At 44.5% G+C, this 51,147-nt stretch overlaps 1 protein-coding gene across 1 annotated transcript; it reads left to right on the top strand.

Annotated features, from left to right (window-relative positions):
• Positions 1 to 11,919: 11,919 nt before the first annotated feature.
• LOC139410856 (E1A-binding protein p400-like) lies at positions 11,920 to 49,495 on the top strand. Its single transcript, XM_071156442.1, has 52 exons — positions 11,920 to 12,050; positions 12,842 to 14,173; positions 14,285 to 14,392; positions 14,528 to 14,609; positions 16,669 to 17,051; positions 17,150 to 17,440; positions 17,540 to 17,725; positions 17,835 to 17,975; positions 18,076 to 18,154; positions 18,250 to 18,299; positions 18,398 to 18,452; positions 18,573 to 18,662; positions 18,825 to 18,938; positions 19,097 to 19,287; positions 19,482 to 19,659; positions 19,776 to 19,912; positions 20,176 to 20,345; positions 20,544 to 20,718; positions 22,174 to 22,310; positions 24,508 to 24,694; positions 24,855 to 25,024; positions 25,207 to 25,382; positions 25,955 to 26,233; positions 27,455 to 27,628; positions 29,031 to 29,180; positions 30,551 to 30,621; positions 30,760 to 31,049; positions 31,194 to 31,390; positions 31,539 to 31,708; positions 38,600 to 38,796; positions 38,927 to 39,038; positions 39,135 to 39,389; positions 39,502 to 39,576; positions 39,702 to 39,836; positions 40,107 to 40,151; positions 40,272 to 40,425; positions 40,518 to 40,753; positions 40,967 to 41,140; positions 41,242 to 41,289; positions 41,385 to 41,521; positions 41,637 to 41,772; positions 41,909 to 42,088; positions 42,220 to 42,265; positions 42,754 to 42,866; positions 43,050 to 43,242; positions 43,404 to 43,537; positions 43,744 to 43,941; positions 44,158 to 44,332; positions 44,532 to 44,671; positions 44,934 to 45,083; positions 45,208 to 45,285; positions 48,020 to 49,495. Exons 2-52 carry the CDS (start codon positions 12,875 to 12,877, stop codon positions 48,311 to 48,313), a joined length of 9,135 nt encoding a protein of 3,044 aa, XP_071012543.1. The 5' UTR covers positions 11,920 to 12,050; positions 12,842 to 12,874; the 3' UTR covers positions 48,314 to 49,495.
• The last annotated feature ends 1,652 nt before the right edge of the window (positions 49,496 to 51,147 follow it).

The following is a 51,147-nucleotide window of genomic DNA, read 5'->3' as shown; positions in this document are numbered from 1 at the left end:
GGTTTCCCACATCATAGTTACGTTCCGACGGCGACAGGCGATGAGAAAAATACGCGCATGGGTGGACCTTGTCGTCAGAGAGGGAGCGCTGAGAAAGAATGGCTCCCACGCCCACCTCTGACGCGTCAACCTCGACAACGAACTGTCTAGTGACGTCAGGTGTAACAAGGATAGGTGCGGATGTAAAACGATTCTTGAGGAGATCAAAAGCTCCCTGGGCGGAAACGGACCACTTAAAGCACGTCTTGACAGAAGTAAGGGCTGTGAGAGGAGCTGCCACCTGACCGAAATTGCGGATGAAACGACGATAGAAGTTCGCGAAGCCGAGAAAGCGCTGCAGCTCGACGCGTGACTTAGGGACGGGCCAATCAATGACAGCTTGGACCTTAGCGGGATCCATCTTAATGCCTTCAGCGGAAATAACAGAACCGAGAAATGTGACGGAGGAGGCATGAAAAGAGCACTTCTCAGCCTTCACAAAAAGACAATTCTCTAAAAGGCGCTGGAGGACACGTCGAACGTGCTGAACATGAATCTGGAGTGACGGTGAAAAAATCAGGATATCGTCAAGGTAAACGAAAACAAAGATGTTCAGCATGTCTCTCAGGACATCATTGACTAATGCCTGAAAGACAGCTGGAGCGTTAGCGAGGCCGAAAGGAAGAACCCGGTATTCAAAGTGCCCTAACGGAGTGTTAAACGCCGTCTTCCACTCGTCCCCCTCCCTGATGCGCACGAGATGGTAAGCGTTACGAAGGTCCAACTTAGTGAAAAACCTGGCTCCCTGCAGGATCTCGAAGGCTGAAGACATAAGAGGAAGCGGATAACGATTCTTCACTGTTATGTCATTCAGCCCTCGATAATCTATGCAGGGGCGCAGGGACCCGTCCTTCTTCTTAACAAAAAAAAACCCCGCTCCGGCGGGAGAGGAGGAGGGGACTATGGTACCGGCGGCAAGAGCTACAGACAAATAATCTTCGAGAGCCTTACGTTCGGGAGCCGACAGAGAGTATAGTCTACCCCGGGGGGGAGTGGTTCCCGGAAGGAGATCAATACTACAATCATACGACCGGTGTGGAGGAAGAGAGGTGGCCCTGGACCGACTGAACACCGTGCGCAGATCGTGATATTCCTCCGGCACCCCTGTCAAATCACCAGGCTCCTCCTGTGAAGAAGAGACAGAGGAAACAGGAGGGATAGCAGACATTAAACATTTCACATGACAAGAGACGTTCCAGGAGAGGATAGAATTACTAGACCAATTAATGGAAGGATTATGACAAACTAGCCAGGGATGGCCCAAAACAACAGGTGTAAAAGGTGAACGAAAAATTAAAAAAGAAATGGTTTCGCTATGATTACCAGAAACAGTGAGGGTTAAAGGTAGTGTCTCACGCTGAATCCTGGGGAGAGGACTACCATCCAGGGCGAACAAGGCCGTGGACTCCCTTAACTGTCTGAGAGGAATGTCATGTTCCCGAGCCCAGGTCTCGTCCATAAAACAGCCCTCCGCCCCAGAGTCTATTAAGGCACTGCAGGAAGCTGACGAACCGGTCCAGCGTAGATGGACCGACAAGGTAGTGCAGGATCTTGAAGGAGAGACAGGAGTAGTAGCGCTCAACAGTAGCCCTCCGCTTACTGATGAGCTCTGGCTTTTACTGGACATGAAGTGACAAAATGACCAGCAGAACCGCAATAGAGACAGAGGCGGTTGGTGATTCTCCGTTCCCTCTCCTTAGTCGAGATGCGGATACCTCCCAGCTGCATAGGCTCAGCACCCGAGCCGGCAGAGGAAGATGGTAGTGATGCGGAGAGGGGGGCAACGGAGAACGCGAGCTCCTTTCCACGAGCTCGGTGACGAAGATCAACCCGTCGCTCAATGCGAATAGCGAGTTCAATCAAGGAATCCGCGCTGGAAGGAACCTCCCGGGAGAGAATCTCATCCTTTACCTCTGCGCGGAGACCCTCCAGAAAACGAGCGAGCAAAGCCGGCTCGTTCCAGCCACTGGAGGCAGCAAGAGTGCGAAACTCAATAGAGTAGTCTGTTATGGATCGATTACCTTGACATAGGGAAGACAGGGCCCTGGAAGCCTCCTCCCCAAAAACAGATCGATCAAAAACCCGTATCATCTCATCCTTAAAGTCCTGATACTGGTTAGTACACTCAGCCCTTGCCTCCCAGATTGCCGCGCCCCACTCACGAGCCCGTCCAGTAAGGAGAGATATGACGTAGGCGACACGAGCAGTGCTCCTGGAGTAAGTGTTGGGCTGGAGAGAAAACACAATATCACACTGGGTGAGGAACGAGCGGCATTCAGTGGGCTCCCCAGAGTAACACGGCGGGTTATTGATCCTGGGCTCCGGAGATTCGAAAGCCCTGGAAGTGGCCGGTGGATCGAGGCGGAGATGGTGAACCTGTTATGTGAGGTTGGAGACTTGGGTGGCCAGGGTCTCAACGGCATGTCGAGCAGCAGACAATTCCTGCTTGTGTCTGCCTAGCATCGCTCCCTGGATCTCGACGGCTGAGTGGAGAGGATCCGAAGTCGCTGGGTCCATTCTTGGTCGGATTCTTCTGTTACGGTGCGTGAATGAGGACCCAAAAGCGAATTAACGTAAACAGAGCTTCTTTAATAACAAAACAAAACGTAGGCTCAGATGGACCGGCAGGTTCCGACAGGACAAGGTTGCAGCAAACATGACGATAGTCTGGTTCAGGCATGAACAACACAAACAAGAATCCGACAAAGACAGGAGCAGAAACAGAGAGAGATATAGGGACCTAATCAGAGGGAAAAAGGGAACAGGTGGGAAAAGGGGTGAATGAGGTAGTCAGAGAAGACAAGGAACAGCTGGGGGAAAGAGGGACAGAAACGGTAACCTAGTACGACCAGCAGAGGGAGACAGGGTGAAAGGAAAGGACAGAAACAAGACACAACATGACAGTACATGACACTGGGCCTAGTCATGCTATGGGTGGTGGTTTAGCTGAGGCTGGGTCTAGTCATGCTATGGATGGTGGATGTAGCTGAGGCTGGGTCTAGTCACGTCATGGAACTTATGTTTATTATGGTATAGCGTCATATAAGCAGAATTCAATATAATTCCAATGCAAGAACCCAAATGAAGCACCTGGGTATAGCTACATATCGGTATGTTTCATCATGGAAATAGATACATTCTATTATGGTTCTTGGTAGCTTATTGGTTTTCGTGGTTGTAAATTTAACTGTACGTATTGGAAACGTGTTTATGGCAGGCTGGCATTGCTTAATTGATTACACGGGTCTAATTTCATCCACAGAAGTGTATTGTGCCATATTACAATGTGTTGCTTGAACTCATGAGCGGCCTGATTTTCCATGTTTGAAGCTGGCCTATAGGCTTATTTATTTGGCAAGACAGCAGTGCATGGCTGCATCTCACTGTAGTAGGCTGTAGGCTATTTTGGTTAATTGGCTCTCCAATGGCCTTTTGTTTACTGCATTTGTTTACTGTTACTGTAACTAGCCTAAGTATAGATTGTGCCATGCCTTTATCGATCTGATATTTTGTTTACCCGGACTACTATTTGCTACCGCTGTTTTGTTCTGTTGGCATTCATTCGTTTGCATTCGCAGTTGTGTTTGTATTCTAACTAGGCTACTACTTTAATCATTTAGTTTGCATGATTTTGGTAAGACAGATGTGTACGGCTAATTCACCTATTACAAATAGCATAATTATTCGTTACCAAAATGGTGTTGTCACTTAAAGCACTCAATGATCCCGGGGTCTCGGCATTTAAACGTTAGGTTTCTTGTGGTTTAGCCTTATATAAGCAGAATTCAATATAATTCCAATGCAAGAACCCCAAAAAAATTGTGCCCCCTTGCCAGTTTCAACTGCCCCCTTAGTCACTTTATCTTGGTGCCAGATCTGCAGGAACACACACACAGCTAACAGGTGTGTGTTTGACTGCCATTGCCAAGCTGAGAACTTTTTGGACCCCTCATTACTCCCCCCACTCTCCATTCTACCCTTCCTGTCAAGTGCGTTGCCATACCTCCAAAATCACATCATTGTCATGCCTTCCTTGGAGGTCTGGAGAATTTTGTATTGCAAAAACAGTTTGAATGGTCTGCTGGCTGCCAGTGGCAAGATTTTGATTGGATGTGACATTTCAAGAGTAGAAGGGGTGCTGTGTGTTATGTCCGTCACTGTTTTCCATCCGGGTAGTTGTTGCATATGCTAGCTTCAAGTGCTAGTTTTCAAGTCATCAAGTGTGGGCGACAGTCTGCAATTTATATTTATTGAAATTGAAAGTGGATTACGCTGGCAAAGTCAAACGTTCTAAACCGCTCTGGTGACAAACATACTTTTTTTCCTTGTCTCCATTTGTCCACATGGCTGCTGGCTGCCACCAAAAATATTGTGAAGATTGCCCATTATTTTGTTTTTTGTAAGGACCCAAAAAACTGAGGCAGTTGGAAAAACCTATTCAAGTAAGTAAATACAAATTTATAAAATATGTAAGATACTCAAAGTGAGAGAGCGGTGTGGAGCCTTCCTTTCTTTCCTTCCTCGAACAAATCGGCAGAACCATCTTGGTTTCAGAGACTGTCTTGATTTTTGAGACAAAACCGCCGCTTACAGCGGCCGCTGAGAAACCAGGGGAGACTGAAGAACTAACACTAATTGCTAATTTCCTAGCAGAGATGGAGAGCACACCTTCCTGTACAAATTGTTGAGTGGTGAAACCCCTCCCCCTCCAATACAGCCACTGAATACCAAAACAAGTCACAAATTGTCATGCCCCTGGATCCTGGTTGATATGTCAAATTATGAGCAGTCCGCAGTTAAGGTAGATGGCCCTAGCTAGCAAAAAGACAGTACTAGACCAAAACAAAAATACAAAAAATATATACTTATCACTCCTAGAGATATCAGCAGTCCTCTAGCTATAGAATGAAGAAAATATAATGAGTTCAGAATCAAGTGTATTATCGCTGGGCTGGAATATAAATCTGCTTACCCAGTAGATCAGAGACGCAAGGTTGGCCACCGCTAGTATGGAGTTTTTTTTTGTTCACCTGAAATGGTGCTTTAGTAATAATATCCTGCTTGTTACTACTCAATGATCTATTGTTGTTTAGACCAGTGTTTCCCAACCCTGGTCCTCCAGTACCCCCAACAGTACACATTTTCATTGTAACCCTGAGTCTGGTGTGTTTGTCCAGAGCTACAATGAAAATGTGTACTCTTGGGGAACTGGAAGACCAGGGTTAGGAAACACTGTTTTAGACTAAGATGTCTAATCTTTACACACAAGATAGCTTATTTGTACATTTTGAAGTGATTCATTGTTGATTCTTTAAAGTTAAATGTTTTAATGAACTAGTGTCAATGTATATTAATCATAAACTCAGCAAAAAAAGAAACGGTCTTTCAAAGATAATTTGTATAAATCCAAATAATATTCACAGATCTTAATTGTAAAGGGTTTAAACACTGTTTCCCATGCTTGTTCAATGAACCATAAACAATTAATGAACATGCACCTGTGGAACGGTCATTAAGACACTAACACCTTACAAACGGTAGGCAATTAAATATGATGATAGGAACACTGTGGACAATTTTCAGCAAGCTGCAACCATGAAATACAGAAATAAACACTTTTCCATAAACACGGTCTAAATCATGTTTGATGCACTCTGTAAGTCAATTTTTTTGCAGTACTGTTTAAACTATATGATAGGAACACTGTGGACAATTTTCAGCAAGATGCAAACATGAAAAACAGAAATAAACACTTTTCTATAAACAAGGTCTAAATCATGTTTGATGCACTCTGTAAGTATTTTTTTTCTCCCAGTACTGTTTAAGGTCACAGTTATGAAAACTTAGGACACTAGACAGGCCTTTCTACTGACTCTGAAAAACATCAAAAGAAATATGACCAGGATCCCTGCTCATCTGCGTGAACGTGCCTTAGGCATGCAATGTCCGTACTGTGAGACGCGTAAGACAGCGCTAGAGGGAGACAGGACGGACAGCTGATCATCCTCGCAGTGGCAGACCACGTGTAACACCTGCACAGGATCAGTACATCTGAACATCACACCTGTGGGACAGGTACAGGATGCTGAGAGTTACACCGAGGCCTGTACTCTGGAGCGGGATCGATTTGGAGATGGAGTGTCCGTCATGGTCTGGGGCGGTGTGTCACAGCATCATCGGACTGAGCTTGTTGTCATTGCAGGCAATCTCAACGCTGTGCGTTACAGGGAAGTCATACTCCTCCCTCATGTGGTACCCTTCCTGCAGGCTCATCCTGACATGACCCTGCAGCATGACAATGCCACCAGCCATATTGTGCAGTCTATGAGGAGATGCGCTGCAGTACCTAATGCAGCTGGTGGCCACACCAGATACTGACTGTACTTTTGATTTTGACCCCCCCCCCCCTTTGTTCAGGGACACATTATTCAATTTCTGTTAGTCACATGTCTGTGGAACTTGTTCAGTTTATGTCTCAGTTGTTGAATCTTGTTATCTTCATACAAATATTTACACGTTAGTTTGCTGAAAATAAATGCAGTTGACAGTGAGAGGACGTTTCTTTTTTTGCTGAATTTATATCACAATCTTGCAATAAAGAGGGGTTCTGTCTGTAATGTGCTGGGTCTCTGTATTGTATTCTCTAACATTTTATTTTCTCCTGCAGTAGTTGTAAGATCTCCAATCAGTTTTATTTTATTGTCACTCTCTCTCAGTATATCAGCTATGGGAATCCATTTTGCAGCTTATCATATGACACATGCATAACCAATGCAGCCATAGGCCTACAGTATGGTGGCATTACTGGACTTATGGGCATGTGTCATGCCTTTTAAGTGCTGACATAAAAATTGTTTAGTGCAAATCCAACCCTTGTAATTTAGGTACAGTGTGAAAATAAAGAGATGCAATTAGGCTACAGGAGATGATTATTACAGATAACATTTGATGAGGTTATTCATTTTATTTTTTTCATTTTGGCAATGTTGCTTGCAAAATGATTTTCAGTTGTTCCCATAGATAGGCAGTACATGGTTGGTCTATGTATCCCAGTCACTGTGATAGGGACTGGGGTAATACAGCTAACCTTTTAGGTCAATAATATGCTGTTTAAAAAAAAAATGCTATTGGCTTTATGATCGTGAGAGAAATGTAACTAGATGGTATGTAGCTAGTTAGTCCTTGGTAGCTTACAAGGTTAGCTGACTTTTCTGAAAACAAACATTGTGCCTTGCTACTTCTTGTCCCTCATGCTAGCCTTTACAGCCAAATATCACTTCAGAAACGTCAAAATTAAAAATATTGATATGGCCAGCATTGTAGACCATTCCTCCCCTATTGCTGCAGCTTTAAATCAGCTCAAAATAACAAAGAAACGCTGTGAAAATCAGCGTGCTACAAAAGTGCTAAAATGTTTTGTCACCAGTGCTTGCTTTGTTGACATTTTTAGTCCTCACGCACTACGGCACTAATCTGGTGAGCATCTTAGGAGCTCCACCCAAGGAATTTGATTGTTTTGACGTGTTGCGAGGCTTCACTGATTTATACCGGGTTTCGAGTTCCAACCCCTCTTTAGCTGATTTCTGCCACGGTCTGTGATGAGGCTATTAGACCTCTCTCTCTGATAGCCTGTGATAAGGATGTGCATGTTTGCATCGGTTGTAAGGTTTGTTATTTGCTTTTCACTATTCACCCCCCCCCCCAGTGCATTCATTGTCAAAGTCTCATTTCTATTTATTTGTGATGATCTACCCACACAGAGGAGTTTTTTCAACTTCATCCACAAAGAAATGTGAGTATACCTATAGGCCATACAGGCAAACTATTTGTTGGATTAGAGCTGCGTTTTAGGCAGGTGTGAATTATGAATGAGTTATGTGTACCTCAAGTTATCTAATACTTAAACAGAGTACCAAAGCCATGTCATGACCCCCAGTATGTAGTTGGGATTAGCACCACACTGCCAGTGTCCTTCATCATTCCAGCCTCTCCGGTGCCCATGCCTTCCTACCCCACTATTTAGTTCAGTTCTTTGCACCCCATCATTGTGAGGTATTGTTTGTTTTGATACACATTTCTAGTCTGATAGCTGTTGTTCCTGGATTAGTCCTCCTGTGTATCATAGTTTTGGCCATCCTCACTAACGATGCCTTTTTGCATGTTCCCTACCTGTACTTTTGCCTATCAGATTTCCTGTCATCAACCTCTTGCCTGATCTCCCGGACGACATTACTAGCTTTTTCCCTGCCTATACTGCTGTATTTGTGGACCCCCTTTGTAACGGTTTTCTTGTGTCGAAGGAGAGGCGGACCAAAACGCAGCGTGGTGATTATTCATGGTTCTTTAATAAAGAAACTATACATGAATAGACTAACAAAACAAGAAATGTGAAAAACCAAAACAGCCCTATCTGGTGCAAACACAGAGACAGGAACAATCACCCACAAACCCCAACACCAAACAGGCTACCTAAATATGGTTCCCAATCAGAGACAATGACTAACACCTGCCTCTGATTGAGAACCATATCAGGCCAAACACAGAAACAGACAAACTAGACACACAACATAGAATGCCCACTCAGATCACACCCTGACCAAACAAAACATAGAAACATACAAAGCAAACTATGGTCAGGGTGTGACACCCTGTGTATGACCTTCTGCCTGCCCCTGGACCCAGCTACCTGCCTCCTCCTGTGGTCCTTTACAAATAAACACCTGCTGCACCCTGTATTCATCACATTTGGCATGGCATGTAGCCTAGTGGTTAGAGCATTGGGCCAGTAACCGAAAGCTTGCTAGATCGAATCCCCGAGCTGATAAGGTAATAATAATGATAATGATAAGGTAATATGTCATTCTGCCCACTGTTCCAAGGCTGTCATTGTCAATAAGATTTTTTTCTTAACTGACTTGCCTAGTTAAATAAAGGTAAAATAAATAAAATGACAATCACCAGTTCTAAAGACACTGGACTTGAGAGTGAGACCAGTGAAGACACTCCTGATGTGTCCTTCCTGCAGCAAAGCCTGGTGGCTGATCAGATCAGTCTTCTAAGCCAGGAGTGGAGGTGAGGGGATGCATCTCTGTTATTGATTCCCTAATCCTGAAGTTGCTGCTTTGGCCTGTTAACTTATACAGCACTTAGGACCTATATTTAAAAATCACAGCGTAATGGTGTATTTTTAGTACTTCAAGATATTTTCTTGTTTGTTAACATTGGTGTTTTCGATGTGTGTATCACAGCTATACAGAGCAGTTGGTACTGTACATGAAGGTTGCAGAATTGATTTAGTCTGCATTACACACTGCTATGGAGCACATCAGAGAAGGCAGACTCTTTCCCTCATCTACAGTCAAGCAGGGTGAGACATGGGACCACATGTTCCTCTACTAACTGATACGTGAAAAACAAATAGTCCTGTTAATGATCATGTTATATATGCTTTAAAAAGTGTATTGAATTAAAGTCATTTTTCCTTTATGTAGTGATGTAGAAGCTGAAAGAAATGTCTAAGAGCAGTGTGACGTCCTGTCGGTCCCTCAACGCCCTTCTGCAGAGCTTCCTCCTCAACAAGCAGAGACTGATGGACGACCACAACATCACTGCAGAGAAACAGTGGTGGAAACCCAATTGTCGTACTTGAGTAAAGTATAGATACCTTAATAGAAAGTTACTCAAGTGAAAGTCAGCCAGTAAAACACTACTTGAGTAAAAGTCTAAAAGTATTTGGTTTTAAATATACTTAAGTATCAAAAGTAAAAGTATAAAACACTTACAGTCCTTATATTAAGCAAAACAAAAAATTTACGGATAGCCAGGGGAACACTCCAACACTCAGCGATTATTTACTAAAGATGCGTTTGTGCTTAGTGAGTCCGCCAAGCCTGAGTCAGTAGGGATGACCACGCGTTCTCTTGATAAGTCTGTGAATTTGACTATCAAAATGTAACGAGGACTTTTGGTTGTCAGGGAAAATGTATGGTGTCAAAAGTACAATATTTTCTTTAGAAATGTAGTAAAGTAAAAGTTGTCAATAATATAAATAGTAGAGTATAGATAACCAAAAAAATGACTTAGGTAGTACTTTAAAGAATTTTTACTTAATTACTTTACACCACTGTAGTGAAACTAATCTACAGTCACACAGTGACAATGGTAAGGCCTCCTCTCTCTCACTGGACAGTACAATAAATCCCTGTCTTGTCTTTTATGTGCTCTCAGTCTTTCTATAGTGGTCTTCAGTTTTATATAGTAGAATCATTGGACATAGGGTAGGATAGACGATGGATAGTAGATACTGTAAATATAAGTTTACTGTATTACTTTGACAGCACTATTTATGATGGGGTTATAATATTGTAAGAGCAATGTTAATAGCTGAATGTTTGTGTTTCTGGTGTCAAGGTGCAGTCAGCAGCGCTAGATGAGATGTTCCACCTTGGCCAGGTGCCCATACAGAGATACCACAAAGCCCTGCTGCTCATGGAGAGTTCCTCACCATCACAGAGCAGGCAGACATCAACAACATAAGTACATTTAAGTAGCTTATAGATACACACGCACGCACACACATGTACACACACATTTCTTTGAAGATATTAAGTATCAATGTCTCTTTCTCCCTCTGTGTTTCTCCCATTGTGTTGGTCTCAGGCAAACAGTGTATTGAGAGACGCATCCTCTCTACTCGGCAGACTGCATAGTGTGATTGAGCTTGAGGCTTTTGGACGATAGCTACAATATTAGCTGAAGCTTCTGAGCTTGGTTAGAGCACCTCCAGACCCTCTGGTGTCCCTCTGTGAAAATGGAGATCCGAGCTGTTGACACACAAAAGCACTTTGAATGGAACATGCTCAGTGACAAGACCACTGATATAGCTTCTCTCAACCCACAGACTAGCACCAAACATGTTTAGTACCACAAGGGAGAAGAAGAGGATTGTGGGTGGTTCTGACTGACTCCACTCTGAGGGCCTTGTGTGTTGTGGTTGTGTGTCATGCTACAGTATGTTCTGCCAGTCCAGTAGTATGCTACAGTTATCTACTGGATTTATCAGGCATCACTGGATAGAGTAATTATTATTGTATTTTTAGTACGATTTTGTGTAATTCTGGGCTTTTTTTGTGGTTGGCTTTAATCTTTAGTTTTTATATTACTGCCTGTGGCTATACATTTGAATGTACCTATTTCTGAAAGACAATGGTATCCGCTTTATGAAATAAAAATGAGGCACCTTTTAAATGTCTTTGTAAATATATTGAGTAATTGTTTTGACTGTATGTTGTTCTTGTTCACCAAAACCAAGCTACCACAATCAGTTTCATATGAGAAAATTGTGTGAGAATAGTGATTACAATAAAATGTCTATAACATTTTGTGGGATGTTTCTGTTGTACTCTACATTTGCCAGCTGCTCAGCAGAACATTTGACCAAATCCAGATCTACAGTACAGAGGAGGCATGTTTTGATGTGAGGCATTGGTAGGTGGAGATGGAAGATAAACCTACTACTTAAATGGTCCTAGTTCATGACTATATATTTTGAGTTTGACGCATCTTTATAGTGTAAATACATTTTTTGCAGTTGGTTTTAGGGAAGAAAATATATAAACAATTAATATAATAAAGTAGCATGAGAGAATCAATTGGCTATAGCTAGGTTATTTCAAGTTCCTTAGACTAAACTATTTGTGGTTAAGGGCAATGCGCCCATAGAGGTACTAGAAATCATCTCTACTCTATTGTATGTTGAGGGGTTGGTTTACATTCTTGTCAATCAGCAGGAGTCCAGGGTTGTTCACTTCCTTTGAAACGGAACTGCTTCCGGTTCTTCAAGGAATAGATAGAAAAAAAATAAGGTGGCCACCGCCATGTTTCAGAATGAAATATGTCCAATGCATTAAATGTAATATTGCTGTATAGCAGTATTTACACTACATAATTATTGTCTTTGTTTTAAAGAATACGTTTTGATTGATGAGACTACCGCTGGAGTTGTATTTGCTGTAAGTAACAAGATCCGGTGATGTCTATTTACCCTGCGGCTAACATATTAGCTAGCACGCTACTATCGGGGGGGAAGGAGCGGCATTTCGGCCTTACGCGTGCTAAGTATATGGACGTTTAGATGACTTCTCCAAAAATATATTCTAAGCACCGTACACATTTCATCCATACATGGACAGCGTTGAGTTGCATTGGCTAATATCATACTAAACCCTAATGTTATCTAGCGATATCATATCTGAGCTAGCTAGCTAGAAGGACACGGCCGTGCAAAATTAGCATAATGTAGCTAGCTGGCTACAGCTAATTTGAAAAGCTGTAGTTACAGCGGTAACGTTATGGTTTATTAATCAGTGCGGCTGGTTATGACGGTGGTGTTAGCTAGTTAATGACATAACACAAAATAAGCTAAACAGGTAGCTAGCTAATAATATTACCTAGTTAACGTTAGCTCAATAGCATTGCTACATTGCCTGTCAAATTCTGCCAACAACAATGGTTAGCTAACTAGCTCTATAGCTGTCACTCAAGATGCTTATCTGCGTCTCTCGCCTAACAGTGAATGTCTAGTTAGCGTGTTTGTGATGAAACTCAACATGACATTTTGCCAAGCCATTCACTAATGGCTTTCAAAATAAAATAAACAAATTTAATGTTTCAGTATCATGAAGTTATGTGCGAAATTGTGACTGTTATTGTTACAAAGAATATGTCAATGTTTAATTGACTAAGATGGAATATAAAATATCACCAATATTGTTTACATGATTTGAATGTCTATCCTCTACAGGTATTGTTTCCCATACAGTAACAGTGTTACGCAATGCACCATGGGAGTGGACCACAGAATGTGCAACGGCAACTTCAGAGATCCAAGTCCACCACTGGATCTGAAGCAGAAGATCACCAGAAGCAGCAGACCATGGCAGTTACTCAACAGCAGGCAACAGCCAACCACCCACAATCAACTGTGACCACGTTTGCATCTGGAGCCAGCCCTTCAGGCCCCCAGTCCCCCAACTACCAGATAATAATGAGCCGCAGCCCTGTCACAGGCCAGAACATGAACATCACCTTACAAAATGTCAGTCAAATGGTGACGGGCAACCAACAGATCACCCTCACCCCGCTCCCTCTCCAGAACCCAGGCTCTCCCGGCTTCCAGCACACGGCCCCGCAGTGGAGGTTTGAGCCTGCCCCGTCCTATATCCAGGTCACCTCACCTCTGCCACAAAGTCCCACTCAGCACAGCCCAGTCCCTCTCCAGCGACCAGGGGCACCTGTAACAGGACTGGGTTTGTGTGGACAGAGCCCAACACGCTTTGTTGATGCTGGCATGCTTGTGAGACAAATCAGTCTTGGCAGCCCGCCTGGAAGTGGGCACTTTGTTTACCAAGAGGGGACAGGGCTGACGCAGCTAACTCCAACCACAGCTGGGCAGGTGCAGCTGGCCTCCCCAGGAGTGCCAGGCTCAGTGCGTGAACGCAGTCTCTCCCAGCCCCACTCACAGACGGGAGGCACCATCCACCACCTCGGACCTCAGAGTCCTGTGGCCAGTGGGACTGTTTTGCCCACACTGGGGAGCCCAGGCCACATAACCACCTCCAACTTGCCACCTCAAATCAGCAGTATCATCCAGGGGCAGCTGGCGCGTCCCATGATATTTGAGAAAACTTCACAGGGTATGGTAACTGGAGTGGGGACAGCTGCCACTGTGTCTTTCAGTATGCCCTCCACCATTCCTCCCTCCAGCCCTTCCCTCATTAACCCTCCCCAAGGCATCCCCAATACCCCTCTCACCCCTACCGGCATGTGCTTGGGGTCCGTCAAGAAACAGATACCCAAAAAGCTGGAGGAGATTGCACCCTCAAACCCAGAAGTGGCCCAGCTGAGGAAGCAGTGTCTGGAGCACCACACTAAGAAGATGGAGGGTCTGAAGGAGGTCTTCAAAGACTACCTGATTGAGCTGTTCTTCCTGCAGCACCTCCAGGGGAACATGATGGACTATTTGGCTTTCAAGAAGAAGCCCTGTGTCCCGCTTTTCACTTACCTGAGACAGAATGACCTAGACCTTGAGGAGGAAGAGGAAGAGGAGGAGCAGTCTGAGGTCATCAATGATGAGGTACTGTTACATTATTGATTGATTTATCATGTCATACATTCAGAATGTCTCTAATTCCTATCCTGTATATAGGCTATACGAATTTAGTTCAAATCTCTGTGCCACTCCCAGGTCAAGGTTGTAACTGGAAAGGATGGACAGGCCGGAACACCAGTTGCCATAGCTACACAGCTTCCACCCAATGTTTCAGCAGCATTCTCTTCCCAGCAGCAGTTCCAGGTAGAGAATGGTGATGGGGCACCAAATGACTGCAAACCCTACACAGAGAGGATGGAACTGATTTATCTTTGTCTCTCTTAAATATTTCCTTTTAGATTGCCAAGCTTTTACTAACCCTTGGAAATGTCTCCTCAGGTGCACCAGGGAGCAGTTGGCAGCATGACAAACTCAGGGGACATGGACCCCTTTAAGAGGCAACAGGCAATGGCACAAGCAGGTAAGGCAAGGACAGCACACTCCCGTGGCTCTTTTGTTGGTTTGTTTACTCTCCCTTTTCTTTCTTTTTGTTATTTCTTTATTTTCTTCCCTTAAATTGCTTCTGCTTTTAGATATTTGCCATCTTCTACTAGCGCTGTCTGTAGAAGTCTTAACGCAAGGAAGGAGAGGTGGTCTGTATGGTGTACAGAAGGTCATTGCTGTTTGCCGAGTGTCTTTTTTCCGTTATGAGGGTATTGTGTGTTTTAAATCCCAGATCAGGCTAAGAGGTCCCGGATTGAAGTTGGTCGCCATGGAATGATTTTCCAGCATCCTGGTTCTTTAGGATCACCTGGCGTTCCACTCCAGCAGCTTATGCCAACAGCGCAAGGTAGGAGTGCTACTACCAGGCCGTTCTGTGTTCTATTCAATGCTGCTGGACGTGTCCTTAATCCAAAGAAACAAACTGAATTCCAACAACGTCCCATCGTCTCCAACGAAAACCTCCAAGCAGCATCAACAAAGCGATCTTCATCCATCCGCTGGACAGACACCCCAACAGACCTCAGGAAGTTCAGTCTTAGCTCTCCCAGCATGCTCTTTTTCTCTAGACCAAGGGCTAAAATGGGGAAGAAGATAAAAAATAAAATAAAAACAAGTCTGAAGAAAAGGAGTAGCCTCTCACTGGGAAGATGCCATGTCTTATGATTTGACTTATGTTTTATTGATCATCCGTCTCCATCCGTTTCTTCTTTTCTGAAGTTTTGTTCTTCTCGATCGTCTGTTTGGACGGACTTTCCTGTGCCGTTGGAGCTTTGGTTATTTCGCAAGCGGATCACGGAAAGTGAGAAAGGAGGAACCCTGGAAAAAATTCCTGTATTTTCAGTGGGGCATGTTTGCTCATTTTAATGATTGCTTTTTCGTTCCTCCTTTTTTATACTCGTCATCATTCTCATCCATCCGTATCCCACACCCCTGTCCCCCTCCGCTGTCTGTCCTTGCATTGTCAACGTGGATTCACAATGCATCTCAATCCTATGTCCAGTTGTCAGTCATCAAGAGCATCTGTTGTTTACTTGTTCCATCATGCTCATCCTTTTGGTTTCCCCCATCTGTTTCCATGGCATATCGTTCTGACTTGGCCTCTTTCCCTCAGTCGTAGTAGGAAGAAGGGGAGCCGGGTAGATGAGGTTTGGTGCAGTCATGATATGTCACAGGTTGGCGTGGGTGTGTCTGTCAGGTCCAGGTGTTGATGTGGTCTAGGTTATGTGAGTGATGGTCAGGGAGGGGTAAGACAAGTGCTGCTTAGTCAGGGTGCACAGCTAAGCTCAGCCCATGCCTGCTATCTGCAAGATCCCATATGTGTCCTGCTCACTTCTCTGCTTTGCTATGTTCTGTGTTTCACAAAATAACTACATTGCTTCATGCATGCTAAACATCAGGTGTTTTTGTGATTGTGCGTTTATTTATTTATTTTCTTCTGTATTTTCTATTTAATTTGATTTGGAAACCTTTTTTCTCAGTCCCTCTGCTAAAGGTGTTTATGCATGATTAGTTTAGCTGTTTTAGTCACATTCTCTTAACATTTTACAGAATGTTTTTATTTTTGCATTAACAATCTTAGTATTTTATATATGTAGATGATCACATTGATTTGTATCTTCTGTAATCATTGTGCTGTATAATTTTAGTTTTCACTCTTCCTCAACGGTAAGAACTACACTACTGTTGACTCATAACGTACATCCAATTCATACGTTCTGGGTAGCTGTTACAATAGATGGACCTGTAAACACTTTCCTTTTAGAATCTGATCACGTTCAGTCAGTACTGAAAAATAATGGCTTATGTATGAGGTACAAGTGGCCCTCTGGCCTGACTACTGCTCAGTCTCTATCTGCACCTTGTATAGTCTATTATCTTTTAACAGGCCTTCAAGCTTCATTCAGAGCAGGATTGGTATGACATGACAACACTTGGATCGAGGAACCACAGAGCAACACTAACTCACAGCCATATGTTGTTATCCTTTTTCCACTCTGTCCCTTTGTGTTCCCTATGACTTGGTTACTGTGCTCCAGGCGGGATGCCCCCCAACCCGCAGACAGTCCAGATCCCCGGGCAGAAGCAGAACCAGCCACAGTATGACCCGTCCAAAGGGCCTCCGGTGCAGAACGCTGCCAGCCTGCACACTCCTCCCCCCCAGCTGCCAGGCCGCCTACCCCAGGGCACCCTCCCCATGGCAGTCCTGCCCATGGCTCTCTCTCAACAGTCCCTACTTGTGGATAGCTCAGCACAGGCCGCCAATCAGCTCCAGGTGAAGGTGCAGGGGGCTGGCCCCATCATGGCTCCAGTCAACCCCCACACACAGCTCCAGGCCCAGCTCCAGCAGCAGATGCAATCTGGTATTCACCTCCAAATGCAGCCTCAGCAGCCCCAGCTCATGCTGCAGCCAGCACAGGCCGTGAGTCTAGAGGATGGATCCTAACATCGCATGTTTTTGGTTGTTTTCATAGGTTTATAGATCAACGTTTTGTCTTCTCTCTCTCCTCCTTTGATCAGACTGTGGCCCTCACTCGTCCTGGAGCAGACTCCAACCAACCTGGCCAAAGAATAATGACCAACTCCCTGTCCAACCCCTCACTGTCTCCTGCCCCCCTCAACGCCCCCAACTCACTCCCCTCCCCCCACACAATTGGCCCCCTCCGCCCCAACATCAACCCTGCCACACAGTCCAAACTGGCCGGCCCCAACGGCACCTCCACAGTCAAAATGGGAGGCTTTGGTCAGGGCTCGGGTATGCAGTCATCAGAAGGGAGTTCACATGACAAACAAGCTGAACAGGCCAAACTGGTGAGAGGTTTCTCAGAAGTAACTCATCACTCTGCAAGTGCTTTTGTTTTCCGGCTGCTCATAATGTGACCTCTCTCTGCCCCCCCCCCCCCCCCCCAGGAGAGCCAGGTGCACCAGCGTATCTCTGAGCTGAGGAAAGAGGGCCAGTGGTCAGCCAGCAGGCTGCCCAAGCTCATGGAGTCCTCTCGGCCCAAATCCCACTGGGACTACCTACTGGAGGAGATGCAGTGGATGGCAGCTGACTTTGCCCAAGAGAGGAGGTGGAAGATGGCTGCTGCCAAGAAGGTATGCTGGCTGAGTTCTCTTATTGTACTTTTACTGAAGTAATGTCTGGGATTCTTATGTACTTGTACATTGTTTGAGTACTACTTGATCATAATTGCATATTCCCCAGCTGGTTCGCACCTGTTCCCGTTACCATGACGAGCAGAAGAAGATGGAAGAGGGATCCAAGAAAGAGGAAGAACTGCGTCTCCGTCACATTGCTAGCACCATCTCCAGAGAGGTGGAGTTCTTCTGGTCCAACATTGAGCAGGTACATTTCTCTTAATGTGGAAACTTTTCCATTGTTGTCCTTAGACCTGTAGTGTCATCGACTCTGTCCCTCTTCATCTGTTCCATCTGGTTTCTCTCAGGTTGTGGAAATTAAACTGCGTTTCCAGATTTATGAAAAAAGACTGAAAACGCTCAGCCTGCAGAGAGCAACGAGTAAAGGTGAGACTTTATTCAAGAGCTTTTTGAAATTGATGTAAAACAATCAAAATTTCATAATGTCGTTTTGAATATATTGGTTATTCTTTGCGCCACAGGACAAGATGTTAAACCTGCTCTGTCAACCGCAGTGAAAGCTGAAAAAGAGGTAGGTGGCTGTACAGACTCACTCTGGTTGTCCAGAATGTCCAGACACATAGTCAGGTTTTTGCAGGGACGTGTATTCAAAATTCATCTCATTCATAGGAGCCCAATATGTCAACAAAGAAGCGAAAGTCCAGCACTTCATTGGCAGAAGAAGGTATGTGTACAAAACTATTTCTCCAGCGATTTTTACTGGTTTATCATTTGAGGTGTACTGTTGCATTGAACAGTTGATTACAATGTTGTATCTTGTCTATGGCTTTGTTCTCTCTCTCAGTTCAGGATGAGGAGAGCACCATAGAGGAGCAGGAAGCCATGGAGGTGACAGCTGATCAGAAGGCAGAGTTGGGAGATCTGGCTAAAGATGGTCAGCACGATGCACTGTTTTCTCTTACTATAGCTAGTGATCGATTTCTCCCGATTACCTTTGTTTTTGTTCCATTTCTCATTAAGTCATGCAGAGTTTAAAAGCGCCCCTTAGTCTTTTGTGTCTATTGAGCCTTTCTTCTGTGTCTTGTATCGTTCTTAGCTGAGATGCCGCTGGATGCTTTGATGAAACAGTATGCTGGTGCCTACGCTGACAACTTTGACTGGCCCCAGCCTTCCCCACAGAGTGATGAGGATGGCAGGGATGAGACTGAAGGTGTACCTAAACTCTACATATATACTTCATCTCTATTTACCAATCTAGCTATGTGCCTCATGCTCATTGCTATGCCAATATTATTAGTTTCAAAGCTAAATGATTTGTAGACTGGTGGTGTTCCCTCAGTGGTGCTGATGTAGTCATTGTTCCCTCAGAGATGGAGTCCTCTCTGGACACCCCCCACGAGGCTGTAGTGATAGACTCCCTGCTTAGTGTGGACCAGTATCGAGGTTCTGAGAAGACCAGCCCCCCTGGTGCTGACGGGAAGCCCAAGAAGGACATAGCAGAGGTGGCAGCCTCCACAGAACTCATCCTACCCAAGGGCAGTGCCAGGACCACCACTTCTGTGAGTCATCACATCTCTCACTGAACCAGTCGTTCACTGTTGGGTGTCATTTAACCAGTTTTTCAATGAGAGGAGTTTGGAAAGATAAATGGGGGGGGGGAAATGTAATATATGAAATATATATTTAAGAGGACAGTTAGTGGGTTAACATGTACAAACAGGGAATCATTATGACACTTTGCTATGCATCTTAGGGCCGCAGCCAGGCTCCTTTCCTGCTGCACGGATCACTGCGTGAGTACCAGCAGATCGGAGTGGACTGGCTAGCCAGCCTCCACAAGAAACACCTCAACGGCATCTTAGCAGACGAAACCGGGCTGGGCAAGACTGTGCAGACTGTGGCCTACCTGGCCCATCTGGCCTGTCAAGAGGGTAATCTACTGTTGAAGACTATATTCAATGCTTATCTTTTGTTTATTTATGTAAGCATGTAGGTATTTTTATGCATGTGAACATCCACATAGACTTAATTTATATGTATTTTTCAGGCATCTGGGGCCCCCATCTGGTTGTGGTGAGGACGTGTAAGATCCTGAGCTGGGAGATGGAGTTTAAACGCTGGTGTCCCGGCCTCAAGATCCTCCTCTACCTTGGCAACAGACAGGAACGCAGAGCAAAGAGAATGGTAACTAGTAATGATCTGTTTCAACGGGACCTTTTTCAATAGACAGCCCCACGATTTTGAGTCCATTCAAGCAGAAAGACTTTGAGCAGGACAGCAGCACCAAATGTGACAGTAAATAATGCACACTTCTCATGAATAGAATGCCATAAAGATTGAAATGTTCTTCTCAACCACTTTTTGGCTTCTGCTGTTATTTAAAATGCCCTTGTTTACCAGTTTGTGTTTCTGTCTGTCCATAACTCGTGTTGTTGATGTGTCTCCAGTGGTGGGCGGAGACCAACAGCTTCCATGTGTGTGTGACGTCCTACAAGCTGCTGCTGAAGGACCAGAACCATTTCCTGAGGAGGAGGTGGAAACACCTGGTCCTGGATGAGGTGCAGCTCATTAAGAACATGTCAGAGAAACACTGGGAAACCATCTTTGCGCTCAAGAGGTAACAACTCTTATTTTAGGGTGGCACCATGGTTACACTCCCACACAGACTGGTCTGCTGAAGGCTTTTTAGTCTCAGCTTAGCATGAAATGAAAGTTTGTTTAGAAGGCTAAACTCTTAAATGTGGTTTGACCTTTTTAAATTGTTAGAGCAAGAGAAACAAAATCAAATGATGTGTTGGTGTGGTTTCTATTCCAGTCAGCAGAGGATCCTCCTGATCAACACTCCACTCCAGAACACACTGAAGGAGCTGTGGACCATGATCCACTTCCTCCTGCCAGGCATCACCAGACCCTACACAGACTTCCCTGTCAAGCCAGGCACAGACCAGAACCAGGACTACTGCCACAAACTGGTCATCCGCCTGCACAGGGTCAGTTGGGGTACAACCAAACCCCTCTTCTTCCTAATGCTTGTGTGTTGAGAGTTTGTCAGTAAGTAGTCATTGATATCCATCAATGTGATGGAGCTTTCAGTTGTGGTATGAAGTGATTGTGTATCTGAAGGTTCTTTCATTCCTAATGAGTGTTTCTGGTCATTAAAGAAGATATCTTTGCTTAACCCTTTACTCTCGTGGAGATTGTCCTATATGCATAGGGCTAAATTGAAATGTTTCTTATAGATGAAATATGAAAAGTATCTGCATAAGCATGGTAGCAATTGAAAATGATCAGTTTGGTGATTATGGGGAAATTATTAGATCAAAGGTGAGTGAACAACAGTTCACCTGACACAAAACTAAATCCAAACATAAAATCAACAGTGTAATGTAAATTTTACATTTACTGTACTTTTCACAGCATTTGTTGATACGTCTGAAAATACTCTGGATACATTCAGTAACATAACACTATTCCTGGAAAATGTGGGGTAGGTGTGACAACAAATTACAAGGGTTTGAGTGAGAGGACTAACTGGTGTCTCCAAGTAGCCACACACCTTTCCAAAGTGTGTACAGTTCCTAAGCAGTTTCAATGCACTTTTAGGACTGGAAGAGTCTTCAACTATAACTAGAGCAGGCACACTTTTTGGAACCTGCGTCCCTGCCCTCACACAATTACTGTTGTTTACGCAACCCAAAAACGGTCCATTTTAAATCAAAATCTAGCTTAGGTGGGCATCATTTCAGACTGTTATATTGCCAACATGACAAGCTAAGTTACAAAATACGATTTAATAGTTTTGGGCTTTTACAGTGCAATTCATGGAAACAGATCATTTTGGTGAGCGTAGAAAGGAGTTATGAGTGTTCAGGTGCGTGTGCTGCAGCAAATTTTCTTCACAATAGACAAACTGGCTTATTCTGTTCAGAACAACCAAACATAGTGATCATAAACATTGCCGCACTATATATGACATTTTTATGATATGGATATGTGAAGTGCACATTTGGACTCACGAGTGTTTTGCTGGCTTGAATGACATCAAAGCGGTATTTATTATAATCCTCAACGTCTCATCTTTCAAAATACATAGTCCTCTTAATTTACAGTATTTCCCTCACCCAGAAAAACAAAAAGTCAGCAAAAGTTGCCCAATTAGCGAGAGGGATCGTCTGGGCGATCGACCAGGCGACGAAGATGCTTAAGTTCAGAACGGCTATCAGTCAAAACCCATACAGTGCTGCGAAGCGCAGAGCCAGAGCTCTGACGTCATTGTGTGTGTGTGTGTATATATATATATATATATATCTCTCATGTTACTTGTACAGTCACTGCTTTCCAATTTTAAGTGTTTATCAGTGCCACTGGTCATCAGTAGGATTCCCATTTACCAGAGCTGTTCACACCTAGATACCATTCAATCTGACATCCTTTCTCCTCTGCAGATGATCCAACCCTTCATCCTGAGGCGCTGTAAGAGGGACGTGGAGAAGCAGCTCCCTAAGAAGTATGAACACATCCTCAAGTGTCGCCTTTCTAGCAGACAGAAGAGCATGTATGAAGATATCCTCACTCAGCCAGGGTGAGTCAGCCCTCCAGACACCACATCTCTGCCTAATGTATGGTAATTAGTATAGTATTTAGTTCTATACTCAGACTGAAAATTTGAGCACAGGTTCTATGCCTGGAAATGCACGATTATTTGTTAAATGGGGGGGGATCGATAGTTGCGTATGGCAATATTTTTTGGGTAAGATATTATATTGTTTTTTGATGCCCAAGTATTAATAAAAAAAAACATATATACATACAGTTGAAGTTGGAAGTTTGCTTACACTTAGGTTGGAGTCATTAAAACTTGTTTTTCAACCACTCCACAAATTTCTTGTTAACAAACTATAGTTTTAGCAGGTCGGTTAGGACATCTACTTTGTGCATGACAACAAATGTTTACAGACAGATTATTTCAATTATAAAATTCACTATAAAATTCACTGTATCACAATTCCAGTGGGTCAGGTTTACATACACTAAGTTGACTGTGCTTTTAAACAGCTTGGAAAATTCCAGAATATGATGTCATGGCTTCTGATCTGCTAATTAACATAATTTGAGTCAATTGGAGGTGTACCTGTGTATGTATTTCAAGGCCTACCTTCAAACTCAGTGCCTCTGCTTGACATCATGGGAAAATCAAAAGAAATCAGCCATGACCTCAGAAAAAAAAATTGTGGACCTCCACAAGTCTGGTTCATCCTTTTGAGCAATTTCCAAATGCCTGAGGGTACCACGTTCATTTGTACAAACAATCGTACGCAAGTATAAACACCATGTGACCACGCAGCCGTCATACCACTCAGGAAGGAGACGCGTTCTGTCTCCCAGAGATGAACGTACTTTGGTGCGAAAAGTGCAAATCATTCCCAGAACAACAGCAAAGGACCTTGTGGAGATGCTGGAGGAAACCAGTGCAAAAGTATCTATATCCACAGTCAACCCAGTCCTATATCGACATAACCTGAAAGGCCGCTCAGCAAGGAAGAAGCCACTGCTCCAAAACCGCCATAAAAAAGCCAGACTACGGTTTGCAACTGCACAACTGCACTGTACTTTTTGGAGAAACGTCCTCTGGTCTGATGAAACAAAAATAGAACTGTTGGCCATAATGACCATCGTTATGTTTGGAGGAATAAGGGGCATGCTTGCAAGCCGAAGAACACCATCCCAACCGTGAAGCACAGGGGTGGCAGCATCATGTTGTGGGGGTCCTTTGCTGCAGGAGGGACTGGTGCACTTCACAAAATAGACGGTATCATGAGGGAGGAAAATGATGTGGATATATTGAAGCAACATCTCAAGACCTCAATCAGGAAGTTCAAGCTTGGTCGCAAATGGGTCTTCCAAAATGGACAATGACCCCAAGCATACTTCCAAAGTTGAGGCAAAATGTCTTAAGGACAACAAAGTCAAGGTATTGGAGTGGCCATCACAAAGCCCCGACCTCAATCCTTTAGAAAATTTGTGGGCAGAACTGAAAGTGTGCGAGCAAGGGGGACTACAATCCTGACTCAGTTACACCAATTTATTGTGGGAAGCATGTGGAAGGCTACCTGAAACATTTGAGCCAAGTTCAACAATTTAAAGGCAATGCTACCAAATACTAATTGAGTGTATGTAAACTTCTGACCCACTGGGAATGTGATGAAAGAAATAAAAGCTGAAATTAATCATTCTCTACTAATATTCTGACATTTCACATTCATTAAATAAAGTGGTGATCCTAACTGACCTATGACAGGGAACTTTTACTTGGATTAAATGTCAGTAATTGTGAAAAACAGAGTTTAAATGTATTTGGCTAAGGTGTATGCAAACTTCTGACTTTAAGTGTGTGTGTGTATATATTATACAAATATTTTTTTGCTACTGTAGGTGAGCTAGTCAGCTGTACCTGCGTCAAACTGGTATTTTTCGTCTTATAGCTCGTTCTCCTTTTTAAATGGTGAGCCAGCAGGTTTTCAACACTGTTATTTCCCTGACTGATCAGAACTCGTGTTCTCATGCTCTCTTGTCCCTGTGCAGCAGACCTATAGTGAGCAATTGTTTTGGAACATAAAAAGGCAGTAAAATCGCGGTATCGAATCGCAATACATATAGAATCGGTATCGGCACCTAAGTTCCCAGCCCTATTATTTTGTTATCAGAGCATTGTTGCTCAATATTAAATTAACTTACCCTCTTTCTGAATGTCTTGTGCTCTGTCTTCTGTCTGCCCTTAGAGCCCAGGAGGCATTGAAGACTGGTCATTTTGTGAGTGTGCTGCAGGTGCTGATGCAGCTGCAGAGGATCTGTAACCACCCAGACCTGGTAAACATCAGGGAGACCAGCAGCTCCTACGTGTGTTCCTCTCTGCAGTACAATACCCCTTCCCTGGTGCTGGGAGCCCTGCAGGAGGACCAACGCACGGTAGGACTAGGAGGGTACCACTACCACACACAGCTAAAACACCTGGAGGTTTAATCCAGTTTATTCTATTTCATTAGCAATGCTCACCTGAGTGACTTGGAATACAATTGATTAGATTGGTTTATCAAAACACACTTGTGTTCCCTTTTTCTTTTTCTAGAGCCTGGACCTGTCCCTGTTCGACCTGATCAGTAATGAGAACAGACTGACGCGCTACGAGATGGAGGAGGTTCTACCCAAACTCAAAGTCACCCGTCAGCTGATTGAGGAGATCCACAGTGCCCCGGACCCACCGGCCAGACCCAAGCCCTGCAAGATCAAACCCATGAGGTCTGTGCTCTACCCTTCACATCCCATGGAAACCTTAAAACACACGACATGGATGATTCCAAAAATGGAAAATAAATCACATTTACTATTTCTATTCTATCATGTTGCATCAGTAGCGCTAGGCTGTGTTGCATGACCTTTGATCTTTATTGAGTTTATTGAGTCTATGATTTGATTGACAGGTTGTTCCAGCCAGTGCAGTATGGCACTAAGCCAGAGGGCCGTCTGGTGCCCATGACCAATACTGTGGGTCAGCAGCGTCCTCCAGCCACCACTATCACCCCCCCCACCACCACCGCCACTACTACTTCTACTGCCCCTCAGCCAGCCAGGGCCACCACCACCACCACCACACAGGGTAAGACCTCCCTATAGACCCCTTGACAATGCTACACTTTGGTATGCACTGGGGTTTACATGTGTTCCATGCTGTTTTTAAGTTGAATAACTTCATGAAGGAAATCAAACAATAATTACAGTTTGATATTTACAGTATTTGTGTAGTGTGTATCACACAGATAATCTCATGATGTTACCATGTAATGTTTTGTAAAGCATGAGTGTGATTTGAGTTGGTCATGACACTAAAAACGGCTTTTCATAGAAGTTAATTATACTAACTATGCATAGCCTGCGTGTGTCATTACCGCCATTACATTTTCAAATTGTGTGGGTTATGCATGTGTAACTAAAAGATAGTCATCAGCATCATTTCATAGCAAAATCCAAAGCATTTTACGACTCCAAATGTATCCTAAAGTGGAGAAGTCCAAGGTGAAGATTTGATTATATTGCCATCCTCTTTTGACTCTAAACCTATCAATCCAAGACGGGTATAAACCAAAACTTACTGCTGGACCACCCCCCTGATGTTGTGCTGTTGAATTAACTGACACGTTAGCCCATCCCAAACCCCCTTGTACTTCACAGTGGCCGGGACGGCTATTCAGAAAGCTCAGACTACCTCGCCTACCACCGGCACCACTGGGTCTGCTGTAGCATCCTCTGGGAGCTCCGCCCCTGGCCAGCATGTGGTGGGGGCTGCCCCCCCTGTGGCCCAGGGCCAGGCTCTGTGTGGCGTGGCCCAGCCCACTCTGCCTGGTATTGCCCAGGTCCCTAGGCTGGCCCTAGGCCCCACCCATGCCATCCAGCCCAGCCTGGTTCCCCAGAGACTGGTTCTAACGTCCCAGGCCCAGGCACGGTTGCCTAGTAAGTGGCCTCCTCCCCTTCCCTCACCTCCCTTCAATGTCTCCCTCCACTTTTGGCACAACAGAAAGGGCTGCTCTTACAACAGGCCTCTCTCTCTCTGGGACACTGCTGCTTGGTGTTAGTGTCTTTGCTTTTAAGGAAACAACACTTGTTTGGTCTAAATACAGAGTTAGAAAAGAATGTAAACTATCTGTAAAATCTATAGAATTATAGTATTAGAATAATATTATGTTAACCGTGTTGTCTAATATAACAAGAACCTTTTACCTTTTTGATATATTTTGAGGTAAAACAAACCATCTTCAGGTTTACAGCTATGGCATTTCCATTGTCCTATTTTACTGCAGAGAATCACTGAGTGAAGAAAAATAGCACTTTATAAATGACAACTAGAGCCATGTCAGCAGCATCCCCAAACAGCCTCAATCTTCCTCAGTCTGAAACCTGCATGTCCACAACCCAACGTCTGCTGCCATGACAGACCACACAAGACTGGTTTAACCATTTAAAACTATATTTTCCTCCACCTAAATATTGGTTCTCCCGTTTTACTCATCTTTTGCTTTTAGACAGCCCAGCTGCAGGAAGAGATCCCAAAGCTTTGTTTCCTCTTGTTAGATTTCTTTGTGTTATGGTTTCTTTTGACTCTGAGGGTTTGTGTACTGCTAAGCATGTTGAAATGGTCCCACACACCGCTGACCTCAGGCCACTCCCTACCCCCAGTGTGAAAACACAGAAACCTTTTCAATAGCAACTCGACACACAACACACACATTATAGCGCATAAAACAATTCTAGATAGAATGCTATTTATTGGCAATAATTTTGTGGATAAAGGTGCGTTATCTGTTTGCATGCCTGTAATAGGTGTGTTGTAGTAGTTGAAAAGGCAGTTAAGTTCAAGCCACTGCTTTAACTGAATACATGTTTGTTGCAGGTTCTCTGTCTCACCTGAATTACTGTTTTTTGTTTATTTTCCTGCTCCGGGTTGGCTAGAGATTAGCTACTGCGATGGTTCACATGTTGTGGAGGGCAGCTACCTACGCTCATCCCACTCATTAACACACCCTGGTATTGCATGTCTCGTCTCTCTCACCCTTCAACTAACTGAAATGTCTTTATTTTGTATTTTTGGTGACGCAGTCATGCAGCAGTACTCTTTTGGTCTGTAGTGTTATTTGATTAGAGGTGTGTGTGTGTGTGTCTTTCCTCCTGCTGAAGGTGGAGATGTGTTGAAGATAGCCCAGCTGGCGTCCATAGCAGGCAGCCAGAACAGAATCTCCCAGCCTGAGACCCCCGTCACTCTGCAGTTCCAGGGTAACAAGTTCACCCTGTCCCCTAGCCAGCTCCGACAGCTCACCACAGGGCAGCCCTTGCAGCTCCAAGGTACACTCGGTAATGTACACCCAACATTTCATACTCTCCCTATGACTTCTCTTTTTCTCCCTGCCCTTTTTGTCAGAATGTCCTTCGCTATATTGTAATCACTTACAACAAAGATGCTATTTTAAATTATACTCCTTCTTTTAACTCGATCATGTATTTGGTGTGGAGTCCACATCATAGAAATACAGAGTTGGATAACCAATGTTACATGTGTATATACATTCTTACTAGAGCAGTGGTCACCAAAGGGTTGATCGTCTGTTCGATCTCCAAGGCATTTTATAGTCTATATCACCAAACATTTCTATAAAAAAACTGTGTTGTATTCCTACTTTTTTCTGTCTCGCACTGTTGACAAAAGGTGCACTTGTTTCAACTGCCCTGCGCGCGCCGTGTAGGTGAAGTGTTCGCATTTTGAACCGTTTCATGTGTCTGAAGGTATAAACTTCGCCTTCTCGGCGTGCTCGGAGAACAAATCAAGTGCACCTATAGGCCTACCAAAAGCCAATCGAATTGCTCAGATCACCGTGTAAAAGTAAGTTGATACTGTGATTTTAAAACCATGACTAGAAAGACGCCGTTAAGGAATAGAGGAAAGAGCTGCTGTTTGAGTTCATTTTAGTTTTTATTCGGCTGTCAACACTTTTTACATGTTTAAAAAAAATAAAAAACTTTTATAAGCCATGAAATGCGCTTCTCCACTCTTGCTGCAACCAGCACTGCAGCTTCAATGAATGAGGAGCAAAGTCTATCTATAGGCCTGCGTTGTTCTTATTAACGGCTGTGTGTGTTTTTAATGTTTCACTTTTTCTGGTCATAGGAGTAACAACAGGAATCGTGCATGAGGCATAGATTATGTGGTGTGACTCGATTTTGGGCATCTGCTCAAAGACGGTGTCCCCTTTTTTGGTTAGTCTCACTCTCAGCGGAGGGGAGAGAGCTGAGAGACAGGACCACGGTGAAAGGCAGACCCTCTGATGCTCTTCCTCCGCTGAGACTGACCACCTGCATTTTTTAATTTTTTTAAGCACATTATTTCAATTTATGCTCACTCAGCTATGCCTCACAAGTAGTACAACATTACCAGTGTGATCATATACCTCAAGTTTTTAAGTATAATTTCAAAATGGTCTGAGAAGAACAACATTGGCAGGGCAATTCAAGCATAGCCAATATGCAGTAATACTATATTGTGCCAATAGTCTACTACAACTGTCTTTGCTACAGAACTGTTTGAATAGGTTCATTTTGCATAGGCTTATGTTTAAGTCATGTAAAAAAAATAATAATACATCTGAGCTTTAGGTTGCGCAAAAGTATGGGGACCACAGTACGAGAGTGATTAAAACCAAATGGTTATATCTGTTTAATGGTTTCTGTTGTCTGTGTGCCTGGCTGTGTGATGGTAAAGGCAACATCCTGCAGATAGTGTCGGCCCCTGGTCAGCAGATCCTCCGGCCCCAGGGCTCCATGGTCATGCAGACGGTACCTCAGGCTGGACCTGTCTCCAACTCCTCCACCAGATCTGGCACCCCACCCCCAGCCGGCCCCGCCCAACAAGGTAAGCCTGCCACCTTCAACTGTGAATAGCACAGATAGTGCCTCGAAATAACATCACTATGTTTTTTTTTTTCAGTTTGCATACTACCGTGCTCCACACTCTCATGCTCAGAGTGCATTCTCTGATGACATTCTCTTGAGTTCGTTCTTGTGAGGATGAGAGTGTGGAGAACGCATAAAACATTACATTTGAGAAGCACACGCACTCCCCCTGTTGTATTACCTCATGCTCTACCTCCCCGTTCACTGAACCTTCTTCCAGCCAGGACAATGGCAACAAGAGACAAAACAAGATATACACCAAGCAAACGTTTTACTTCAGAATTATCAGCTAGATATATGCGAATTTTAATAATCTAGCTAGCCAGCTAGTTAAACAGGCAAAAATGACCTAAAACAAATGTTATGCAAAAACATTTTGGGGGTAGATACCACCTTCTTCATGGCTGGCTATCTATCCAGTTAGCCCTATTGACTTACTCTGAACTTACCCATTCACTGAACTGTCTCCCAGCCAGGACAACGGAAATATACACAAAGCAAACATTTTACTTCAAAACTATCAGCCAGCTAGCTATATGTGAATCATAACAATGTAGCTAGCCAGATATTTTAACAGGCAAAAATGACCTCAAACTAGTATTATGCAAGATAATGTCATTTCTTTGTGGGTAGCTAGCTAACAATTCTTTGTTTCTATCCGGCTGGATAACAGTAGTAGTTAGCCGCTTAGCCCTGTTGACTTATTATGGGCTTGCGATCTACGGTACGTAGGCAGGTAAATATGCATGTATTTATTAACGTAACGACATACAATATTGTATTCAGGCAACATATGAGATGTGAATAGGCAACATTTAATTCCGAAGTCAGTGTATTTCCTCTCGCTTCAGCTCAAATAATGGAAGGCAGTCTAACTATTGAGGAAGCAGACTAAACCATTCCAATGTTTCTGCAACTACCTCCCCCTAACAAGCAACGTTTGAAATATGTTCTACCTTCTTGTGGCTTTGTGTCAGTGACTCTTATCACAGAGTGAAATTAAGGTTTAAAGTGGAAATTTTGCGTACGTTTTTACATAGTTGCGTCATATCTCTGCATACTTTCCGTTGAAGCTTGCATCGATGCATGTTTCAAAATATGTACAAACGGAGAGTGCGTTCAAGAAGTGATCTCCGTGCTTCGTTTTGCATACTTTGATTTGGACTCATACTTCGCGTGCTACAATTTGCATGCTCAGAGCACGTATGCACTCCGTCTCTGCTGTCATGGCTTACACTGTGAACGCAGTCAAATCTTACTCTAGTCACCTTTCTAACAAAGTGATTGTGTTGTAATGGTCTTAAAGTCTTTCTCCCTTTTACTTTTAAGCTTCAGGGATGACATCAAATGCCTTGGGGGTGAGCGCCCAGCCTGCTCCTGCTGCTCCTATTGTCCCTCAGGTGGGTAGAACAGGCACTGGTAGAACACAGAAGAACATGAAATGAAAACATACTTATATTTCTGTAGTCTCCTAACCCATATATTCTCACCGAAGGGATGAAATGTTATTATGATGCCGTTCTCTGTGTGGTGTACAGGTGTCGTCAGAGGAGAGGGGTCGTCATCTGAAGGAGCGTCTGAGCCGCCTGTTCAGTGCCAACGAGAGGCGTTGTGACCGCAGTGTTCTGTACGGGGCTGACCTGCTCCAGGTCTGCTCTGTGACCCCAGGGGCTCCTCACTCTGCCCTGAGCCCCGGGGGCTGGAGATGGGTGGGCAGGGACAGCTGCCTCAGGGCCCAGAGGACTCCTGTGGCCACCACAACACACCTCCAGTCTGCCCTGCGCTCCTCCACAAACCGCCAGGATGCCAGCAGCAGCCTAGTCAGCAGGTACCCAACTACCCATGGTGGTCAATCACCTCACGTCACTGTCAGATTAAACGTTTTAATATCATGACGGACATAATCACGAGTTCATATAGCCTTTTAAAAAGTAAGAAATACAAGTAATTTCAAACACTCCTCTCTCTGTAGGTTATCATGTGTTGTCCCTGCTGCAGTAGCTCGTCCCCCTTACCTGTATGCAGCCAATCCCCCAGCTCCCTACAGCCTGGAGCAGAAGTCGATTAGTCGCAGGCTCCAGGAGGCCGCCGCCCCCCACAGCACAGAGATCCACAGCCTGGCCTCTGGGCTCCAGTTCCCTGACCTGCAGCTCATGCAGATGGACTCGGGTGAGTTTAGCAGACAATTATATATTTAGCTGTCTGCCAGGGCTTTATGCTCTCCTATAAGCCTTGCTAAACATAGGTAGTCCATTGTCTGCTTTGGCTGCACACATCTTTCGAACTACACAGAAATTAAAATCAATTTGCTCCGAAGGTAAACTTGAGGCCCTGGCCATTCTACTCCAGAAGCTGAGGTCGGAGAATCGCCGTGTCCTCATCTTCACACAGATGGTGAAGATGCTGGACATCCTGGAGGCCTTCCTGGACCACCGGCAGCTCACATACATCCGTGTTGACGAGAGCCTGATCACAGAGGAACGCCAGGTAAAACCCCATTGTACCAAGGAAATAGTCATCAACTGCACGTTATGGTACCTGTGTTATAGAGAGTTGACACACTGACTTCTGTCAGTGTTTCATTACTAGGGTTAATTGTGGTTCACTCACTCAGTGACAGCCCTGCCTCTCTGATTCGCCCTATCTAACACCGGAACCTCTTGATTCAGTGCAGTGTTCTGGCACTTTAAGGGGACAGAGTCCTACACTCGCTTCCCTCCCCACTGGATGTTGTTCCTCCAAAGGCCTTAAAGAAGCACACAGTGGCAGCTCTAGAGAACCTATGGGGCTTTGTTTTTTTTTTTTGTGCTGTACTTTTTACTCTTCTACACTTGATATTTCATTTTCTGTCTGTCCATTCAGACGTGTCTGTCTCTTATCTAACTGACCTCTTTAATTCTCCTTCACTCTCGTCTGTGAGTTGAGTGAACTATACCGGAAGTGTTTGGTTTAGGGCTGACCCCATTTAGGGGAAAGGGGGATATATAGTCAGTCATACAACTGATTGCATTCAACTGAAATGTCTCGGGCATTTAACTCAACCCCTCTGAATCATTTAGTTGACTGGTCGACCAAGATTTCTTTAGTCGAGCAGTAGCATATATTATATATATAAGTATTTGATACACTGCCGATTTTGCAGGTTTTCCTACTTACAAAGCATGTAGAGGTCTGTAATTTTTATCATAGGTACACTTCAACTGTGAGAGACGGAATCTAAAACAAAAATCCAGAAAATCACATTGTATGATTTTTTTAAAAGTAATTAATTTGCATTTTATTGCATGACATAAGTATTTGATACATCAGAAAAGCAGAACTTAATATTTGGTACAGAAACCTTGTTTGCAATTACAGAGATCATACCTTTCCTGTAGTTTTTGACCAGGTTTGCACACACTGCAGCAGGGATTTTGGCCCACTCCTCCATACAGACCTTTTCCAGATCCTTCAGGTTTCGGGGCTGTCGCTGGGCAATACAGACTTTCAGCTCCCTCCAAAGATGTTCTATTGGGTTCAGATCTGGAGACTGGCTAGGCCACTCCAGGACCTTGAGATGCTTCTTACGGAGCCACTCCTTAGTTGCCCTGTGTGTTTCGGGTCGTTGTCATGCTGGAAGACCCAGCCACGACCCATCTTCAATGCTCTTACTGAGGGAAGGAGGTTGTTGGCCAAGATCTCGCGATACATGGCCGCATCCATCCTCCCCTCAATACGGTGCAGTCGTCCTGTCCCCTTTGCAGAAAAGCATCCCCAAAGAATGATGTTTCCACCTCCATGCTTCACGGTTGGGATGGTGTTCTTGGGGTTGTACTCATCCTTCTTCTTCCTCCAAACACGGCGAGTGGAGTTTAGACCAAAAAGCTCTATTTTTGTCTCATCAGACCACATGACCTTCTCCCATTCCTCCTCTGGATCATCCAGATGGTCATTGGCAAACTACAGACAGGCTTGGACATGCGCTGGCTTGAGCAGGGGGACCTTGCGTGCGCTGCAGGATTTTAATCCATGATGGCGTAGTGTGTTACTAATGGTTTTCTTTGAGACTGTGGTCCCAGCTCTCTTCAGGTCATTGACCAGGTCCTGCCGTGTAGTTCTGGGCTCATCCCTCACCTTCCTCATGATCATTGATGCCCCACGAGGTGAGATCTTGCATGGAGCCCCAGACTGAGGGTGATTGACCATCATCTTGAACTTCTTCCATTTTCTAATAATTGCGCCAACAGTTGTTGCCTTCTCACCAAGCTGCTTGCCTATTGTCCTGTAGCCCATCCCAGCCTTGTGCAGGTCTACAATTTTATCCCTGATGTCCTTACACAGCTCTCTGGTCTTGGCCATTGTGGAGAGGTTGGAGTCTGTTTGATTGTGTGGACAGGTGTCTTTTATACAGGCAACGAGTTCGAACAGGTGCAGCTAATACAGGTAATGCGTGGAGAACAGGAGGGCTTCTTAAAGGAAAACTAACAGGTCTATGAGAGCTGGAATTCCTACTGGTTGGTAGGTGATCAAATACTTATGTCATGCAATAAAATGCAAATTAATTACTTAAAAATCATACAATGTGATTTTCTGAATTTTTGTTTTAGATTCCGTCTCTCACAGTTGAAGTGTACCTATGATAAAAATTACAGACCTCTACATGCTTTGTAAGTAAGAAACACTGCCGAGTTTGCAGGTTATCAAATACTTGTTCTGTGTGTGTGTGTGTATGTGTATATGTGTGTATGTGTGTGTATATATATATATATATATATGTGTATATATATATATATATATATATATATATATATATATATATATATATATATATATATATATATATATATATATATATATATATATATATATATATATATATATATATAATTGTTTTTTTATCATGGTGTACTAGACACCTGTCTGATTCGCGCCTATCTGAGTGGACTAATCCATTGCGGAGGCCGTGTGGTTGGCACAGTCCGTCACTCTAAGACGTGCTACTGAAATTGGATGTGGTTATGTAAGGACAATTGCTTTCTCCCACGTTGGGGTAGTGGTCGCTGTCCATGGTTCTGAAACATATCAGTGCACTGTTGAATTGGCGCCTTTTCCTAGACCATGTCCATAATTTGGGTTATAATCAACATCCTAACTGTTAAATGAGCCCTGTTTTTATAAATCATCCATATACAATATATATACGAAAGTTTGTGGACACCCCTTCAAATGAGTGGATTCGGCTATTTCAACCACACCTGTTGCTGACAGGTGTATAAAATCAAGCACACAGCCATGCAATCTCCAAAGACAAACATTGGCAGTAGAATGGCCTTACTGAAGAGCTCTGTGACTTTAAACGTGGCACCGTCATAGGATGCCACCTTTCCAACAAGTCATTTTGTCAATTTCTGCCCTCCTAATAAACTGTAAGTGCTTTTATTGTGATGTCGAAATGTCTAGGAGCAACAACGGCTCAGCCGCAAAGTGGTAGGCCACACAAACTCACAGAACGGGACTGCCCAGTGCTGAAGCGCGTAGAAATTGTCTGTTCTCGGTTGCAGCACTGCTTCTGGAAGCAACATCAGCACGATAACTGTCTGTCGGGAGCTTCATGAAATGGGTTTCCATGGCTAATCAGCCGCACACAGGCCTAAAATCACTATGCGCAATGCCAAGTGTTGGCTGGAGTGGTGTAAAGCTCGCCGCCATTGGACTCTGGAGTAGTGGACATGCGTTCTGTGGAGTGATGAACCACGATTCACCATCTGCCAGTCCAAGGACGAACCTGGGTTTGGCGAATGCCAGGAGAAAGCTACCTTTTTAAAATATATATATATATTACCTTAATTTAACAAGGCAAGTCAGTTAAGAACAAATTCTTATTTTCAATGACGGCCTTGGAACTTCAGGGGCAGAACGACAGATTTTTACCTTGTCAGCTCAGGGATTCAATCTTGCAACCTTCTGGTTACTAGTCCAACGCTCTAATCGCTAGGCTGCTAGGCTACCTGCCGCTACCTGCTTGAAAGCATAGTGCCAACTAAAGTTTGGTAGAGGAGGAATAATGGTCTGGGGCTGTTTATCATGGTTCGGGCAAGGCCCTTTAGTTCCAGTGAAGGGAAATCTTAACGCTACATCATACAATGACATTCTAGATGATTCTGTGCTTCCAACTTCGTGGCAACAGTTTGGGGAAGGCCCTTTCCTGTTTCTGCATGACAATGCCCCTGTGCACAAAGCGATGTCCATACAGAAATGGTCTGTCGAGATTGGTGTAAAAGAACTTGACTGGCCTGCACAGAGCCCTGACCTTAACCCCATCAACCACCTTTGGGATGAATTGGAACACCGACTGCGAGCCAGGCCTAATCGCCCAACTTCAATGCCCGACTTCACTAATGCTCTTGTGGATAAATGGAAGCATGTTCCAACATCTAGTGTAAAGCCTCCCCAGAAGAGTGGAGACTCTGTTATAGCAGTAACAGGGGACCAACTCCTTATTAATGGCCATGATTTTGGAATGAGTTGTTTGACGAGCAGCTGTCCACATCCTTTTGGTAATGTAGTGCATATCTACAGAAATAAGACATCCTGCTTGTTGACTGTTTAATAGCCTACTGATTCCGTGGGCACCAAGATTTACGTAACCACATGTTGGATCAACAATTTCATATATATATATATATATATATATATATATATATATAGGCTGTTTTTAATCTTTGCTATGCTGTAGTAAAGGCTTTATACATTTGTTTCTTATTAGAACAGGCTCTGGTATTATTTATAGTTAATTTAGTGTTTACACTGTTCCAAATTGTCAGAATATAATAACCCACATTTTTCTTGAGCTCCTTATTGTTATAATTACTATTATTATGATCATTATCATAATAAGTAATGTCATTATCTTTATTAGGCTTAGAATAGCAGCCTTGTATAACCACCATCGAGCTGTAGGCCTAAGAGCACATCCTGTTTATTCTTAATACTATAATCTATATTTCAATACTTCTATAGGCTACTGTATCAATCATTCATTCATGTCATCACAGCATACCAGTCATTCATGATTTAAAATGCAATCAAGCATTTTAGTTTTAAAATAACCTTTGAATAATTATCGTAAACAATAAATCAACCGTTCCATTTCGGAAATTGCATTAATGAGTGAATGTGACAGTTTAGTATTTTTTGTAATAAAGGCTTAACAAAAAACTTAACAGATTCTCTGGTACGCTTATAATTTTAGTGTTTACGTTGTTACACAAGGCCGTGTCTTGTTGTAATCTAACAGCACCTGTTTGGCACACATGGTATGCAAACAGCGCCTGCTCCTTTCCTTACCTTCTTCTTGATCTCCAGTATTTCCCACAACTAATGACATTTATTAATGACATCGGACTTCCCCTTTACCTCCTGAGCAACCAGTAAACATTCCCCCGTTTTGAGTTTGTCACTTCCTCTGCATCCGTTTTGCTGTTATGGTATTTGGAGTTTGTTATAACCAATTTATTGTCGTGATTATGATATTCTATAGGTCAGGCCCTTTTGGTGACGTGCATGCAATGCATACATATGACACGTAAAGAGCGCAATGGTTGAGGGAATAGGGAATGTTTTTCCTAATCAAATGAGGGATTTTGGTAAAGTATCTTTTCAGTCAGAAGTGGCTGTAATTATGTTGCAGCTTCAACACAGACAGCGTGATAAACACTGTGGTGGTCTCTGCAGCAGGGAGGAGAGGGAGACAACGGGTGCAGTTGCTTGCTGTCATTTAAAAAGATAATTATACAGCGCACAAAATCTGAGCTTGACCGGTACAATCAAAACAATTGCGGCTGAACTCCCTCTAGTCGGTTGTGTCTTAATTAGGCAATGTCATCAAACAGTATGCTTAAACCACCAGACAAGCTCAGTGAATATGGTTGATTTGATTACAGTGCCTTCGGAAAGTATTCAGACCCCTTGACTTTTTCCACATTTTATGTTACAGCCGTATTTTAAAATGGATTAAATAAACAAATATTCTCATCATTCTACACATGGGTCCTCATAATAGAAATGTTGGCTAATTTATAAAAAATAAACAAATACCTTATTTACATCTGTATTCAGACCCTTTACTATGAGACTCGAAATTGAGGTCAGGTGCATCCTGTTTCCATTGATCATCCATGAGATGTTTCTACAACTTGATTGGAGTCCACCTGTGGTAAATTCAATTGATTGGACATGATTTGGAAAGGCACACCTGTCTATAAAAGGTCCCCCAGTTGACAGTGCATGTCAGAGAAAAAAACAAGCCATGAGGTCGAAGGAATTATCCGTAGCTCTCTGAGAAAGGATTGTGTCGAGGCACAGATCTGGGGAAGAGTACCAAAACATTTCTGCAGCATTGAAGATCCCCAGGAACACAGTGGTCTCTATCATTCTTAAATGGAAGATGTTTGGAACCACCAAGACTCTTTCTAGAGCTGGCCGGCCAAACTGAGCAATCGGTGAAGAAGGGCCTTGGTCAAGGAGGTGACCAAGAAACCAGATGGTCACTCTGACCGAGCTCTAGCGTTCCTCTGTGTATATGGGAGAACCTTCCAGAAGGACAACCATCTTTACAGCACTCCACTAATCAGGCCTTTATTGTTGAGTGGACAGATGGAAGCAAATCCTGAGTAAAAGGCACATGATAGCCCGCTTGGAGTTTGCCAAAAGGCACCTAAAGGACCCATGAGAAACAAGATTCTCTGGTCTGATGAAACCAAGATTGAACTTTTTGGGCAAAATGCCAAGTGTCACATCTGGAGGAAACCTGGCATCATCCCAACGGTGAAGAATGATGGTGGCAGCATCATGCTGTGGGGATTTTCTTCAGCGGCAGGGACTGGGAGACTAGTCAGGATCAAGGCAAAGATGAACGGAGCAAAGTACAGATATCCTTCCAATAGGACAACGACCCTAAGCACACTGCTTTGGGACAAGTCTCTGAATATCCTTGAATGGCCCAGCCAGAGCCTGGACTTGAAACCGATCGAACATCTCTGGAGAGACCTGAAGATAGCTGTGCAGCAACGCTTCCAACCTAACAGAGCTTGAGAGGATCTGTAGAGAAGAATGGGAATATAGGTGTGGCAAACTTGTAGCGTCATAAAAATCCTGTTTTTGTTTTGTCCTTACAGGATATTGTATGCAGATTAAAGCAATTAAAAATCTATTTTAGAATAAGGTTGTAACCTAACAAAATTAGAAAGTCAAGGGGTCTGATTACTTTTGGAAGGCACTCTATGTGGAAAAATACATTTAAAAATGTTAACCAATTGATTGGGATAAGATAACTCTAAAGCCCTCTCCTTGGGACTAATCTGTCTCTCTATGTTTCTCACGATATCCCCTTCCCTTCAGGAACATATGAAGACCTTCAACAGGAACAGACAGGTGTTCTGCAGCATCCTAACCAACCGCTGCTGCTCAGCCGTGGGGACTGTGTTCGACGCAGACACCATCATATTCTACGACACAGACCTCAACCCCAGCATGGACGCCCGCACCCAGGAGTGGTGCGACAAGATCGGACGATCCAAGGACATCCACATCTACAGGTAAAACACAAGAAAAATACATATTGTGCCATAACTCTACATGCCATATTAGGATATGAAGAAACGCATACTGTTGTTGCTGCTGAAATGTAAGTCAGTGTGCGGTTAACTTGGTGTCTTTATATCCCAGACTGGAGAGCGGGAACTCCATTGAAGAGAAGCTGCTAAAAAACGGCACAAAAGATCTGATCCGAGAGGTGGCTGCCCAAGGGACTGACTACACCCTGGCATTCCTCACACAGGTAAGATCTTTACCCACAAACCAACCAGATCCCAGCCCTCCTCTGACTGAAAACCATACTATATTTGGTTATTAAATACGCTGTGTCTGTGTCCAGCGGACCATCCAGGACCTCTTTGAGGTGGAGGCTGGCTCAGGGGAGAAGGTTGAGGAGTTTGTGGTTCTGCACCAGGAGCCGTCTCCCTCTGAGGCCATCTCTCCACGCGTGGCTAGGCCCTACATCCAGGCCCTCCACAGAATCAGCCTGGACGCCCCACCACCAGAGCAGCAGGAGGAGGATGACCTGGAGAAGGAGTTGCAGGTCAAAGAGGAGCCCTCTCAGCTGGAGGAGCTTAATGCTGTAATGGACCAGGTGATAAACACTCATGAAGTGCCTTCTTCCAGTATGTTGTAGACTACATACCAGGGAGCTAGCACATCAGTTTGAACTAATACTGGATTGTCTTCATCATTTCCTCCATTAGTTAACGCCAATAGAAAAATATGCCCTGCAATTCCTGGAGTATCTTCATGTCAGTGAAGACGAACTTGTTGCCAAGGTAAGACTCAAACTCTCCTCTCAGATATACGGAGGTACTACTAGCTTGTTAGACGTTCTCAAAGTAGCACAAGACCACAATTACAAAAGTTTTAGAACTTTAGTAATACCTAATGTAATTTTCAGGAGCGACTGTTGTGTGCGAAGAGAGGCTGGGAGATGCAGCACCTCCAGAAACTGAAGGCTCAAGACGAGGAGAGGATGATCATTGAGGAAGAGGAGGATTTGTTCACCTACACCAGAGAGGATGCTTACAATATGGTAGGCTTTCACTCTCTCAGGGCTGTATTCATTATGCTGATTCTGTTTCAAAATATTTCTTAAACGAAAGCAAAGAAAACTGAGTGACCTAACTGAATTTGTCCAATACAAACTTTTTTTGCTCTGTTTGGTTCTTAAACAGTAAACTGTTTCCATAAGGAATGCCCCCTTGGTGGTCACAGTATTCAAATAAGAGAACAGAGCCTGTAGTAGGGTTTCCATTGTAAATCAGTGGTGATGTGAGCGATGGTCTTGTCTCTGTTTCAACAGGAGTATGTGTTTGATGGAGAAGATGGCCAATCGGAAATAATGCCGGTAAGTCAGTCACATACTATCTACATGATCATATCTACTTATCCTGAGGTAAATCATAATGTAGTCCCATATTTTCCATGAGCCTGTCAGATGTATGTTAACCTATGACTCTGGTTGCAGCTGTGGACTCCACCTACCCCACCGCAGGATGACAACGACATCTATATCGACTCTGTGATCTGTCTGATGTACGACTCTGCTCCCATGCCGGAGTCCAAACTGCCTCCTGTCTACATCCGCAAGGAGCACAAGAGACTCAAGATGGACCCCTCGGGTAAGTCTTTTTATTCTTGTAACCAACATTAAAGTATGGTACATTGTGTGTAGTGATGCACTTGTGAGCTCTGTCCTGTGTTTTCTGCCCAGCAGCGGGCAGGAAGAAGAAGAAGGGTCATGGGGAGACAGTGATTCCTCCTCGCTCCCTCTTCGAGAAGGCCAGCATGCTCAAGGTGCGCCGAGAGGGCAAAGACCAAAAGAAGAACTTCTCCCTGAAGCAGCAGGCGCCCTTCGCTAAGCCTCTGCCCTCACTGGTCAAACCTGCCATGGAGGCCGGACAGGACAACCCAGAGTGGCTCATCAGTGAAGACTGGGCCCTGCTACAGGTACTAGGCTGGCTGCTACTGGGACTGCTTGTTTTACCCAATACTGTGGTTGGTCTAAAGAAATGTCTGTTATACTGTATGTTTGCTAGATACTCTTAGATCAAATGAGGTGAACTGAAGAATACTTAGAAGCTAAGCTACTTGTAATCAACATAGTCCAGTCATTTATTCTGTTAGTGATGCAAGTGTCACCTCTCTCTCTGTGCGTGGCAGGCTATGAAGCAGCTCCTGGAGCTCCCTCTGAATCTAACCATCGTGTCTCCGGCCCACACCCCCAACTGGGACCTGGTCAGCGACGTGGTCAACTCCTGCAGCCGTATCTACCGCTCGCCCAAGCAGTGTCGCAACCGCTATGAGAACGTCATCATCCCCCGGGAGGAGGGCAAGGTGAGCAGACATGAGTTCGTAAAGCCCTGAGTGGCACCAAGATCTCATGTTGTTTGAGCATTCAGATAATTCAACCATACTGGTTTTGTTATTCATTGTAGTTGGTGTATGAGGCGAATCCTAAGAAGAAAACCAAGAGCATATACAAGGTACATTGCCAAACTCTTGCAGTTTACAATGGTCGTAATGTTTGATGCTCAGAGCCCTCTTCATTGACCAGCGTCCCTCCTTTTTCCTCCGCCAGTCTAAGAACAGCCGGCCGCTGCGCACCTGTCAGATCTACACCCAGGATGACAACGCTACACACATCCAACTCTACAACAGCCGCTTTGAGCTCATGAAGATCATCGCCAGCAAGAGGAGTCCCCCCATCAAACCCCTGTAAGCACTCAACATGATCTTTCCTCTGTACCTTGAAATAAGGCATGTTGTGTCATCAGCCTTATGATAAACATGCTCAGTGTTTAAACTATTAATTCAATGTTTGCTTCTTCAGTCTGGGGATGAACCCATTCCAGAAGAATCCCAAACATGCCTCCGTCCTGGCAGAAAGTGGGATCGGCTATGACAAGCCCCTCCCTCCCATTCAGGTGGCATCTCAACGTGCTGAGAGGATTGCCAAGGAGAAGAAGGTGTGTATTGTTTACTGTATATTCTCTCTGGATTTTGATTAATGGCTAAGTTTGCAGTGTGACAGTCAGGTCTGTTGTCATGGTGGTATGCACTCTGATCTTCAACATGCTTATCTGTCTGTGTGTGTCCTGTCAGGCCTTAGCCGAGCAGCAGAGGGCTCAGCAGCTAGCTCAGCAGGCTGGAGCCCCCCAGGCCGTGGCCGGTGCTGCCCAACCCCAGGCTGGGGCTCCCGCTGCAGGCCAAGCCCAGGCCCCAGGGGTCCTCCAGGCCCCTGCAGCGGTAGGAGCTATGGCTTTACCCAACACCGCTGTCCTGGTGAGAATGGGGAAAACGTTGGAATTTTCAATGTCAAACCAAGTTGTTCTTTGTGGTAAAAAAGAGCTGTCTAATGAGTAAAATTGCATAATTTAGAAATATATATTTTTAAAGAATGTTGTGTTTTTCAGGCTGGAGCCATAAAGAATGCTGCCGTGGGAACAACCATTCAAGCTGGTGGGTTTTCATGGCACACACATTGATCATTACAAAACATGTAGTCTGTAATCCAACTGTTTGTTGGTTTGGCAATGCCACTGTCAGTCAGAGAAATATGCTGAGAAGGATTATCACCACAGCAAGCAAGATACTTGGAGTCAAACAGACAGGCCTGGATGAGATCTTTACGGTCAGGGCCCTCCGCAAGGCTCACAAAATAATTTTAGACCCTGTCCACCCCCTGTACCCGGACTTTGATCTAATCCCCTCTGGGTGCAGGTATAGGGCACCCCTTAGCAGTGTGATATCCCTCCTAAATAGCTTGGGCTAATGTTCCTATCGACTCAGCAAGGTCAGCAGGCTTTAACAAAAAAAAAAATATATATGTTATGTAACTGTTATGAAAGTTGTATTGTCAGTTTAAATGTGTACATGACACTGCAACAAAATTTCCCCATGGGGACAATAAAGTCAGTAAGTAATAGTCATTTCTTAAATCCTTTCAGCCTCCGTAGGGGGGAACCTGATTGTGAACACAGTGGCTGGAGTTCCTCCAAGTCCGTTCCAGGCCAACAAACGGCTGGTATCACCAGGTCAAGTCATACCAGGAACCCTGTCTGTAAGTCACTCTATTTATTACCTCTGGCATTGCGTCACTCTACTCTTTCCCCGTTTTTGAATTATAACACACAATGACCATTGTTTGAGGGTACAGTAAGTCTTGCTGACAGAGTAAATGGTCCTAGGGGGTGTTGGTCTGGTGTAGGTATCATGAGGCCCTGTGCTCTTGTCCCTCCTTCAGCCTGCCAGTGCAGCAGGTGCCCAGGTGGTCCACTCCCAGCAGAGAGCCGTACCTGCCACTGCCGCCCCTGGGGAGGTGGTTGCCATAGCTACGGGTCAGGGTGTCAGGGCCGTTACCCCGGTGACTGCCTCTGCGGTGGTGACCACCACTCTGACCCCAGTGCAGTCCCAGACCCGCTCCCTGGTCACACCAGGTACTGCACACATTGTTCACACTGAACACCCAATCAATCAAATGTATTTATATAGCGCTTTTGACAGCAACATTTATTATTTAAGTGCTTTATAGGAAGTTAATTAAGTGCCATGTCCACTGGTTTTGTGATACAACTCCTCTCTTGCTCTCTGTCCCCAGCCACAGGCATGCAGCTACCCCAGGGCAAGCCCATCACCCAGGCCCACCTCCACATGCTCCGACAGCAGCAGCTCCAGCAGCAACAACAGCAGGCTGCCTCACCACAAGGCATCAAGGCTGTGGGAAAACCCCAGGTATGTACAGACAAGCCTTTCATTCACTGTATGGCCTCCTAGAATTAGCTTATTCTGATACTCACCCACTACTCACACTCTGTGACTAATACTAAGTTAGCTGTCTTGTAAAGTAAAAATAAAGAAACCATGCATTTCAGCCAGCCCTCCAATGATCAGTACAGACATTCAGTGAACCGACCCTTTAACTCTCTCCTTGGCTGTAGGAGCTTCTGAAGATACACAAGCAGAAGCTGCAGATGGCCCAGCAGCAGGCAGGAGCCGGCCAGCAGCCCGTCCAGGTGCAGCCAGCCAACCCCCAGGCAGCCCAGGCCAACCCCCAGCTTGCCGCAATAGCTGCCGGTCCCAGAGCCGGAGCCGTGCTGGCTGGCACCACCGTAGCTAACCTGCAGGTGGCCAGACTGGTAAGGACCAACTTTATCACCTTCTTGTTTTTTTCTATAGTATATAGCCTGGCCTAGGGAATTATGCACCACTGTGTTGTGCTGATCTTTACTACTTTCAGACTGGTAAAGGCCTTTGCTGACATTTTGAATAATGATCTACTAGAGGTAACCCGGTTTGAGCATAATTAATGATCCATTGAAAGTGTTTGACAGTGTATCTTTACCTGTGTCCAGACACGGCTGCCTACCCAGGGTCAGATCCAGGCCCAGCCAGGGCAGACGGCCCAGGTGACCCTCACCAAGCCCCCCGTGGTCTCTGTGCCCTCCGTGGTCTCCTCTGCTGGCGTCACCACCCTGCCCGTCACTATGGCTGGCATCAGTGTAGCCATTGGACAGGCCCAGAAAACAGGTGGAAAAACCCTATTCTATATATTCTATAAACCCTCCTATTCTCAGCAACTAATTAGACTGAAACATTCATAATCTGCTCCTCTTAGTACAAACATGCATTTTTTACCAATGATAACACACACACACCCTCACACTCTCTCTGTTCGGTTACATGTCCTGAGATTGTCCTGTCCCTGATCTTGCTTCCTGTCTTGTAGGTGGGCCAGTGTTGACGCCCCCGTTCCCCCAGATGCAGGTTCAGCAGCTGCTCCAGATGAAGAAGCAGCAGGTAGCCGTGCAGGCTGCAGCAGCCCTGCAGAAAGCAGTACAGCCAGGACAAGCCTCTGTGCAGCAGAAGGTGGGGCTCTGGGGGAAAACAGAACCACCACAGTCTACGCAACCACACACATATTTACAAGTAAAGAGCTGGTTCTCTTGTTGTTACTGTAAGGGTATGGGCTGGTCAGAAGTGCATTTCAAATCTCAACCGAAAGTGGTGCTCTTGAAACTACAACGAAGTCTATCCATCGTTGGAAATTTGATTATGTAAATGTGCCCCGTGAATTATTGTCAGAAGAATCAATCTTCAGTCTAGTTGTGGTCTGTGTCTTCTCCATCAGCTGGGCACCCAGCAGATGACAGTACCGACTACCCAGCAGCAGAAGGTCACCTATGCTGCCACCACCCAGCTACAGCCTAGCATCAAGACCCAGTTCTTCACTACTTCCATCGCCCAGGCTGGGAAACCCACTGGGGCCCAGCAAATCCAGGTAGACACACGCATCTTCCTACTCAGATAGTCCAACCCACTGGCCTTCAGGCACTGGGTCTTAAATGTGTAGAGCTATTATCCAGAGGTGTGAGGAATGCTAACTGCTTTCCCCTGTATATTAGGTGGCTAAGCTCCCCCAGATAGTGCAGGGGCAATCCACTGTGGCCAACATCCAGCAGATCGTATCATCTCCACAGCAGGTAAGAGCACTAACCCACATAGAAGGGCAGTATCATGCAGGATTTTTATGAGGCGTATGGAATGAATGGAAGGAAGGTTCTGCTTCCTGTGTCTATTAACCTTTCATGACTATTCACTTCATGACTTGAATACAAGTCAGCTTGGTTAAATTGCATTAATAATTTGTGCGTTGTGACATTTAGGTAATTTCCCATAAATTGTTGTGAAATGTTATGACAGTGATTAGAGGTGTCAAGAGGGCAGCATAGTCTGGTAACATTGTAGCTGTATTGTTAAGGAGGGGTAAAGATAAAGCCTTTGTTGGGGCGGCAGGCTGGTATTAACCCTGCTGATAGGAAAAGAGTAGGGTTGAGTACCTCTACCAGACACGCACATCAGCAGAAGAGAATGCCTTTTTGCCAAATCTTTGTCTTTACCCCTCTCTGGGCCTCCCGAGTGGCACAGTGGTCTAAGGCACTGCATCGCAGTGCTAGAGGCGTCACTACAGATTCTGGTTCGAGTCCTGGCTGTGCGGAGACCGGGAGACCCATGAGGCGGCGTACAATTGGCCCAGCGTCGTCTGGGTTAGAGGAGGGTTTCGCCGCCTGGTATGTCCTTGCACTCTAGCGACTCCTTGTACGGTGTTTCCTTGGACACATTGGAGCGGCTGGCTTCCGGGTTAAGCGAGCAGTGTGTCAAGAAGTACTGCGGCTTGGCAAGTCGTGTTTCGGAGGACACATGACTCTCGATCTTTGCCTCTCTAAAGTCCATACGGGAGTTGCAGCGAAGGGACAAGACTGTAACTACCAATTTGGATACCACGAAATTGGGAGGGAAAAAATATATAATATTTACATGCAAGAAAACAAACATACAAACTCAGCAATAAAAGAAACGTCCCTTTTTCAGGACCCTGTCTTTCAAAGATAATTCGTAAATATCCAAATAACTTCTCACATTTTCATTGTTTAAGCACTGTTTCCCATGCTTGTTCAATGAACCATAAACAATTAATGAACAGTACCTGTGGAACGGTCGTTAATACACAGCTTACGGATGGTAGGCAATTCAGGTCAGATTTATGAAAACTTCGAACACTAAAACTGTGAAAATCACCAAAAGAAAGATGCCCAGGGTCCCTGCTCATCTGCGTGAATGTGTCTTAGGCATGCTGCAAGGAGGCATGAGGACTGCAGATGTGGCCAGAGCAATAAATTGCAATGTCCGTACTGTGAGACGCCGAAGACAGCTCTACAGGGAGACAGAACGGACAGCTGATCGTCCTCGCAGTGGCAGACCACGTGTAACAACACCTGCACAGACGACGTGTAACAACATCTGCACAGACCACGTGTAACAACACCCGCATCGGTACATCTGAACATCACACCTGCGGGACAGGTACAGGATGGCAACAACAACTGCCTGAGTTACACCAGGAAAGCACAATCCCTCAATCAGTGCTCAGACTGAATAGACTGAATAATAGGCTGAGAGAGGCTGGACTGGGGGCTTGTAGGCCTGTTGTAAGGCAGGTCCTCACCAGACATCACCGGCAACAACGTCGCCTATGGGCACAAACCCACCGTCGCTGGACCAGACAGGACTGGCAAAAAGTGTTCTTCACTGACGAGTCACGGTTTTGTCTCACCAGGGGTGCTGGTCGGATTTGCGTTTATTGAAAGAATGAGGCCTGTACTCTGGAGCGGGATCGATTTGGAGGTGGAGGGTCCGTCATGGGCTGGGGCGGTGTGTCACAGCATCATCGGACTGAGCTTGTTGTCATTGCAGGCAATCTCAATGCTGTGTGTTACAGGGAAGACATCCTCCTCCCTCATGTGGTACCCTTCCTGCAGGCTCATCCTGACATGACCCTGCAGCATGACAATGCCACCACGCACAGAACGAGCAGTATGGCTGATTTCCTACAAGACAGGAATGTCAGTGTTCTGCCATGGCCAGCAAAGAGCCCGGATCTCAATCCCATTGAGCATGTCTAGGACCTGTTGGATCGGATGGTGAGGGCAGGGCCATTCCTCCCAGAAATGTCTGGGATCTTGCAGGTGCCTTGGCAGAAGAGTGGGGTAACATCTCACAGGAATACCTGACGAGTCTGGTGCAGTCCATGAGGAGGAGATGAACTGCAGTACTTAATGTTGCTAGTGGCCACACCAGATGTTGACTGTTACTTTTAATTTTGCCCCCCTTCCCCTTTTTGTTCAGGGACTTTATTTAATTTCTGTTAGTCACATGTCTGTGGAACTTGTTCAGTTTGTTTCAGTTGTTGAATCTTCTGTTCGTACAAATATTTACACATTAAGTTTGCTGAAAATAATTGCAGTTGACAGTGAGAGGACATGCATGCATACGTGCATACATACATGCTTCACTGCCCCACATGTACGTACATGCGTACATACATGTGGGGCGGCAGGTAGCCTAGTGGTTAGAGCATAGGGCCAGTAACCGAAAGGTTGCTAGATCAAATCCTTGAGCTGTCAAGGTAAAAATCTGTTGTTCTGCCTTGAACAAAGCAATTAACCCACTGTTCCTATGGCCGTCGTTGTAAATAAGAATTAGTTCTTAACTGACTTGCCTAAAGTTAAAATGTAAAAAACAATCATACACTCTAACAATAATGCTACAGAAGTGACACCCGGACAGGGACGGTGCCAACAGATTACAACCACGAGTGATCAACTTATACTTTATAACATGTTGTCTTCTGTCTGATTTAATGTGACCCTCTTCCAGCCCCAGACGGTGGCCCTGACCCAGACTACATCTTCAGCCCAGCCCCAGGTCCAGATGATTCCAGCAGGCACAGCCACAGCCCAGGTGGTTCAGCAGAAGCTCCTCCAGCAGCAGGTGGTGACTGCAGCTGCCTCGCCTCAGATACAGACCCCCCCTCCTCACAGCCCGGCCCAACAGGCCCCAGTTTCCGCTGCAGCAGAGTCCCCAGTACAGCAGCAGCCAGCCAAGGGCCAGGCTCGCGGAGGGGCCATGAGGGGCAAGACCCAGGCCAAGCCCAGCGGGGGCAGCAGCTAGGTACCCACAGGACTAGTTACTGCTCCCCTTGCAGCTAGGCTAAGCAGAACATCTCATCAGTGTAAATGCATTCAGTGACTGAGGAGCAGCATTATGAAGAGATCCAGCGTTATGAAGGAGTGGTGGAGTCCAGTCTGAGGTGGCTGTGTTGAATCTAACCTGGTTTAAGGAACTGCTCCATGTAAAGGAATGACCTGTCTTTTAAGAGTGTCATCATCTATCTTCAACACAGTACTGTAACTGTCGGCTGTTTCCTTCGACTGTTTCAGAAGGTCTCCCCTGGAGGAAACCTGGACCAACATCCAGGGGGAGGTTTAAGATCAGAAAAGCAGAAAAACAATATTCATGCCTTTTTTTAAATGGATGAATATATTAATGTTCCTCCATAGATATCCTGTGGCTATGGGCTGGTGCATAGCTCATTTGGGGAATGTCCATTTGAATAATGTTTTGTGTATTCATACATTGTCCCTGTCCGCCTTGATGATATTATTCTCATGCTTACCGTTTATGATGTCTGTAATTTCATAGTTGGTAGATATAGAAAACACCCTTGTTAAAAAAAGGTATCTTGATAAAGTAATGCATATTAATGAGACTACATCTCAGTAGTACAGATGCATTGCATTGCCTACCAGAACGATAAAGGTGGGAGGACTTCCGTCCTCATGCTAATTGTCATTGTGAAAGTTATTCACAGACATGCCCTGAGTCATTAGTGAATGCATTTTTACCTGTAGAAACACATTCACATAACTTTTTTCAATGTATCAATTTAACATTGACAGAAGTGTCCCTAAAAGTTAGCTCCTTAATTGTTTGCATAAGAGGGAGCTTGCCAGGTCCAAAACTGCCCCAATCGTGATTGTATCACAGTTATAACGACCACTGAAAATACATGAAATAATCTGAATGTAACATTTAGTTTTTTTTTGTAACCTTCAGATATTTAATGGATAATAATGCATTTTCCTTCAGTCTATTATGTTTATGTAACAAATACACTGTAAACATGTACTTTAGTATAGTGTTTTCTCATAAATATGCCATTTTTTTTATTGATGTTGAAGAAAAAAAACTGTAAATAACAATGAAAAAGGAAAACATTTGTACTTGTAAAGTAGTTGTGTTTTCATTGGATTTTTTCAGCCTAATTGTAATAAAGTGTTTTGTTTTTATACACAATATCTGGTCTGACCTAAGTAGTGATAATCATATCTTTACGTTGTAAGTTTGAGCCATGTAGCCTGAAGAAAGCTTGTGATTGTGTCTCTGGCACCCTACGTTATCTCCCAAGAAAGGCAGTATTACCACTGCACTGGATAACCTATCTATAGGGGCAACCAGCTAATATTTTAATTACATACAGTGCATTCAAAGTATTCAGACCCCTAGACTTTTTCCACATTGTTACGTTACAGCCTTATTCTAAAATGTATTAAATTGTCCCCCCCCCCCCCCCCCTCTACAGATTATAACTCATAAGAAAGCAAAAACAGGTTTGCAGATAAAAAATAAAAATGTACTAAAATAAAATACTGATATCACATTTAAAATTATTCAGACCCTTTACTCAGTACTTTGTTGAAGCACCTTTGGCAGTGACTACAGCCTCAAGTCTTCTTGGGTATGTATTTGGGGAGTTTCTCCCATTTTTCTCTGCAGATCCTCTCAAGTTCTGTCAGACTGGATGGGGAGCGTTGCTGCAGTTTTTTCAGGTCTCTCCAGAGATGTTCGATCGGGTTCAGGTCCGGGCTCTGGCTGGGCCATTGATGGACATTTAGAGACTTGTCCTGAATCCACTCCTGCACTGCCTTGGCTGTGTGCATCGGGTCATTGTTCTTTTGGAAGGTGAACCTCTGGAGCAGGTTTTCATCAAGGATCTCTGTACTTTGCTCCGTTCATCTTTCCCAGGATCCTGACTAGTCTCCCAGTAACCGCTGCTGAAAATAATTCCTAACGCATGATGCTGTCACAACCATGCTTCACCGTAGGGATGGTGCCAGGTTTCCTCCAGACGTGAAGCTTGGCATTCAGGCAAAGAGTTAAATCTCGGTATCATCAGATCAGAGAATATTGTTTCTCATGGTTTGTTTCTCATGTCTTTAGGTGCCTTTTGGCAAACTCCAAGCGGGCTGTCGAGCCTTTTACTGAGTTGCTTCCGTCTGGCCACTCTACCATAAAGGCCTGATTGGTGGAGTGCTGCAGAGATGGCTGTCCTTCTGGAAGGTTCTCCCATCTTCACGGAGGAACTCAGGAGCTCGGTCAGAGTGACCATCAGGTTCTTGGTCACCTCCCTGACCAAGGCCCTTCTCCCCCGATTGCTCAGTTTGGCCGGGCAGCTCTAGGAAGTCTGTGGTTCCAAACTTGTTCCTTAAGAATGGAGGCCACTGTGTTCTTGGGGACCTTCAATGCTGCAGACATTTTTTGATACCATTCCCCCAGGTCTGTGTTTCTTTCCAAATCATGTCCAATCAATTGAATTTACCACAGGACTCCTAACAAGTTGTAGAAACATCTCAAGGATGATCAATGGAAACAGGATGCACCTGAGCTCAATTTCGAGTCTCATAGCAAAGGGTCTCAATAATTATTTAAATAAGGTAATTCTGTTTTTATTCTTAATAAATTTGCTAAAATGTTCTACACTTTTCGCTTTGTCATGAGGTGTTTTGTGTAGCTTAATGAGAGGAAAACGTAACAATGTGGAAAAAGTCAAGTGGTCTGAATACTTTCCGGATGCACTGTAAGTTTACTTTTTATAACACATTTCCTGTGATATAACCGTTGGGAAATAATGGGTACTACTACCGTATAATAGGTTAAATCAGAAG

The sequence above is a fragment of the Oncorhynchus clarkii genome, chromosome 6 (assembly GCF_045791955.1).
Source record: "Oncorhynchus clarkii lewisi isolate Uvic-CL-2024 chromosome 6, UVic_Ocla_1.0, whole genome shotgun sequence".
Classification (NCBI taxonomy): domain Eukaryota; kingdom Metazoa; phylum Chordata; class Actinopteri; order Salmoniformes; family Salmonidae; genus Oncorhynchus; species Oncorhynchus clarkii.
The sequence above is the reverse complement of the archived record's forward strand: the minus strand, read 5'-3'. Positions and strand labels throughout refer to the sequence as shown.

Coding starts and splice junctions, on each gene's coding strand:
- LOC139410856 (XM_071156442.1), top strand. CDS start 12,875: ATGCACCATGGGAGTGGACCACAGAATGTGCAACGGCAACTTCAGAGA. Junction 26,234..27,454: donor GGCCCAGGCACGGTTGCCTA/GTAAGTGGCCTC, acceptor CTCCTGCTGAAG/GTGGAGATGTGTTGAAGATA. Junction 41,141..41,241: donor TCCCCCGGGAGGAGGGCAAG/GTGAGCAGACAT, acceptor TATTCATTGTAG/TTGGTGTATGAGGCGAATCC.